The following is a 72,089-nucleotide window of genomic DNA, read 5'->3' as shown; positions in this document are numbered from 1 at the left end:
CTTTGTTAGTATGCTTGAAGTATTATTATTTTTATGTCAATATAAACTTTTGTCTTGAATCTTTCGAATCTGAATATTCATATCACAATTAAGAAGATTTGCATTGAAATTATGCCAAGTAGCACTCCGCATCAAAAATTCTCTTTTTATCATTTACCTACTCGAGGACGAGCAGGAATTAAGCTTGGGGATGCCTGATACGTCTCCAACGTATCTATAATTTTTGATTGCTCCATGCTATATTATCTACTGTTTTGGACTATATTGGGCTTTATTTTCCACTTTTATATTATTTTTGGGACTAACCTATTAACCGGAGGCCCAGCCCAGAATTGCTGTTTTTTGCCTATTTCAGTGTTTCGGAGAAACAGAATATCAAACAGATTCCAAACGGAATAAAACCTTCGGGAACGTTATTTTCTCACCGAACATGATCCAGGAGACTTGGACCCTACTCCAAGGAGTCAAAGAGGAGGTCACGAGGGTGGGGGCGCCCCCCTAGGGCGCGCCCCCTGCCTCGTGGGCCCCTCGGTGCTCCACCGACGTACTTCTTCCTCCTATATATACATACGTACCCCCAAACGATCAGAACAAGAGCCAAAAACCTAATTCCACCGCCGCAACTTTCTGTATCCACGAGATCCCATCTTGGGGCCTGTTCCGGAGCTCCGCCGGAGAGGTCCGTCATCACGGAGGGCTTCTACATCATCATAGCCTCTCCGATGAAGTATGAGTAGTTTACCTCAGACCTTCGGGTCCATAGTTAGTAGCTAGATGGCTTCTTCTCTCTCTTTGAATCTCAATACAAAGTCCCCCCCCCTCTCTTGTGGAGATCTATTCGATGTAATCTTCTTTTTGCGGTGTGTTTGTTGAGACCGATGAATTGTCGGTTTATGATTGAGCCTATCTATGAATAATATTTGAATCTTCTCTAAATTCTTTTATGTATGATTGGTTATCTTTGCAAGTCTCTTCGAATTATCCATTTGGTTTGGCTAACTAGATTGGTAGTTCTTGCCATGGGAGAAGTGCTTAGCTTTGGGTTCGATCTTGCGGTGTCCTTTCCCAGTGACAGAAGGGGCAGTAAGGCACGTATTGCATCGTTGCCATCGAGGATAACAAGATGGGGTTTATTTCATATTGCATGAATTTATCTCTCTACATCATGTCATCTTGCTTAAGGCGTTACTCCGTTTTTAACTTAATACTCTAGATGCATGCTGGATAGCGGTCGATGAGTGGAGTAATAGTAGTAGATGCAGAATCGTTTCGGTCTACTTGTCATGGACGTGATGCCTATATACATGATCATGCCTAGATATTCTCATAACTATGCTCAATTTTGCCAATTGCTCAATAGTAATTTGTTCACCCACCATAGAATACTTATGCTCTTGAGAGAAGCCACTAGTGAAACCTATGGCCACCAGGTCTATTCTCATCATATCAATCTCCATCACTTTAATCTTGCTTTGCTTTTTACTTTGATTTTAATTTTTACTTTGCAGCTTTATACCAAAAATACCAAAAATATTATATCTATTAGATCTCACTCTCTTAAGTGACCGTGAAGGGATTGACAACCCCTAATCGCGTTGGTTGCGAGTAGCTATCGTTTTGTGCAGGTATGAGGGACTTGAGCGTGGCCTCCTACTGGATTGATACCTTGGTTCTCAAAACTGAGGGAAATACTTATGCTACTCTGCTGCATCATCCCTTCCTCTTCAAGGAAAACCAACGCAAGCTCAAGACGTAGCACAGAACATCAGAAGCCAACAAGATTACTGCAGCCTATGCCGATACCCGAATGGAAGTGGGACAAGCTTGGCATGGATTTTATCATCGGATTACCCAGGACCCAATCGGGATATGATTCAATCTGGGTAGTAGTTGATCGCTTGACCAAGGTAGCTCACTTTATCCCGGTGAAGACCACTTATACAAGCACGAAGTTGGCCAAGATATATATGACCAGGATCGTATGTCTGCATGGAGTTCTAAGGACCATCATATCAGATAGAGGAACACAGTTTACCCCGAAGTTCTGGAATCAATTGCACCAGACTTTGGGTACTAGACTAGAGTTCAGTACAACCTTTCATCCGCAGACAGATGGACAGACAGAGAGAGTCAATCAGATTCTGGAGGACATGTTGAGAGCTTGTGCGCTAGATTATGGATCTAGTTGGGATGACAATTTACCTTACGCAGAGTTCTCATACAACAACAGTTAATGGACTAGTTTGAAGATGGCTCCTTTCGATGCTTTGTATGGAAGGAGATTCAGGACATCGTTGATGTGGGATGAAGTTGGAGACCGTCAGTTGTTTGGACCAGATTTGATCAAAGAGTCTGAAGAGAAGGTTGAGTTGATTCAAGATAGACTAAAGGTAGCTCAATCCAGGCAGAAGAGTTATGCCGACACTAAACGCAAGGAGCTAGTCTATGAGATTGGAGACCGAGAATATCTTCGTGTGTCACCACTGCGAGGAGTTAAATGTTTTGGATTTAAGGGAAAGTTAGCTCCGAGATTTGTAGGACCATATCGAGTGTTGGAGCGTATGGGAGAAGTTTCCTACAAGTTGGAGTTACCCGAAGGACTGTCAGGAGTTCATCATGTGTTTCACGTTTCCCAGTTGAAAAGTGCCATGCAGAGATGGCCGATATTCCTCTGAGAGATACAGTGCCCCTAGAAGCAATTCAGTTGGAGAGTGATCTAACCTACAAGGAGAAACCCGTCAAGATTCTCGAGTTTGCCAGCCAAGTTACCTGTAGCAAGGTTATCAAGTTTTGCAAAGTTCGGTGGAGCCACCATACCGAGGATGAAGCCACTTGGGAACGAGAGGAAGACCTACGGAAAGACCACCCACACCTATTTTCTAGCCAACCCGAATCTCGAGGGCGAGATTCATCTTAAGGGGGTAGGTTTGTAACATCCCAACTTTTTGATTTGGATGTTAAACATAGGTCATCATATGCATATCATATTTTTTGCATTTTGGCTTTGATCCTAGAAATCTTAAGCAACTCAAGGACCCATGGAGAGAGTTGGGGATTTCATAAGTTTTCATATTTGAATTTTCTCAAATTTTGAAAATAGGATCATTTTGTTTTAAATATTTTTCTCTCCGAATATTTCAAATATAAAAATAAAAAGAGAGAAGATAATATGACTTCTTCAAAAGGAGAGAAATACTGGAGGAAAAAATTTAAAATCAAATAAATATTTTATTTGATATTTTATTTGAATTAGAAAAAATATGCATTTTTGAAAATTGCATTTTTAGGCCAGAAAAATGTTCACTTTGTTCGAAATATTTTATTTAGACAGTGAAAATTGTTTTTGGCATTTTTAGATTTTTATTATATTTTATTAGGATTTTTCTTTGGTGGAAATTATTTTCAAAAAATTCCCGCGCCGACTGGGTTGAAGCCCAGCCGGCCCATTCTCGCGCGCCGCCGTCTTCCCCGAGGACTCCCGCCGCCGCACGGACGCCAACTCCGGCTCGGCCCCGCCGCCCGCCGCCCTGCCCCCCCCCAAGCCCCCCCCCCCCCCCCCCCCCCCCCCGCCGCCTCTCCTCCCCACATCGCCAGCCGCCGCCGCCAGAAGCAGCAGCAGCAGCCAGCGCCGCCGTCGCCCGCACCCCGCCTCGCCGTTACCGTGCCACTCCGCTGCAGCTCCGCCGCCGCCCGCTGACCCCTCCCGACGCCCGACGCCGTTCGGATCCGCCGCCGCCGGTTCTTTTGTCCAGTTTTTCTTCGGTTTATTCCGGTAAACCCTAGATCTAACTAGGTTTTTTATAGACCGGTTTTCACGGTTTTCTTCGGTTTAGTTCTATTCTGCGAACGTTCGTTCGTTTAGTTCTTTTAACAAACGAATTCATTCGTTTGTCTCTGTTAGCGGACGTTCGTCCGATAGATTTTTCTTCTTCTGTTTTATTTTCGGCCAGGGACCTATCTGCGATTACTTTTATCACAGATTAGCCCCTAATCTTCGACCGCTCGCAGTTTTTCAACCGTTCGTCCAAATCCAGTGAAACCAACGCCAAAATATTCGTATTGAACCCCTCTTTCTAGTTAACCAACTTGAGCATGATTTTGACAAATTAAAATTTGGTTGCAAGCAGATTTGAATTCGAACATCTTTTGACCGCAGTGTGAGTTTCATAGCTCCGGTTCGATTGATTCTTTTTGCAAACCGAAGCTCTTCAGTTGGGACCTTTTCTCTTAGTTTTACCCTTGCATCTACTGCTTGAGTGCTTATGTATGCTATTGTTTGTTTGCGGTAGAGTTTCCATAGTGCAAGCGTGCTACTATGAGTCACTAGGGTTTTCAGATCGTCAGCAAGGCAAGTAACACTTTGATCATATCCCTTTATTACCTAGTTTTTATGCATTAGTTTAAACCCTCAAGTATTGCATGCTTAGGACTTGATAACATGTGGGTACTGGGAAGTAGTAGTTGAGGTAGTACCTATTTCCCTTTTCATTCAAACCCTGGGAGTTACTTCTACGTTATGCTTATACTACTATGCTATGCTCATAGACGTGGTTTGGGTTGAGTGATTCATGACAATTGTGAGTATTATTGTTAACTAAGGGTTTATTTAAGGTGTCTACTTTAACACACATCTAGGTGGATTGTTTGTGGGCACCTGGGGTAATCCAGTGCCGACCAAGGAGATCCCGGGGAATCCGTGTGATCATCCTATGGTTCGCCACCTAGGCTCAAAGGGATCATATTGTTATTCATGCTGGAAACTTCCGTGTGCAGCCACAAGGCATTATCGGCTCTGGCATAGTTGAGTATGTTGTGTGACCTCTTTCAGTGGTAAACTAGTAGATGTAGGGGATGTAGGTGATACGGTTTACCCATCGAAAGGGCTAATGCTTCTGAAAGACTATGTCTCGGTCATCCGTTTCTCAAACATCATGTAGTGCAAGAAATTCAATGGAGGAGATCGAGTCTTGTGGGGGAAAGTGCGCAAACCTCTATAGAGTGTACAAACTAATCATGACTAGTTGTATCCCTGGTTATGGACATCTTGAGTATCTGGTGTTTGAATTATTATGTTGATCTCATCACTCTATTTAATTAACTTGTTGGGTTAAAGATTACTTTAATTGGGATTGAGATGGGGTTACCATTCTCAATGTTTATCAACTACTAGGATAGTTAAATAAAATATATTCCTTTGTTGTAGGGAAAAATCAGCTTTATGCAAAATTAAACTTAGAGCCTCCACCAGCCAAATATGCATGTAGTTATAGCTGTTTCAAGTTCATTGCTCTATAGTGTTATTTTACCAGTATATTCCATGTGTTGACCCGTTTTTGGGCTGCAATGTATTATGTTGCAGACTTTTCAGACGAAGAGTAAGGTGCGCTAGGTCATTGTCGTGCACTCAGCTATGCCGTTAGAGTTGATGGACTCGCTTTACCTCGAAGCCTTCCGTTGTTATCTTATTTAGATGGCCTTAAGCCATGTTATTGTAATAAGTTCTATTCTGAGACCATCGATGTATTAAGTGTGTGATTGAAACTCTGTTATAAATCCTTCAAGTACTGTGTGTGTCAGCATTACCAATCCAGGGATGACACTTATGCATAGATATTTGACCGTTTGAGGTCGGATCGCTACAACTGCTTGTGCATCCACTTCCATAAACCCAAAGTTGTTCCATATGAGTCCACCATACTTACCTATATGCAGTATTTACCTGTCGTTCCAAGTAAATTTGCATGTACTAAACTCTAAACCTTCAAATAATAATCTGTTTTGTATGCCTGAATCGCTCATGTAGCGACTGGGGGATGTCGGTATCTTCCATGCTAGGTGGGTTATTCTCACAATGACTCGACTCCGCTCACCATTCATGAGAAAATGGCTGGTAACCGGGATGCCCAGTGCCATGCTCAAATCAACTCAAAATATAGTTCCAAACAAAACTACCCCAGGATTGTTGTTAGTTGGACGATACCCGTTGTTTTGGACCAGCCGTGGAATGTGCTCGTTGGTGGCGGGGGAGTATAAACTTTACCATTCTGTTTGGGAACCACCTATAATGTATCTACTATGGAAGATACAGAGATCTCTTGGTTGTTATGTTGACAATGAAAGCATACCGCTCAAAATGTTATTCATCTCTGTTTTAAAACTCGAGCTCTGGCACCTTTGCAAATCCCTGCTTCCCTCTACGAAGGGCCTGTCTATTTACTTTTATTGCTGACTCATCATCCTCTTATAAAAAGCACCAGTTAGAGAGCACCACTGTCATTTGTATGCATTGTTGTTAATTGATATTGAGTATGACTGTGACTGGATCTCTTTTACCATGAATTACAATGTCTAATTAGTCCTTGATCTTCAGGGGTGCTCTGTATTTATGCTTTGTTGTCTCAGAAAGGGCTAGCGACATATGATTTTGTTATATCATATCATGATTGTTTTGAAACAGTGTTGTCATCCAAGATTTATTGTTATTGCCCACTAGTTGATTATGCCATTGATATGAGTAAATGTGAGACCTAAATGTTATTGTGAATATGGTTAGTTCATAATCTTTGCTGAAAACTTGAATGCTGGCTTTACATATTTGTAACAACAAGATCAAACAGAGTATGTAAAAGTTCTTCTTTATCACTTTCTGTTTGTCAACTGAATTGCTTGAGGACAAGCAATGGGTTAAGCTTGGGGGAGTTGATACGTCTCCATCGTATCTACTTTTCCAAACTCTTTTGCCCTTATTTTGGACTCTAATTTGCATGATTTGAATGGAACTAATCCGGACTAACGCTGTTTTCAGCAAAATTGCCATGGTGTTATTTTTGTGCAGAAATAAAAGTTCTCGGAATGACCTGAAACTTCAGGAGAATATTTTTGAAATAAATAAAAAATATTGGCGAAAAAATCAACAGAGGGGGACCCACCGGCTGTCCACAAGGGTGGAGGGCGCCCCCCTAGGGCGCGCCCCTGCCTTGTGGGTCCCCTGGACCTCCACCGACCTCAACTCCAACTCCATATAGTCACGTTTGTGGAGAAAAAAATCATAGGGAAGGATTCATCGTGTTTTACGATATGGAGCTGTCGTCACCCCCTGTTCTTCATCGGGAGGCCAGATCTAGAGTCCGTTCGGGGCTCCGGAGAGGGGAAATCATCGCCATCTTCATCACCAACCTTCCTCCATCACCAATTTCATGATGCTCACCACCGTGCGTGAGTAATTCCATCATAGGCTTGCTGGACGGTGATGGCTTGGATGAGATTTATCATGTAATCGAGTTAGTTTTTTAGGGTTTGATCCCTAGTATCCACTATGTTCTGAGATTGATGTTGCTATGACTTTGTTATGCTTAATGCTTGTCACTAGGGCCCGAGTGCCATGATTTCAGATCTGAACCCTTTATGTTTTGATGAATATATTTGTGTTCTTGATCCGATCTTGCAAATTGTAGACACCTATTGATGAGGACACCACAACCATCGACAAGTCTCCAACAATTATAGGTCCAATCACAAGAAGTCGCGCCAAACTAATAAATGACCAGGTGAATGCTTAACTTAAGTTTACCTTGTAACCTTGATGACACAACTATGATTTCATCCCCATTGTTGTTGGTTGAACTTAGGTATCACATGGAAGAAACCCAAGAACCTATGAGCTCTTGAAGCAACCGGTTTGGAGGAACAAGTTTGGAGGAAACAAATTTCAAGTGAAGTTGATGTTGTCAGTTTTTACCTCTGATGTTTTGGTGTGCCACACCCATGTGGTGGAGAGACGGGGCTATAGGGATACATCAACAGAAGCTACATCAAATTAACTTTCAATTCAAAAAACTTGACATCATTTGGAGTTGTTAGTCAAAAGTTGTAGTCATTCTCATGAAAGGTGTCCAGACTGTCAAGGCTTCGTGAATTTCCGAGGAGCTCTCCAACAACTCCCAAAGTTGACTGCTTATTCTCCCATGAAAGCCATGCAAACATGTTTACTTTTGAAACCATTTTCACACTTAGCCAAGGGGGGTTGTCCCTGCTATAAAACCCCATCTCCCCCATCCTCTTGAGAACCTTTTGTCAAACCATTCAACTACAAGCTTATGCAGCAAGATTGCTAGAGAGATCCAAGAGATCCTGCTACCTTTGCTCTAGGGAGTTCATTCGGATTCGCGAGAAGGAGCCTCTGGTTCCCCCTAGTTTGTGCTCTACGGTTCCGGCCATTTTGTGTGAATTAGTCCCAGTTTGTGGTTCTGCGATTGTTCGGACAGCGGGTTGGAGTTCTTGTAGCTTCGGCCAGCCTTCCCCAACATACGGGTTGCATCCAACCTTAGCAGGTATAACGCTAGTTATCCCGGCTGCTTGCAGCTAGTTATCCCTCCCAATTCGATCCTATGATGTGAATATCGGGCCACCCTCGGGCGTGAACTCGTTCGTCGGGTTCCCACCTATCACCTATTACGAGTTATGATCCGCATACCTCAAGGTGACAATAATTGGGATTCTTTCCGGTGATTACCGTATTTTGAGGAGTTCATGTATTCACTAAGTGCTAATGCTTTGATCTGGTTCTCTATTAAAAGGAGGCCTTAATATCCCTTAGTTTCCATTAGGACCCCGCTGCCACGGGAGGGTAGGACAAAAGATGGCATGCAAGTTCTTTTCCATAAGCATGTATGACTATATTCGGAATACATGCCTGCATTATATTGATGAATTGGAGCTATTTCTGTGTCACCCTAGGTTATAACTGTTGCATGATGAATGCCATCCGACATAATTATCCATCATGATCCATTGCCTACGAGCTTTTCACGTATTGATCTTTGCTATGTTATTTTTTTGTTGCCACTATTACGATTGCTACAAAACTACTAATGTTACTTTTGCCACCGTTACTGTTACTTCCATATTACTTTGCTACTAAATACTTTGCTATAGATATTAAGTCTTTCAGGTGTGGTTGAATTGACAACTCAGCTGCTAATACTTGAGAATATTCTTTGGCTCCCCTTGTGTCGAATCAAGATATTTGGGTTGAATACTCTACCCTCGAAAACTGTTGCAATTCCCTATACTTGTGGGTTATCATACACATCAACCAACTCTAATGTCACCTACATACTCCAATCTCACCGTGAGTATCCGTGAGTTGACTATACGATATGCATCAAACAATTTTAGATTCATAATACTCAATCCAACCCAAAGAACCTCAAAGAGTGCCCCAAGATTTCCACCGGAGAAACAAAGACGAGAACATGCATCAACCCCTATGCACAGATTACCCCAACGTCACCTCGGGAATCCACGAGTTGAGTGCCAAAACACATACCAAGTGAATCAATATGATACCCCATTGTCACCACGGGTATTCGTAGCAAGACATACAACAAGTGTTCTCAAATCCATAAGTATTCAATCTGATAAAACGACATCTCAAAGGGAAAACTCAATTCATCACAACAAGATAGAGAGGGAGAAACATCATATGATCCAACTATATTAACAAAGCCCGCGATACATCAAGATTGTGCCATCAAGGACACGAGAGAGAGAGAGAGGGGGGGAGATTAAACACATAGCTACTGGTACAAACCCTCAACCCCGAGGGTGAACTATCCCTCCTCATCATGGTGGCCGCCGGGATGATGAAGATGACCACGGGTGATGATTTCCCCCTCCGACGGAGTGCCGTAACAGGGTCTAGATTGGTTTTTCATGGCTACAGAGGCTTGCGGCGGCGGAACTTCTGATCTAGAGTTATTTTGGGGGCTGTATTTATAGGATTTTTTGGCGTTGAATCTACGCGAAGATGGGCCTCGAGGTGAGCACAACCCACCTGCACACGGGTTGGGCTCCAGGCGTGCCCTGGTGGGTTGTGCCCACCTCGTGGCTCTTCTGGCCTCCCATGAAGCTTCTAGTGCCACTTTTGTTCCAAAAAAACGTCAAAATGTTTCAGCTCATTTGGAGAATTTTCATTTCTACACAAAAAACAATACCATGATAGTTCTGCTGAAAACAACGTCGGTCTGGGTTAGTTCCATGTAAATCATACCAAAACCATATAAAATTGTTGTAAACATGGCAAGAATACTTCATAAATTATATATATATGTTGGAGACATATCAGCGGTCTTGGTCTTGTAGCACTAGAATGGAAACCTTTGGGGGATTCCATGGGAACCCGCGTACGTCCTTGCCTCCTTAGCAACAAAGAGGAAACTATCCTCTCATGCGCTCGCTGGCGCCCTCCTGGCCTTGGTCGTCATGGCTCACGTCATCACGAGCCTCGTGAGGTGGGTGCAAGCCTAGAGATGTCCGCCCCTTGGGAGGTGGCCTCGGGAGGCCGCTCCCTCAGGGGTCTTGATGGCATTCACCTCGCGAGGCGGGGGCCCTCGCGAGGATCTTGCTGGTGAAGTCTTGGAATTGGGCCTCACCGGGCCGTCGATGGAGCCACGCGTTGGGCCGTAGGAAGGCGGGTCTGGGTACCCCCGTTCCCAGAACCCCGACAGAGACCAAAGCTCTGATACCATTTATAGGATCGAAAGTATGTCTAGAGGGGGTGTGATTAGACTACTTGACCAAATAAAAATCTTACATTTTCCCAATTTTACTTGTGGACATATTTTAGCAAATCTAACTAGTCAAGTATCACCCTACACATGCAATTATAAGAGTATAGCAATGGAAAGTAAAACATTGCACATGTAAGTAAAGGAGGGGGTTTGGAGATTCAAACGCAATGAAGACACGGTGATTTTTGGAGTGATTCCAATAGGTGGTGCTATCATACGTCCATGTTGATGGAGACTTCAACCCACAAAGAGCAACGGTTGCGCGAGTCCATAGAGGGCTCCACCCATGAAGGGTCCATGAAGAAGCAACCTTGTATATTCCATCATGGCTTCTGTCCACGAAGGACTAGCCTCACTCGGGTAGATCTTCGCGAAGTAGGCGATCTCCTTGCCCTTACAAACTCCTTGTTTCAACTCCACATGACCTTGGAGGCTCCCAAGTGACACCTAACCAATCTAGGAGACACCACTCTCCAAAAGGTGATAGATGTTGTGTTGGCGATGAACTCCTTGCTCTTGTGCTTCAAATGATAGTCTCCTCAACACTCAATCTCTCTCACACAGATTTGGCTTGGGTAGGAGAAGGATTGGAGTGGAAAGCAACTTGAAGAGGCTGGAAATAAGGTTCAAATGGTAGGAATGGAACCTCTTGATCTCAACACATGAGTAGGTGGTTGTCTCTTAGAATATGAATGGTGGAAGTTGTGTTTTGTTCTGATGGCTCTCTTTGAGAGTAAGTGGTGGTGGAGGGGTATAAATAGGCAGCACCAAAAATCCAACCGTTACAAGCCTTTGACCCAACTCGGTGGCACCGATATGATAATGTCGGTGAGACTGACTAGTGCAAAAGACTTGACAGTTAGGCCTTTCGGTGAGACCGATTATACCAACTCGGTGGGACTGGAGTGCAATGCCTAGGGCAAAACCTTGTTTCGGTAATTTCGGTCGATTCATCTTGGTGATTCTGAAATGAAGCGACTTCACTATGGAAGCTTGACAAGGCCGTCTTAGTGGGACCGAGAACCATTTAGGTCAGACCGAATTGTTAGGGTTTTGGCTCTGGTAATGGAATGATCATCTCGGTGGGTCCGGAGTATGAGATGTTGGTGGGACCGAAATGATGAATTAGGGTTTGGACAGATGTTTTTTGGGGAAGTGATGGAGGGTTTTTGGAGCAATATCACTGAGCACTTTGAGCAATAGCCTCATCAACAATACCTCATCCCCTTTTAATAGTATTGGCTTTCCTAAGTGTCTCAATGTGATCTTGTACCACTAAACCAAAAATATAGAGTCTTAGGGTAGCCAATTTTTGTTCTTAACATTTTGAGGGGTCCACGTCCATTAGTCCTTGCCAGCAAATCATTGGTATTTTCTGAAATCTATCATCAATGTTCATTAGATCAATGACTGTAGCGACCCGACCTCAAATTGGTCAAGCCTCTGTGTATCCGTGCCATCCCTGGATCAGTATGCTAGCACACACAGTACATCAATGTATATATCAAAGTGCAATCACATGTATAAATAACATAAAATTGATATATACCTCATAAGTCTCAGCGAAAACAACATAAGGGCGTGGAGTCCATCAATACCAACGGCAAGTTGAGTGTAGACCGTAACCCTACAACGTAACTCTTACTCGTCGTAGAAAAAATCCCTGCAACATAAGACGTTGCAGCCCTGTAGGTCAGTACATTGAATGTACTGGCAAGTCACATCATAAGAATAATGAACCTATTTGTACATGCAATTTGGCTGGTGGAAAGCTCTAAGTTTAGTTTTTGCATAAAGCTAGTTTTTCCTAGAATAAAAGATATTATTCTACCACTACTGTATAGCATAGGATGAGTTGGTAAACCCAACTCAATCCATTCCCAATGTTTCATTTAAAACCCAACTGTTTAATTAAGAGTGATGAGATCTCCCAGCATTTCCACTACTAGATGCTCAAGTTGTCTGTAACCGGGGACACGGCTAATCGATTAGGTTTTAACACTCTGCAGAGGTTTGCGCACTTTGCCCCACAAGACTCGATCGCCTCCCTTGAAATTCTCGCACTGCTTGGTGTTTGAGAACAGGATGACCGAGACATAGTCTTTCGAAAATGTTCCCCCTTAACCCACGGATAGGCTGGTACACCTACATCATTCTACATCTGCTAGCCCATCCTGGAAGGGGTCGCACTAACTACTCAACTAATCCAGAGCCCATATTGGCTTGTGGCTGCACACGTAAGCTTCTAGACATGAGAATACGATTGATCTCTTTGAGCCTGGGCGGACGGACCACTAGTGGTGCACCACCATGGATTTCCCATGCATGCTCCCACTGTACTTCGCCACCATTCAAACCAAACCTCCGCCCAGGTAGTTCATTAAGTTATCTTGGTTCTACTTACTACTTTGTCACTCATCTCTCACAATGAACACTTCCCAATTCACGTCTACATTGGCGAGGCAAAATTAAACTTACGCGGTGGTGACAAAGGTATATGGTTCAAACCTACCCCAATGAACTACTAGGTAACGGCATAGCCATTTGGCATCAATAAATCCTACCATGCAATCCTACCACAAAAGGACTGAGTGCATAATATAAAACATAGGTAATTGGAAGAATGGTCAAATGTGAACTTGCCTGGTAATAGTTTATGAAGATGATATCGCTCTCAGAAATTTACTTAATAGAACTATTCGTCACTCTCCGATGAAAATCTATAAAGTCAAACATTGCACTCACATAAGAAATCATTTCAGAGAACCAAGAAGAACATGAAAAGCAAAAGTCTTGGAAAACCAAATGAACATTCAACACACTTAACTAGCATGGAAATATCCTAAGTGCAAAACAACATGTGACATAGGGTGCAAAGATGTGATGTGTACTAAAGTGCATACATGGCATAATACTAAAACTATCATAGATACATCCTAGGTGTGTGAAAATATGTAACAATGGTCCAAGTGATAGGGTTTGGCAATGGTGACACGGTGCAAAAAGAATCACATCAATCGAAGCTACGGTTTAGGAGATATGGCCAGTTGAAGTTTGAATTCAAACCTGAATAAATTCAAATCTGAAATTGTCCAAAAGTTTTAAAAGTTGGTTCTCTGGATAGAGCTATTCGATACGAACATTTTGCCACTGGTTTCATCGAATTTGGACTTACGGTTAAAAAGTTGTGGCTATTCTAAGTTTAGGGGCTAAACTGCTAATTCCAGGGACCTAACCATGAAAGAAATAACTACGAACAGGCCCTGGCCATGTGGCGGCTTGCGGGTGGCTGAGCAGCGTTCGCTGTGGAAGCCTATATGGCGAACAGTCGCTATATAAGTAAAACAACGGTGGCGGCCAATTAGAACAAAAAACGATCGTTTTTTTAATTAAAACCCGCGGTTTAAGGAAACCTCGGTTAACCGATCTAATACTAAACCGATAACAAAAGAATAAAAGAAAACTAAACGAACCGGGAAGGTTTCGCCTTACAGAAGCGATGACGACGAGCAGGAGACGACGGCGCTGGCTTCAGGCGGCGGACGGCGGACAGGGCGGCGGCTCCGGCGGTCCTCGGCGGCGGCGAAGGGGTCGGGGAGGTCGGGCGCGGCGTGGGCGGCGTGCTGGTGGGGTCGGCGGGTGGCCGGCGACGAGCGGAGGGAGGCGGCAGCGTTCGGCGCTCTGGTGAGGACGCGGCACGTCGGGACGTCGTCTCCGGTGGTTCCTAGGGGCAAAGAAAATGTCAAACGGATGCTCATCGACCCCGGCAATATTTTGGTGAAGAAGAACAGGGTCGGGGCGGTTTACTAGCGGCGTTTTACTCCAGCAAGGAAGCTCCGGCTCCGGCGAGATCCAACACGGCAGTGCGGTGGTTGCGAGAAGCTAGGGACGACGTGGAGTGGCAGAATGGAGAGAGGGGGTCGAGGGCTCTTTATAGGCGAGGTTAGGGCATCGGGGAGTACAGGGATAAGCTCTACCCCGAGGGCTTCGGCCGGCGGGTTCGGGAGTGCGCGTGTGCGTGCTCATCCAGCGGGAGGTTGGGGGTGACTCGGGTGGGGCCCTCTTGCAGCGGGCACTGCGTGTGAGCGAGAGGGAGAGGCGGGGAGCGAAGGTGCTCGGGCGCTGGCCCTGGGCCGAATTGGCCAGCGGCTAGCGGCTGGTTGGGCCGCGGGGTGCTCCTCGGCCGAGCTGGCCACGGCCGAGGTGGTGTGTGTGTGTGTGTGTGTGTGTGTGTTTGTGTGTTTTAACACAAAGGAAACTGTAGCAGAATAAAATAAAAATAAAAAATTAACATAGGCATATTATATATCAAAATGCTCAGAAAAATACCAAGAATAAGATGAACTATTTTCCAAGTTCAAACAAATTCCAAAGAAAATCATAAAAGTCAAATGGTGCTAGTTTTGCATTTAAAATCAATAAAAATCATTTTTAAAATAGCAAAATGATTTCAAATTTATTTTCTCCTAATTTTCCATTGAAGGGAATCATTTTACCCTTATTTACATTTATTTATTTATTTTAGGAGAAAATATTTTGAAAAGAAACTCAAATAACTCCCAATTGGATTTGAATTTGGGAATTTCAAACAACTTCGAATGGAAAAAATGAGTTTCAAATAACTTCAAAGTGACTTCCAATTTATTTCTTTGAAACTTCCAACTCTCTTTCCTCAAATATGAAGAAGTCATTTTATTTTCCCTCATGAACTCATTGAGTTGCTTAAAGTTTCTAAATTTGAAATATTTCAAATGGAATTCAAATCTTTTCGAACCCCTTTTCATTTCTTTAAATGGAAGAGGTCATATTCTCTTCACTCTAGGGTTTTGTAATGAAATGAATTTGAAATCAGGGAGATCAAAATGCAAGATGAAAGTTTTGGGAAAGTCCTTTTATTCCCCCTCATTCAACTTTCAAAAAGTTTCACACAATCAATCACACAAAAATCAAACAAACAATCACAACTATTTATTTAATATAACATTCCAAAATTTAGAATTTTGGGATGTTACAATGACATATATGTTGTTATTAGTTACCAAAATGACTCGGGGATTAGTTGAACTTTCACATTTCCATAGCCATTCTAAGATATATTGCTATGCAACTTCCACCATCTCGTTATTATGATACACTGACATAGTATTTATGGCTCACCCACCGTTCATCATTTTTTATACATGTTACGCTAGATCATTGCACATTATGGTACACTGTCATATAGAGTCATGTTTTGTTCTAGTATCAAGTTGTAAGTAACTAGAAGTATGATGATCATCATTATTTATTATTAGAGCATTGTCCCAAGTGAGGAAATAAAAAAAGGCCAAAAAGAGCCCATGAGAGAAAAAGAGAGAAGGGGAAATGTTACTATCTTTTTCCACACTTGTGCTTCAAAGTAGTACCATGTTTTTCATATAGATTGTCTCCTATGAGTCACTTTCATATAACTAGTGGGAATTTTTCATTATATAACTTGGCATGTGTTGGGGAATGTAGTAATTCCAAAAAAATTCCTACGCACACGCAAGATCATGGTGATGCATAGCAACGAGAGGGGAGAGTATGTCTACGTACCCTAGTAGACCGAAAGCAGAAGCGTTTATCAACGCGGTTGATGTAGTCGTACACCTTCACGATCCGTCCCGATCAAGTACCGAACGTACGGCACCTCCGCGTTCAGCACACATTCAACTCGATGATGTCCTCGCCTTCTTGATCCAGCAAGAGGGGCGAAGTAGTAGATGAGTTCCGGTAGCACGACGGCGTGGTGACGGTGTTGGTGAAGAACAATCTCCGCAGGGCTTCGCCTAAGCACTACGAAAACAATTACGGAGGATAAACTAGAGGGGACGGGGTTGTCGGCACACGACTTCGTGTTGCTTGATGTGTCTTGGGTGCTAGCCCTACCCCTCTATTTATATGTTGAGCCTTGGGGTCGAAACTTGGAGTAAAAGCCTCCACAAAGTCGGTTTCACCCGAAAGGCAAGAGTCCTTCTCCGACTCCAGAACCCTGGACCCAGACGCCATGGACCCTGGCGGCTGGCCCCTGGACTCTGCAAAACTTCCTTTTGCGCTTTCCAAAAACCTTGTGGACTTTCCCCCTTGGCCCAAATAAAGTGTTCTCATACCCAAACATTTCGGGAAACATCCGGAACCAGTTTCGGTGAATTCTGGAACCCTTCCGGAGATCAAACACTATTATCCCATATATCAAACTTTATCTCCGGACCATTCCGGAGTTCCTCGTCATGTCCGCGATCTTATCCGGAACTCCGAACAACATTCGGTTTCCAACATACATAACTCATAAATACTATATCGTCAATGAATGTTAAGCGTGCAGACCCTACGGGTTCGAGAACTATGTAGACATGACCGAGACACTTCTCTGGTCAATAACCAATAGCGGAACCTGGATGCCCATATTGGCTCCTACATATTCTACGAAGATCTTTATCGGCCGAACCGCATAACAATATACGTTTGTTCCCTTTGTCATCGGTATGTTACTTGCCCGATATTCGATCATTGGTATCTCAATACCTAGTTCAATCTCGTTACCGGCAAGTCTCTTTACTCGTTCCATAATGCATCATCCCGCAACTAACTCATTAGTTACATTGCTTGCAAGGCTTATAGTGATGTGCATTACCGAGAGGGCCCGGATATACCTCTCTGACAATCGGAGTGACAAATCCTAATCTCGATCTAAGCCAACTCAACAAGTACCATCGGAGACACCTATAGAGCACCTTTATAATCACCCAGTTACATTGTGACGTTTGGTAGCACAGAAAGTGTTCCTCCGGTAATCGGGAGTTGCATAATCTCATAGTCATAGGAACATGTATAAGTCATGAAGAAAGCAATAGCGGTAAACTAAAACGATCAAGTGCTAAGCTAACGAAATGAGTCGAGTCAATCACATCATTCTCCTAATGATGTGATCCCATTTATCAAATGACAACTCATGTCTATGGTTAGGAAACATAACCATCTTTGATCAACGAGCTAGTCAAGTAGAGGCATACTGGTGACACTTTGTTTGTATATGTATTCACACATGTATTATGTTTCCGGTTAATACAATTCTAGCATGAATAATAAACATTTATCATGAAATAAGGAAATAAATAATAACTTTATTATTTCCTCTAGGCATATTTCATTCAGTCTCCCACTTGCACTAGAGTCAATAATCTAGTTCACATATTTATGTGATTAGTTCACATATCAATGTGACTAATACCCAAAGGGTTTACTAGAGTCAATAATCTAGTTCACATCGCTATGTGATTAATACCCAAAGAGTGATCATGTTTTGCTTGTGAGAGAAGTTTAGCCTACGGGTCTGCAATATTCAGATCTGTATGTATTTCGCAAACTTGTATGCTTACAATGCTCTGCACGGAAGCTACTCTAGTTAATTGCTCCCACTTTCAATATGTATCCAGATCGAGACTTAGAGTCATCTAGATCGATGTAAACAACTTGCATCAACATAACTCTTTACGACGAACTCTTTTATCACCTCCATAACCGAGAAATATTTCCTTAGTCCTCTAAGGATAATTTTGACCGCTGTCCAGTGATCTACTCCTAGATCACTATTGTACTCCTTTGCCAAACTCAGGACAGGGTATACAATAGGTCTGGTACATAGCATGGCATACTTTATAGAACCTATGACTGAGGCATAGGGAATGATTTTTCATTCTCTTTCTATTTTCTTTCGTGGTCGGGTTTTGAGTCTTTCCTCAACTTCACACCTTGCAACACAGGCAAGAACTCCTTCTTTGAATGTTCCATTTTGAACTACTTCAAAATCTTGTCAAGGTATGTACTCATTGAGAAAACTTATCAAGCGTCTTGATCTATCTCTATAGATCTTGATGCTCAATGTGTAAGCAGCTTCATCGAGGTATTTCTTTGAAAAACTCTTTCCAAACACTCCTTTATGCTTTCCAAAAAATTCTACATTATTTCCGATCAACAATATTGTCATTCACATATACTTATCAGAAATGTTGTAGTGCTCCCACTCACTTTCTTGTAAATACATGCTTCACCGCAAGTCTGTATAAAACCATATGCTTTGATCATTTTATCAAAGCATATATTCCAACTCTGAGATGCTTGCACCAGTCCATAGATGGATCGTTGGAGCTTGCTCACTTTGTTAACACCTTTAGGATCGACAAAACCTTCTGGTTGCATCATATACAACTCTTTTTTTAAGAAATCCATTTAGGAATGCAGTCTTTACATCCATTTGCCAAATTTCATAATCATAAAATGCGGCAATTGCTAACATGATTCGGATAGACTTTTAAGCATCGATACGAGTGATAAAATCTCATCGTAGTCAACACCTTGAACTTGTAGAAAACATTTTGCAACAATTCGAGCTTTGTAGATAGTAACACTACTATCAGCATCCGTCTTCCTCCTGAAGATCCATTTATTCTTAATGACTCACCGATCATCGGGAAAGTCAATCAAAGTCCATACTTTGTTTTCATACATGGATCCCATCTCAGATTTCATGGCCTCAAGCCATTTCACGGAATCTGGGCTCATCATCTGTAACGCCCTCGATGCACTCACTACAGAGCAAGTCATGACAATCTAAGCATACACCCATCAAGAATACACATTATACAAGCTAGACATGGCAAGAACAATAGCATAGCATGCACGGATCAATTACAACATCCTCGGCAAAATCGCTAACAAGTAGACAATCTGCCCAGATTCACGAAATGACAAAAGTAGAGCTCGATTGACTCAAGCTAGGGTGCTCCATAATTGCAAACAAAGACATGGATGGATAGAGCACTACAAGATTAACAAAACATCCTTACTGATCATCCTCAAAAGAGGCACGGGTCGCTAGGAAACAACATGAACATATGACATATTGAGATAAACAGCTCAAGGACTTAGTGGAAATGCTAAGTCCTTGAAATCAGCATTAACGAATGCTCCACTTTGCAAGCTTGTGCTAGTCACCACACACATCACAAAAATACATGGATTGCACCTCTGGATAGATGGCAAAACATATAACAAAACTCATGAAGAGCTCAGGGGCATATCATGCACACAATAATCATGGCAAAAATGACAAATATCTAATTGGAGCAGCAGATCTGACAATTATCTCAAATAGCATTCTTCCAACAGCATTTCGGGCATTAAGATGAACTCAAATGAAAATGATGCAATGAGATGAAATGATGTACTCTCTGAGACGAACATTTTGATATGCTATATGCCCAAAACGGAGCTACGGATGAGGAGTTACGATGCTGTGAAGTATGCAAAAAATATAGAAGAGAGGGAGAAAGTCAACCGCGCAAGATCTAGGGTTCCTCGGCACGCGAACCGAGGTAAGTCCGACGAGGTCGATGGAGCGGCGGGGAGGCGAGGGAGAGGTAGATTCTGCCTCTCCCGACCGGATCCGGCGGCGGGGAGGGCTCCAGCCACCACGGGGGAGGCGAGGAGGCGCGGGGGCGACCGGCGACGAGCTCCCGCCGGTGAACGGAGAGCGGGGCGGCGCACGGCGACCTGGGCGGCGTAGGCGGCGATCGGACGCGAGGAGGGCGAGCGGCTCTCGGGCGGCGGCGGCTCCGGGCCAGGAGGGCCCCGCCTGGGCCCCGGTGGGCCGGCGCGGCGATGTGGGCGCGGGGGCGACGGCGAACTGGACGTTGACGCGTGGCGGCGGCGGGCGGATCGGACACGTCCGTCGGCGGCTATTTTGTCCGGTGGCGGCGAGGAGAGTTAGGGTAGGTTTGCACCGCGAATTTTGGAGGGGGAGGTGTATATATAGGCATAGGAGGAGCTAGGAGAGTCCAAATGAGGTGCGGTTTTCGGCCACGCGATCGTGATCGAACGCTCTAGGTGATGGAGAGGGTTTTGGTGGGTTTTGGCCCAAATTGGAGGGGTGTTGGGCTGCAACACACACGAGGCCTTCTCGGTCCCTCGGTTAACCCTTGGAGCATCAAACGAAGTCCAAATGGTACGAAACTTGATAGGCGGTCTACCAGTGGTAAACCAAGGCCGCTTGGCAAGTCTCGGTCCAGTCCGGAAATGTTTAATCCCCACACACGAAAGAAAGGTAGAAATGACCACCGGAGGAGAACGAAGCGCCGGAATGCAAAACGGACAACGGGGAAAATGCTCGGATGCATGAGATGAACACATGTGCAAATGCAATGCACAGGATGACATGATACGAGATGCATGACAACGATAACAACACACGGAGACAAAAAAACCCGAAACCGAGAAAATAAAATAACTTAAGGCCGGAAACGGCAAGAGTTGGAATACATATTGGGAAAATCATATCCGGGGTGTTACAACACTCCACCACTACGAAAGGATCTCGTCCCGAGAGCTAGGACTGAAAGAACGCCGGGTATTCAGAACGGAGGTGATCCTCGCGTTCCCAGGTAGCTTCACGGTCGGAATGGTGTGACCACTTGACTTTGAGGAATTTGATCGACTTGTTGCGAGTCTTGCGTTCAATCTCTTCAAGAATAGCAACGGGGTGCTCACGATAAGAGAGATCTTCTTGGAGCTCGATGTCCTCGAAGTTGACGGTGCGGTCAGGAGTCTTGAAGCACTTTCGAAGCTGAGAGACATGGAACACGTCATGCACATTTGCAAAGTTTGAAGGAAGCTCGAGTTGATAGGCGAGATCGCCTCTCTTGCTGATGATTTTGAAAGGTCCCACGTATCTAGGGGCAAGCTTCCCTTTGATACCGAAGCGACGAGTACCTTTCATAGGAGAGACGCGGAGGTAAACATGATCTCCGATCTCGAAAGCCCAATCACGGTGCTTACTATCATAGTAGCTCTTCTGGCGGGATTGGGCTGCTTTGAGGTTATCTCGAATGACTTTGCACATCTCATCTGCCTCTGTGATTAAGTCATTTCCCAAAAGTTGGCGTTCACCGGTTTCAGACCAGTTGAGAGGGGTACGGCACTTCCTGCCATACAGAATTTCAAATGGGGCCCTGCCCGAACTTGCTTGAAAACTGTTGTTGTAGGAGAATTCAGCATAAGGAAGACAATCCTCCCACTTCATGCCGAAGGAGATCACACAAGCCCTGAGCATATCTTCAAGAATCTGGTTGACACGCTCGACTTGACCGCTAGTTTGAGGATGGAAAGCTATACTGAAGCGGATGTTGGTGCCCATGGCCTTCTGAAAAGAATCCCAAAACTTGGAGGTAAAGATGCTGCCACAGTCTGAAGAGATCACTTGTGGAATACCGTGCAGCGAGACAATTCGAGAGATATAGAGCTCCGCCAATTGAGCTGTAGTGATTGACTCTTTGATAGGCAGAAAGTGAGCCACTTTAGTAAGTTTGTCGATGACAACGAATATAGCATCATTGCCACGTTTGGACTTTGGAAACCCAGTCACGAAGTCCATCTCAATGTGGTCAAACTTCCATTCTGGAATGGCAAGAGGTTGGAGGAGACTAGCTGGCCTTTGGTGTTCTGCCTTCACTCTTCTGCAGACATCACATTCATTCACGAACTGAGCAATCTCGCGCTTCATTCAAGTCCACCAATAAGTCTGCTTGAGGTCCTGATACATCTTCGTGCTCCCAGGGTGGATGGAGAGGAGAGAATTGTGAGCCTCGTTCATGATCACTTTACGAAGGTCACCTTTGGGCACAACAATACGATCCTCGGAGAAGAGAGTGTCCTTGTCATCAAGGCGGTAGCACTTGTACTTGGGTTGACTCTTGGCAATCCCAATCTTCACCTTCTTCACCATAGCATCAGGAAGCTGGGCTTGGCGAATCTGGTCTTCCAAGGTAGGAGAGACTTGAAGGTTGGCGAGGAAACCTTGAGGAACAACTTGCAGATTAAGTTTGCGGAAAGCTTCACAAAGCTCGGGTTGATAAGGCTTGAGAATCAGACTGTTGAAATAAGCCTTCCTGCTCAATGCGTCAGCAATCACATTGGCCTTGCCTGGAGTATACTCGATACTCAGATTATACTCTTGAATCATTTCGAACCATCGAGTCTGCCTGAGGTTGAGATTAGGCTGAGTGAAGATGTACTTGAGACTCTTGTGGTCAGTGAAGATGTCCACTTTTCTTCCTAATAAGAGATGTCTCCAAGTCAAAAGAGCATGCACAACTGCCGCCAACTCAAGGTCATGAGTGGGGTAGTTCTTCTCATTGGGCTTCAACTGGCGAGAGGTATAAGCCACAACTTTCTTCTCTTGCATCAACACTGCGCCGAGACCTTGGAGAGAGGCATCCCAAAAGATCTCGTACGGTTTGGATTCATCAGGAGAAGTCAGAACTGGAGCAGTGACCAATTTCTCTTTCAAAGTGTTGAAAGCAATGTCACACTCCAGAGACCAAACGTACTTGACGTGCTTCTGGAGAAGATTTGAGAGAGGCTTTGCGATCTTAGAAAAGTTTTCAATGAATCTTCGACAGTAGCTTGCGAGACTGAGGAAGCTACGGAGTTGCTTCACGTTCTGAGGTGGTTCCCAATTCATAATTGCAGACACCTTCTCAGGATTCACCGCAATGCCCTTGGCAGAGATGATATGACCAAGATAAAGAACCTCATCGAGCCAAAATTCGCACTTGGAGAACTTGGCGTAGAACTGGTGTTCCCTGAGCTTATCGAGTACCAAACGCAAGTGCTTGGCATGATCTTCCTTGTTCTTCGAAAAGACCAGAATGTCGTCGAGATAGACCAAAACAAAGTCATTGGTGTAGGCGTTGAAGATGAAGTTCATCATGCGAGAGAAAGTCGGAGGAGCGTTGACGAGGCCAAAAGACATGACAGTGTATTCATATGAACCAAAGCTTGTCCTAAAAGCCGTCTTGGGAATATCTTGCTCACGGATTCGGATCTGATGATAACCCATACGGAGATCAAGCTTGGAGAATACTTGGGCACCTTTGAGTTGTTCGAACAGCTTGTTGATGTTGGGAAGTGGGTATTTGTTCTTGATAGTCTTCTTGTTCAATGGACGGTAATCAACACAAAGTCGGTCCGTTCCATCCTTCTTCTTCACAAAAAGAACACCACAACCCCACAGAGAAGAACTAGGTCGGATGAGGCCCATTCTCTCTTGAGCATCGAGTTGCTTCTTCAGCTCCTTCAACTCTTCAGGTCCGAGCTTGTAAGGACGCTTGCAAACCGGTTCCGTGCCAGGCTCAAGATCGATGATGAATTCAACGGGCCGGTGCGGAGGCATTCCTGGAAGCTCTTCTGGAAAGACGTCTTGATATTCGCAAACGACTGGAATTTGCGAGATAGCATCCAGTTCACCCTTCTCATTGAGAGAAAACAGACGGATTGTATTATCTCGAGCGGCGAAGACAATTACATCCTCAGACGAATGAGTCAATTGAATCTGCCTGGCTGCACAATCAAGCTGAGCCTTGTGCTTAGAAAGCCAATCCATCCCGAGAATAAGATCAATATCCGAGTTACCAAGAACCATTGGAGAAGCCAGAAACTTGAAATCACCCATCATGATAGAAATATCCGGAACCATCATACTAGAACTCAGACGCTTAGCCGGAGAGACGACTTGCATAGCTCTAGGTAATGCCTTAGTACTAAAATTGTTCTCCGATGCAAATGGAAATGACATGAAGGAATGCGATGCACCAGAGTCAAAAAGTACTTTTGCGGGAACATCATTAATAGGAAGGTTACCCATGATGACATCTGACGAGTCCTCTGCCTGAGCTGCGTTCATCAAGTTGACCTTGGCGTGCTTGGGGTTATGCTTGACCACAGCTGTACTTGCCGATCTCACAGGAGGAGGAGGAGGAAGATGCCTCTGATTGAAGCACTTGTTGGCATAGTGACCCTTCTGTTGGCACTTGTTGCACGTGACCTCTGAAAGCGGACGGTGATACGGAGCACTCGATCTTGGAGCTTGAGACGAAGTCTTGTTCTGAAAGCCAGGGTTGGGTGGGTGGGAAGATCCACTGCCACCTTTGCTCTTCTGCTGATACGACTGACGGAACGGAGGAGGAGGAAGCCAATACTTCTGCTGCTTGGCCACTTGAGTAGAGGAAGGAGTAGCCTCTCTGACTCTCTTCTTGGAAGCATCACACCTCAGTTGAGCGTCCTCTTGCTTCAATGCCATGTTGTAGAACTCATCGTACCTCAAGGGCTCAAAGAGAACAAGAGCTAGCTGGATTTCTTCCCTGAGACCACCCCTGAACTGGTATATCATGCTTTTCTCGTCAGGGACGTCCTGCTTAGCAAAGCGGGCGAGCTTCTGAAACAACTTGTTGTAGTCATAGACAGACAAAGAGCCTTGCTTCAGGTTGCAGAATTCCTCACGCCTGCTCTCAACCACGCTCTGAGGAATATGATGAGCTTTGAAGTCTTGACGGAATTCATCCCAGGCAATCACACGGCCACCTCTGGAATCCTTGTACTGCTGGAACCATTCTGCAGCTTGATCTTTGAGTTGGAAGGAAGCGAACTTGACGAAGTCCTCAGGCCTGACGTTACTGCACTCGAAATGCTTGCACAGATCCACGAGCCAATCGTCAGCATCAGTTGCCTCAACACAATTGTTGAAAGTCTTTGGCCCGTTGGAAGGAAATGGTTGAGTGTAGCAAAGTGATTCTGATTGTTGCCTTGGTTGCCTTGGTTCGCTTGATTGCGCTCTTGAAGAATTTGCATGATCAACTGTGTGTTTGCATTGGTTGTGGCCATCACAGCTTGCCATGCCTCCGGAGGAGGAGGAGGTGGTGGCGGATCTTGATTCTGATTCTGGTTGGTGCTCTTAGCGGGAGCCATCCTGAAGAGGGTGACAACCGTTAGCACATTGACAGATAAAATGAAGCTGAATCAAACGGGTTGAAATTGCAACATATAGTCTTCACATCCGAACATAAGAACGAATGCATTCCACTTGAAATGGTCACATATCCATAAATTGAGAAGCCACTTAGAATTTAGGTAGAGGAATAAATCAACAAGGTACGGATCAAGAACGAATACTCGGTAAGAAATCTCAATCTCAAACCAAATATCTGTGGAAGAAGAACTAGAGCTACAAGAATTCCCACCAATGAAACTCTAGAACCTTTCCGGTTATGCAATCAGGTGTTGGGGATACAGGGGAAGCATAATATCTCACCCAAATCTAGCAAATCCTACATCCAGCTGTATCCATCCTTCAACACATAACCGAGAAAACTTCGGAAACCATCTACCTCAACCTTCGAAAAGCATCCGTTATACAAGTTATGGTGATACTCCCGAACTCCCGCCCCAGTACTGGGTGGCGTCGAGGTTATCTCACCAACGAACTGCATAAAAGAGATTTTCGATGTCGGCGTACTAAACTCAGGTATTCCAGAACTGCAACGATAAAATTGTGACGACAACACCTCGGAGCTCAACTCCCCGGGACACTGGCACAACCCCTAAAGACAGGAGGCACCAAGAACAATGTTCTCGTCACAAAACCATCGGAACGATTCCAAGATACCTGCGTGATCCTAATTTTTTTTGTGAAATTTGAGAAGAGAAGAGTCAAAACTCTACGTCAGGATGCCTTACCAGAGCGATGAGGAGACTGGGGAGTAAAAAGAATTCCTAAACTCTCCGATATATAATTCCTAAATGACTCAAAACATTTTTCTAGACTCAACTCGGCCGCTAAAAACGATCAAGCAATGGGGGCTCCTAAGGTCGGGGAAGGCTCTGATTACCAACTTGTAACGCCCTCGATGCACTCACTACAGAGCAAGTCATGACAATCTAAGCATACACCCATCAAGAATACACATTATACAAGCTATACATGGCAAGAACAATAGCATAGCATGCACGGATCAATTACAACATCCTCAGCAAAATCGCTAACAAGTAGACAATCTGCCCAGATTCACGAAATGACAAAAGTAGAGCTCGATTGACTCATGCTAGGGTGCTCATTGCAAACAAAGACATGGATGGATAGAGCACTACAAGATTAACAAAACATCCTTACTGATCATCCTCAAAAGAGGCACGGATCGCTAGGAAACAACATGAACATATGGCATATTGAGATAAACAGCTCAAGGACTTAGTGGAAATGCTAAGTCCCTGAAATCAGCATTAACGAATGCTCCACTTTGCAAGCTTGTGCTAGTCACCACACACATCACAAAAATACATGGATTGCACCTCTGGATAGATGGCAAAACATATAAAAAAACTCATGAAGAGCTCAAGGGCATATCATGCACACAATAATCATGGCAAAAATGACAAATATCTAATTGGAGCAGCAGATCTGACAATTATCTCAAATAGCATTCTTCCAACAGCATTTCGGGCATCAAGATGAACTCAAATGAAAATGATGCAATGAGATGAAATGATGTACTCTCTGAGACGAACATTTTGATATGCTATATGCCCAAAACGGAGCTAGGGATGAGGAGTTACGATGCTGTGAAGTATGCAAAAAAAAATATAGAAGAGAGGGAGAAAGTCAACCGCGCAAGATCTAGGGTTCCTCGGCACGCGAACCGAGGTAAGTCCGGCGAGGTCGATGGAGCGGCGGGGAGGCGAGGGAGAGGTAGATCCGGCCTCTCCCGACCGGATCCGGCGGCGGGGAGGGCTCCGGCCACCGCGGGGGAGGCGAGGAGGCGCGGGGGCGACCAGCGATGAGCTCCCGCCGACGAACGGAGAGCGGGTGGCGGACGGCGACCCGGGCGGCGGAGGCGGCGATCGGACGCGAGGAGGGCGAGCGGCTCTCGGGCGGCGGCGGCTCCGGGCCGGGAGGGCCCCGCCTGGGCCCCGGCGGGCCGGCGCGGCGATGTGGGCGCGCGGGCGACGGCGAACCGGACATTGACATGTGGCGGCGGCAGGCGGATCGGACACGTACGTCGGCGGCTATTTTGTCCGGCGGCGGCGGGGAGAGTTATGGTAGGTTTGCACCGCGAATTTTGGAGGGGGAGGTGTATATATAGGCATAGGAGGAGCTAGGAGAGTCCAAATAAGGTGCGGTTTTCGGCCACGCGATCATGATCGAACGCTCTAGGTGATGGAGAGGGTTTTGGTGGGTTTTGGCCCAAATTGGAGGGGTGTTGGGATGCAACACACACGAGGCCTTCTCGGTCCCTCGGTTAACCGTTGGAGCATCAAACGAAGTCCAAATGGTACGAAACTTGACAGGCGGTCTACCGGTGGTAAACCAAGGCCGCTTGGCAAGTCTCGGTCCAGTCCAAAAATGTTTAATCCACACACACGAAAGAAAGGTAGAAATGACCACCGGAGGAGAACGAAGCGCCGGAATGCAAAACGGACAACGGGGAAAATGCTCGGATGCATGAGATGAACACGTATGCAAATGCAATGCACATGATGACATGATATGAGATGCATGACAACGATAACAACACACGGAGACAAAAAAAACCCAAACCCGAGAAAATAAAATAACTTAAGGCCGGAAACGGCAAGAGTTGGAATACATATTGGGAAAATCATATCTGGGGTGTTACATCATCGCTTCCTCATAGTTCGTAGGTTCATCATGGTCAAGTAACATGACATCCAGAACATGATTACCGTACCACTCTGGTGCGAATCTCACTCTGGTTGACCTACGAGGTTCGGTAGTAACTTGATCTGAAGTTACATGATCATCATCATTAGCTTCCTCACTAATTGGTGTAGGAGTCACAGGAATAGATTTCTGTGATGAACTACTTTCCAATAAGGGAGCAGGTACAGTTACCTCATCAAGTTCTACTTTCCTCCCACTCACTTCTTTTGAGAGAAACTCCTTCTCTAGAAAACATCCATTTTTAGCAACGAATGTCTTGCCTTCGGATATGTGATAGAAGGTGTACCCAACTGTCTCCTTTGGGTATCCTATGAAGACACATTTCTCCAATTTGGGTTTGAGCTTATCAGGATGAAACTTTTTCACATAAGCATCTCAACCCCAAACTTTAAGAAACGACAACTTTGGTTTCTTGCCAAACCGCAGTTCATATGGTGTCGTCTCAACGGATTTAGATGGTGCCCTATTTAACGTGAATGCAGATGTCTCTAATGCATAACCCCAAAATGATAGTGATAAATCGGTAAGAGACATCATAGATTGCACCATATCTAATAAAGTATGGTTACGATGTTCGAACACACCATTACGTTGTGGTGTTCTAGGTGGCGTGAGTTGCAAAAATATTCCGTATTTTTTCAAATGAAGACCAAACTCATAAATCAAATATTCTCCTCCACGATCAGATCGTAGAAATTTTATTTTCTTGTACGATGATTTTTCACTTCACTCTGAAATTATTTGAACTTTTCAAATGTTTCAGTTTTATGATTCATCAAGAAGATATACCCATATCTTACTCAAGTCATCTATGAAGGTCAAAAAATAACGATACCTGCCGCGAGCCTTAACACTCATCGGACTGCATACATCAGTATGTATTATTTCCAACAAGTCTGTTGCTCGCTCCATTGTTCCGGAGAATAGAGTCTTAGTCATCTTGCCCATGAGGCATGGTTCGCAAGCATCAACTGATTCATAATCAAGTGATTCCAAAAGCCCATCAGCATGGATTTTCTTCATGCGCTTTACACCAATATGACCTAAACGGCAGTGCCACAAAATAATTTGCACTATCATTATTAACTTTGCATCTTTTGGCTTCAATATTATGAATATGTGTATCACTACGATCGAGATTCAATAAACCATTCACCTTGGGTGTATGACCATTGAAGGTTTTTATTCATGTAAACAGAATAACAATTATTCTCTAACTTAAATGAATAACCGTATTGCAATAAACATGATCAAATCATATTCATGCTCAACGCAAACACCAAATAACACTTATTTAGGTTCAACACTAATCCCGAAAGTATAGGGAGTGTGTGATGATGATCATATCAATCTTGAACTACTTCCAACATACATCGTGACCTCTCCCTTGACTAGTTTCTGTTTATCCTGCAACTCCCAGTTCGAGTTACTACTCTTAGCAACTGAACCAGTATCAAATGCCGAGGGGTTGCTATAAACACTAGTAAAGTACACATCAATAACATGTACATCCAATATACCTTTGTTCACTTTGCCATCCTTCTTATCCGCCAAATACTTGGGGCAGTTCTACTTCCAGTGACTAGTCCCTTTGCAGTAGAAGCACTTAGTCTCAGGCTTAGGTTTAGACTTGGGTTTCTTCACTTGAGCAGCAACTTGCTTGCCGTTCTTGTTGAAGTTCCCCTTCTTCCCTTTGCCCTTTTCTTGAAACTAGTGGTCTTGTCAACCATCAACACTTGATGCTTTTCTTGATTTCTACCTTCGTCGATTTCAGCATCACGAAGAGCTTGGAAATCGTTTCCGTTATCCCTTGCATATTATAGTTCATCACGAAGTTCTAGTAACTTGGTGATAGTGACTAGAGAACTCTGCCAATCACTATCTTATCTGGAAGATTAACTCCCACTTGATTCAAGTGATTGTAGTACTCAGACATTCTGAGCACATGCTCACTAGCTAAGCTATTCTCCTCCATTTTGTAGGCAAAGTACTTGTCAAAGGTCTCATACCTTTCGACATGGGCATGAGTCTAAAATACTAATTTCAACTCTTGGAACATCTTATATGCCCTGTGGCGTTCAAAACATTTTTGAAGTCCCGGTTCTAAGCCGTAAATCATGGTGCACTAAACTATCAAGTAGTCATCATACCGAGCTTTGCCAAACGTTCATAACGTCTGCATATGCTCCTGCAATAGGTCCGTCACCTAGCGGTGAATCAAGGACATAATACTTCGGTGCAGCAATGAGGATAACCCTCAGATCATGGAGCTAGTCCGTATCATTGCTACTAACATATTTCAACTTATTTTTCTCTAGGAACATATCAAAAATAAACAGGGAGCTACATCGCAAGCAATTGATCTACAACATAGATATGCAAATACTATCAGCACTAAGTTCATGATAAATTAAAGTTCAATTAATCATATTAATTAAGAACTCCCACTTAGATAGACATCCCTCTAATCATCTAAGTGATCATGTGATCCAAATCAACTAAACCATAACCGATCATCACGTGAAATGGAGTAGTTTTCAATGGTGAACATCACTATGTTGATCATATCTACTATATGATTCACGCTCGACCTTTCGGTCTCTAGTGTTCCTAGGCCATATCCGCATATGCTAGGCTCGTCAAGTTTAACCCGAGTATTCTGTGTGTGCAAAACTGTCTTACACCCGTTGTAGATGAACGTTGAGCTTATCACACCCGATCATCATGTGGTGTCTCGGCACGACAAACTTTGGCAACGGTGCATACTCAGGGAGAACACTTTTACCTTGAAATTTAGTGAGAGATCATCTTATAATGCTACCGTCAAACAAAGCAAAATAAGATGCATAAAGGATAAACATCACATGCAATCAATATAAGTGATATGATATGGCCATCATCATCTTGTGCCTTTGATCTCCATCTCCAAAGCACCGTCATGATCACCATCGTCACCGGCTCAACACCTTAATCTCCATCGTAGTATCGTTTTCGTCTCGCCAACTATTGCTTCTACGACTATCGCTACCGCTTAGTGATAAAGTAAAGCAATTACAGGGCGATTGCATTGCATACAATAAAGCGACAACCATATGGCTCCTGCCAGTTGCCGATAACTCCGTTACAAAACATGATCATCTCATACAATAAATACAGCATCATGTCTTGACCATATCACATCACAACATGCCCTGCAAAAACAAGTTAGACGTCCTCTACTTTGTTGTTGCAAGTTTTATGTGTCTGCTATGGGCCGAGCAAGAACTGTTCTTACCTACGCATCAAAACCACAACGATAGTTCATCAAGTTAGTGTTGTTTTAACCTTCTCAGGGACCGGGTGTAGCCACATTCGGTTCAACTAAAGTTGGAGAAACTGACACCCGCCAGCCACCTGTGTGCAAAGCACGTCGGTAGAACCAGTCTCGCGTAAGCGTACACGTAATGTCGGTCCGGGCCGCTTCATACAACAATACCGCCGAACCAAAGTATGACATGCTGGTAAGCAGTATGACTTGTATCACCCACAACTCACTTGTATTCTACTCATGCATATAACATCTACGCATAAACCTGGCTCGGATGCCACTGTTGGGGAACGTAGTAATTTCAAAAAAAAATCCTACGCACACGCAAGATCATGGTGATGCATAGCAACGAGAGGGGAGAGTATGTCTACGTACCCTCGTAGACCGAAATCGGAAGCGTTTATCAACGCGGTTGATGTAGTCGTACACCTTCACGATCCGTCCCGATCAAGTACCGAACGTACGACACCTCCGCGTTCAGCACACGTTCAGCTTGATGATGTCCTCGCCTTCTTGATCCAGCAAGAGGGGCGAAGTAGTAGATGAGTTCCGGCAGCACGACGGCGTGGTGACGGTGTTGGTGAAGAACAATCTCCGCAGGGCTTCGCCTAAGCACTATGAAAACAATTACGGAGGATAAACTAGAGGGGACGGGGTTGCCGACACACGGCTTGGTATTTCTTGATGTGTCTTGGGTGCTAGCCCTACCCCTCTATTTATATGTTGAGCCTTGGGGTCGAAACTTGGAGTAAAACCCTCCACAAAGTCGGTTTCACCCTAAAGGCAAGAGTCCTTCTCGGACTCCAGGGCCAGACGCCAGGGTTCCCGACGTCTGGACCCAGACGCCAGGTGAGGGAGTCCTGGATTAGGGGGTGTCCGGATGGCCGGACTATACCTTCAGCCGGACTCCAGGACTATGAAGATACAAGATTGAAGACTTCGTCCCGTGTCCGGAAGGGACTTTCCTTGGCGTGGAAGGCAAGCTTGGCGATATGGATATTCAGATCTCCTACCATTGTAACCGACTCTATGTAACCCTAAACCTATCCGGTGTCTATATAAACCGGAGGGTTTTAGTCCGTAGGACAAGATACACATCAACAATCATACCATAGGCTAGCTTCTAGGGTTTAGCCTCTCTGATCTCGTGGTAGATCTACTCTTGTACTACCCATATCATCAATATTAATCAAGCAGGACGTAGGGTTTTACCTCCATCAAGAGGGCCCGAACCTGGGTAAAACTTCGTGTCCCCTGCCTCCTGTTACCATCCGGCCTAGACGCATAGTTCGGGACCCCCTACCCGAGATCCGCCGGTTTTGACACCGACACCAGGGTTCCCGACGTCTGGACCCAAACACCAGGGACCCTGGCGTCTGGCCCCTGGACTCTGCAAAACTTCCTTTTGCGCTTTCCAAAAACCTTGTGGGCTTTCCCCTTTGGCCCAAATAAAGTGTTCTCATACCCAAACATTTCGGGAAACATCCGGAACCCCTTTCGGTGAATTCGGAACCCTTCAAGAGACCAAACACTATTATCCCATATATCAAACTTTATCTCCGGACCATTCCGGAGTTCCTCGTCATGTCCGTGATCTTATCTAGAACTCCGAACAACATTCGGTTACCAACATACATAACTCATAAATACTACATCGTCAACGAACGTTAAGCGTGCGGACCCTACGGGTTCGAGAACTATGTAGACATGACCGAGACACTTCTCTGGTCAATAACCAATAGCGGAACCTGGATGCCCATATTGGCTCCTACATATTCTACGAAGATCTTTATCGGCCAAACTACATAACAATATACATTTGTTCCCTTTATCATCTGTATGTTACTTGCCCGAGATTCGATCGTCGGTATCTCAATACCTAGTTCAATCTCATTACCGGCAAGTCTCTTTACTCGTTCCGTAATGCATCATCCCGCAACTAACTCATTAGTTACATTGCTTGCAAGGCTTATAGTGATGTGCATTACCGAGAGGGCCCATATATACCTCTCCGACAATCGGAGTGACAAATCCTAATCTCGATCTAAGCCAACTCAACAAGTACCATCGGAGACACCTGTATAGCACCTTTATAATCACCTAGTTACGTTGTGATGTTTGGTAGTACACAAAGTGTTCCTCCGGTAATCGGGAGTTGCATAATCTCATAGTCATAGGAACATGTATAAGTCATGAAGAAAGCAATAACAGTAACTAAAACGATCAAGTGATAAGCTAACGGAATGGGTCAAGTCAATCACATCATTCTCCTAATGATGTGATCCCGTTTATCAAATGACAACTCATGTCTATGGTTAGGAAATATAACCATCTTTGATCAACGAGTTGGTCAAGTAGAGGCATACTAGTGACACTCTGTTTGTCTATGTATTCACACATGTATTATGTTTCCGGTTAATACAATTCTAGCATGAATAAATAAACATTTATCATGAAATAAGGAAATAAATAATAACTTTATTATTGCCTCTAGGGCATATTTCCTTCAGCATGTATATTCCAATGATGGACTTCCTCAAATGCCCGAGGTCTTATGGAGCAAGCAAGTTAGATGCACACCCATTTAATTTTCATTTTGAGTTTTCATACACTTATAGCTCTCAGTGCATCCGTTGCATGACAATCCATACTCCTTACATTGACATCAATTGATGGGCATCTCCATAGCCCGTTGATTATCCTCGTCGATGTGAGAAGTTCTCTTTTTTGTCTTCTCCATACAGTCTCTACCACCATACTCTATTCCACCTATAGTGCTATATCCATGGCTTGCGCTCATGTATTAGGTGGGGGTTGAAAAAACTGAAGCGCATTAAAAAGTATGAACCAATTGCTTGACTGACACCAGGGTAGTGCATGACTATACTTTGTGTTAAAAAGATGTAGCATGACAAGGCTATATGATTTTGTAGGGATAACATTGTTTAGCATTTTTATTTTGAAAGACATGAATTTTGAAATGACATGATTGCTTGTTGGTATGCCTGAGTATTGATGTCTTTATGTCAAATTATAGACTATTGCTTTGAATCATTCGGATCTAAATATTCATACCATGAAAAAAAGATTACATGATGAACATGTTAGGTAGCATTCCACATTGAAAATTTTGTTTTTATCATTTGCCTACTTGAGAACAAGCAGGAATTAAGCTTGGGGATGCTTGATACATCTCCAGCGCATCTATAATTTTTATTGTTCCATGCTATTATAGTATCCAACTTATTAACCCAATGCCAAGTGCCAGTTGTTGTTTTTTTGCCCGTTTTTGGTTTTTCAGGAAATCTGTACCAAACAAAGTCCAAATACCATGAAATTTTTTGACCATTTTTTCTGTACAAAAGAGACCCTAGAAGCTTCGCGAGGAGACCAGAAAGCAAACGAGTAGACGGTAAGTCACCAGGGCTCCATCTGACCTAAATCTAGCTCTATAAATTTTCTAAAATCGGAAAACCAATAGAGAGCCAACCAAAATACTTTTTCTGCCACTGCAAGTTTCTGTTCTTCCGCGGTCGCATCTGGAGGCCTTTTCCGGTACTCTGCTGGAGAGGGAATCGATAACGGAGGGCTTCTACATCAACCTTGCTGCCCTTTTCGAGGATGTGTGAGTAGTTTGCCACAGACCTACGGGTCCATAACTAGTAGCTAGATGACTTATTCTCTTTTTTTTGATCTTCAATACAATGTTCTCTTTGATGTTTCTTGGAGATCTATTTGATATAATCTTTCTTTTGCGGTGTGTTTGTTGGGATCCGATGAATTATGGGTTTATGATCAGATTATTCATAAGAAATGTTTGAGTCTTTTCTAAATTCTTATATGCATGATTGTTGTAGCTTTGTATTTCTTCCCAATCCATCCGTTTGGTTTGGCTAACTACTCCCTCTTTCCATCTGTATAAGGATAATGCGTTTTTCGAGGCTAACTTTGACCAAATGTTACAGCAATAATATATGACATGCAACTTACACAAAGCATACCGTCAAATCTGTATGTGAAAGGAGCTTCCAATGATATAATTTTCACATTATACATCTCATGTACCATTAATCTTATCAATAGTCAAAGACGGTCTTGAAAAACGCATTAAGCCCTATATAAATGGAAGGAGGGAGTAAATTGATTTATCTTGCAATGAGAGACATCCTCTGTAATGGGTTCAATCTTGTGGTGATCTATATCCCAACGACAAAAGGGGACAAGACAAACATTTGTATTGTTGTCATTAAGGGGAAAACAACGAGGTTTATTCATTTTGGTTGAGTCTACTTTGTCTACATCATGTCATCTTATTTAAGGCGTTACTCCGTTTATTATGAACTTAATACTCTAGATGCATCTCCAGCGGCTATGGCAGAGGAGGCGGCCGGGTCGTTGGAGTTGGGCATGGCCCAGACGGCAGGCGATGAGCGAAATAAAAATGAAGCGGTTGGGTGGTTGGGGCGCTACCGGCCGTTTTACATCTTCTGAAAGGGGAGGTGCATCTCTAGGTGTTGTATATCTGTTAGAGATGATTTTTGAACCTTCACTTAATTATTTTTATATGTACATCATCTATTAGAGATGCTTTACTCTACGAGATATTCGTCCGAGGAAAGGAAAATAGAAAAACCGTCGCCAAATCCAAGCGCCGGTAGCCGTGCATTATTGGGCTGTTTAGTTCCCAGCCACACCTAGCCACACTTTGCTACATCTCACCTTAGGCAAGTTTGACCAAGTTAGGTACTCCCTCCTTCCATCTATATAAGGCCTAATGCATTTTTTAAGACCGCCTTTGACTATTGATAAGATTAATAGTACATGACATGCACAATGTGAAAATTATATCATTGAAAGCTCCTTTCACACACGAATTTAACGGTGTGCTTTGTGTAAGTTGCATGTCATATATTATTGCTCTAGTATTTGGTCAAAGTTAGCCTCGGAAAACGTATTAGGCCCTATATAGATGGAAGGAGGGAGTAGGTGTTTGGTTCTAGACACATCTAAGAGCATCTCCAACAGCCGCGCAACGCCCGACACGCTAAAAGTCAGAATACAGCGCCGTGTGAGCCAGCTTTTGCGCGCGGCGGTGCGCTGGCTCTAGCGGCCGCCGCAAAATAAAGCGCGCCCAAACCGCTCTAACAGGCGCGCTATATTTCATCTATTTTTTCTTTACTATGTGACGATTTGATAAATATTTGGTTCCGATAGTACAAATATGGAGATAGTTGATAGTTCATAGTCTTCTTCTACGATAGATAGTTCATAGTTTGTCACATAGCCTGCTTCTACGATACAAAATAAAACGAAAAAAATACTACTACTCGTTATTCTCCGACTTTGCCTCGGTGATGTCCTCCTCCGACGTGAGCGTACGCGTCAAGGAACCGCTCGTCGTCGGAGTCCTAGGAGGACGCATCTCCTAGCGTGGTGCTGTATTTAGCGACCGCCTTCCACGTTCGCTTGTCCTCATGATAGGCGGCTCGCTCCTTCCTCCTCTCCGTCCTCCTCTCGGCGAGAACTGTTCCTCGTTGATAATGTCTTGCGGGAAGCGATGGCTCCACAGCGCCATGGCTGCCTCGTCCATCTCGGCCAGGCTGAGATGGCGCTCCACCTCCGGTTCTTGCGATGATCCTCGTCGGTGAGAAGCCGCGGGAAAGGCGCCAACTCCTGTGCCCGCTCCCGCATCGCCACGTCGGCGAAGTTCATGTCCTGACGGGACCGCCGGAGGCACCACGCCGCATCGTCGTACGCGCGGGCGCCCTCCTGGGCGGTGTCGAAGGTTTCAAGGCGGAGGCGCATGCCGTCGCCCGACCGAATCTCGGCGGAGTAGGTGCCGGACGGACGCACGCGGACGCCGCAGTAGTCCGAAGCTCCCCGGCAGCGAGGCGCCATGGTGGCGTGGTGGTGTCGTGTCGTCGGCGAGGAGAAAAAACGATAGAGGGAGCGATGAGAGAGCGGCGGAGGGCGCTGCAATTTTATAGGCGTGCCGGGCGCGGTGCGTCAAATCTAGCGCACGAGCTGCCGCCTTTTCCCGCGCACTAGTTTTCCGCCACCGCTGGAGCGTGAAAACATCCCCGCATGCTAAAAAGCTAGTTTACCGCGCGGGCGCGTCTTTTGGCGTCGCGGTTGGAGATGCTCTAAGGCAAGAATATTTTTATGAGCAATGAACCCCACATGTTATAGACACAAAAATGTGGCAAGATCCCTTAGACAAGCCAAAGTATGGCTGACAATTTAAACAACTCAACTAAAACAAATATGATAAGTCTGACAAAAATCATATGACAATATATAGCAAATATAGTCACAATCCAAACAGCCCTATCGTTTGTTCTTCTATACTCGAGAAACCCCGAAAACCCCCTTGCACTATTGCCGTCCCGTTTCGCTTTCCCTGCTACCCTCCCTTCTCCTCGCCCACCCTTTGTTTCTCTCTCTTCCCCTTCGGCCAAGCCATGCCTCCTACTACTACTTCCCCCACCATATCCGCCTCCCCCCTCCACCTCCGCGTCCCCTCTGGCATCCCCCTCCTCCCGTCCACAAACCCTAACCCTAATCTCGCCGGCTCCTCCGCCGTCGCGGCCCGCCCCCACCGCCGTCCTCGCCGCTCCCCGCGTTCGCCTCGGTTCCCGCTCCACCCCCGGAGCGTCCCTCCACGCGCGCGCGCGGGTGGGCACTAGCTAGGGTTTCGATATGGACCCGCGCCGCCCTTCCCCGCGCGGCGGCGCCAACGGCAGCGGGTTCTCCTACTCCAACCTCTTCAACCTCGAGGTAGTTGCTCCTTTCTTTTCTCTTTCTTCGCTTGACTGGAGGCCTCTCTGCGTGGTGCTAGGGACGCGGCGTGATCACTGATCGGGGCTGGGGATGGCTGTGGAGCACTTTGTCACTGGACTCGGGGATTTCTCTCGGGGTGTGGTGGGCCTGTTTCTTGTTTGTCCGGTTTGCAGGTGCAATTCGGCAGTGGTTTGGGTGGGAGCTGCCGGTTTCGGCTCAGGGTTAAGAGGCTCGCTAGTTGGAACCTAATGCAGGTTATTTGGTGATGGTGTTGCAATCATGCTTACTGGCTGATGCCTTGTGCTACCGTTTCCTGGTTACTGCTGCTCCGGTTTACCACTTGTCATCTTGTATCATCTCTGCTGCTAATGCCTTTGCCTAGATTGTCTAGTATTTCATACATTAGGAGGATATCGTTTTGATGCAATTGCATACGTCAGCTATGTTTCCGTTACATTTAAAGTTTTTTAGTTGCTGGGATCTCCACATGACTCTTGGCTTTAGTTTCTTGCTATACTACCCTTAGAGCTTACAAATTTATCATTTTGGTGATTCCGTAGTGGTATTATTGCTGTCTGCTTTTTTCTGTGTGGATGTAGGTTAACTGAAATATGTATTGCCTTAGGTAGCGATCTAGTGTGGAAAATACAAATAGTGGACATCATCTCTCTTTTTTTACGGGGAATCTGCCTTTTGTTTTTGACTTGGTGAAGCAGACAACTTGTTTCTGCTCTTGTTTTGTTGACTTCTGTTGATCTATATCATTCTTATTGGTTTTTTTACTGGACATTGTAGCCATTGCTAAACTTTAAGGTCCCTTTACCGGAAGATCTTGATCGATATGGGAATAGTAGCCCAAATGGGAGCGTGAGTAGTCAAGGTAAGCTTTATTAGTACATTTCTTTGCTCTCTCTCTCTCTCTCTGGCAAATGTCTAAAATCCATCTGTGTGGATCTTGCTGCTCACCCAACTTTTCCTTTAAGGTCAAGGGTCCTTGTCGGATCAGTACAATGGTGTGAGTGATGCTTCTCATGGGCTGCATCGAAAGCGAAAAAGGCATCTTGGTGTTGCGAGCGATGATGAGGAAGCAGATGACCACAGTAACCAAATAACCGAGGAGCACTACCGTACAATGCTGAGTGAACATGTTCAAAAGTACAGAAGGTCAAAGGATAAGGAGGGTGTTTTTGGTTCTGATCCTCCTCGGGCAGACACCCCCCAAATGATAAAACACAAAAATGGCAATACAAGAGTTATGAAATACAGAAGTGATTTCAAGGATGTTGCAGCATTAGGTGTGTTAGAAACCTCACCTGAGTATAATGGGATGGGATCTATTAGTGCATATGGTGGTTTCAATAAGATTGTAGCTTCACTTGATTCTTCCTATTTGGATATGGGGGATAATGTGAGCTACTTAATTCCAGAGGGTTATGATAAGTTGGCATCTTCCCTTAATCTGCCTGTTTTTTCTGATATACGTGTCGAGGAGCATTTCTTGAATGGCACGCTAGATCTGCGCACCCTGTCAGCAATGCTTGGCACTGACCTTAAGTTTGAGGCTACTAGTCGTGGTGGATTAGCCGAACCTCAGCCTCAACATGAATCACTCAAGGAAAGGGTAAAGATCCAGAAATTTGCACTTCAAGTAACTGAGGACCCCTTTGCAATTCCAGAGGGATCAGCTGGGAGAATACGAAGATCTATTATTTCAGAATCTGGTAGTTTGCAGGTTCATTATGTTAAAGTCTTGGAAAAAGGAGATACATATGAGGTTGGTTTCATTTGTTAAAATACTTGATTTCATGCTGTTGTATTAGTGTACTTAGCAACAATGTGATGTCATATATGCAGATTATCGAGCGGAGCTTGCCAAAGAAGCAAATAGTGAAAAAGGAACATTCTGAAAATGTGAAAGAAGATTTGGCAAGTTTTTTGAAACGCTGGCATATTATTGCTAGAAACATTCCAAAGCATCACAGAAATTTCACTGCTTTGCTGAAGAAACGGCAAATGGATGCTAAACGCTTTTCTGAGAATTGTCAACGGGAGGTATTGCATTTGTCTATTGTGTCACCTTAAAGCATGACACCATTTCAATGTGTTCTAGTTTACATTCTTGCTGAACAATTTGTCTTTCGAAGCCTTTACTCATTTCTTGTTTAACTTCCAGGTGAAGCTCAAGGTCAGCAGGTCACTGAAACTGATGAGAAGTGCTCCAGTACGCACAAGGAAGCTTGCTAGGGATATGTTGATATTTTGGAAACGGGTAGACAAGGAACAGGTATTTGTCTCATAAGCTTACAATTGTTTAACTTTGTTGCAATTATAAAAGTATACAATCTGTCTTTATTAGGAATGCTTATCTATTTCACAGTATTGAACTATATGAGTTGATTATACTATATCCATTTCTTACATCCCCTGAGCCATTTCACTATACGAGTACCGTTATCCCAAATCTATTAATGTTTTGTGTATTGTCTTGTATTGCCTTCAGTTCAGTTTAGCACATGGTGTTTATTGCCCTTGTGCGCTGTAGAACAAGACAAAATATTACGTCACTTATTCTTTGTGCCTGTTTCGCAGTATGAGTTGAGGAAAAGAGAGGAAAGAGATGCAGCTGAAGCTTTGAAGCGAGAAGAGGAACTACGCGAAGCAAAAAGACAGCAGCAGAGGCTCAACTTTCTGCTATCCCAAACTGAGCTCTATAGTCACTTTATGCAGAATAAGGCTGGCGAATCAGCACTGCCTGATGAGGGATCTGCTCCTGAGGTTGATGACGAGGAAGATCCCGAGGAAGCTGAATTAAAAAGAGAGGCTTTTAGAGCTGCTCAGCATGCCGTTTCCCAACAAAAAAGGATGACAAATGCATTTGATAGTGAAATTGTGAGGCTTTGTCAATCTGCGGAGTCTGGCATTCCAACAGACGATTCAGCTACTATGGAGCCTAGCAAGATTGATCTCTTACACCCGTAAGCTATATCTGGAATTGTCTTTTTTCATTGCAAACAAGCATTGTAGAACAAAAGAAATTGTATTCTCTAAAGCTGATTGCCTGGGAGTATCTTGTTTTCAGCTCAACAATGCCTGAGCAGTCATCTGTGCAGACCCCTGAGTTGTTTAAAGGTGTATTAAAAGAATATCAGTTAAAGGGCTTGCAGTGGCTGGTCAATTGCTATGAACAGGTAAAGTCTTACAGAGCTATTGTATTTTGGTCACTTGTGGTGACTGCCATTATTAGGTTATAACGTCACACATTGGATTTCTTGCAGGGGTTAAATGGCATTCTTGCTGACGAGATGGGTCTTGGCAAAACTGTGCAGGCTATGGCATTCTTATCCCACTTGGCTGAGGTTTATGAATATATTTTCTTAAATTTTCATTTAGTTATTTGTTGCCCAACTGCTTTTGGATCTCGTTCCGTGTTACTTTTGAACCTGATCTCAGTTGTATCTGAACTTAATTTATCTCTTGCTCTTTTGTTTATTCCTTCTGGAGATGTCATATTATGTTGTAGTTTAATATTGCATAGCAAGCATTTGATATGACATGGGTGTCTCATGCAGGATAAAAACATATGGGGTCCCTTCCTGGTGGTTGCTCCTGCATCTGTTGTGAATAATTGGGCTGAAGAGGTAATCAGATTCTGCCCTGATCTTAAGATACTCCCATATTGGGGCCCAGAAAGGGTGGTTCTTCGCAAGAACATCAATCCCAAGCGTCTTTATCGGAGGTAGATTCTTATCGAAGCATTGCTATCTTCATTGTCTCTCTTATAACAGGGTCATAAACCAATCATGTGACATTGTTTCTCATTTATAGAGATGCTAGCTTCCACATTCTCATCACAAATTATCAGATACTTGTGAATGAAGAGAAGCTTTTGAGACGTGTTAAGTGGCAGTACATGGTATTGGATGAGGCCCAGGCTATAAAAAGTTCAAGCAGGTGATTTTTCATGTGTCTTGTAACTTGTGCCTATCTTCATTTGTTTATTCTGTTTTTTTCCTTATTGCATGGCCCTTGCTTGACAAATAATTACCATCCTTTTGCTCTATACTGCAGCCAGCGCTGGAAGACTTTGCTGAGCTTTAACTGTAGAAATCGCTTGCTTCTTACTGGGACACCAATTCAGAACAACATGGCTGAGCTATGGGCACTTCTTCATTTCATCATGCCCACTTTGTTTGACAGCCACGAACAGTTTAATGAGTGGTTCTCAAAAGGGTACTGTTTTCGTACAGAAGTTATGTTTTTTTTTTGGTCTTAACTTTATTGCTTATGTTTTTTGGCCTTCCAGGATTGAGGGCCATGCTGAACATGGAGGGACCTTGAACGAACATCAACTTAGTCGACTGGTAAGATAGTCATATATAGTGAATGCCATGGTTTCATGATTATTTCAAGTGATTGCCTATGTCTCGGGCTTGTTTAGAAGACTTTAAGTTCTCAAATGGGTAAAGTTTGGTACAGCCTTGCTATTTCTTAAGATTATGACATGTTCTCTATTTGCACAGCATGCTATATTGAAGCCGTTTATGCTCCGCCGTGTTAAGATTGATGTCATAGCAGAAATGACGGAAAAGAAAGAAGAAATTGTGCCCTGCAGATTGAGTTCTCGCCAGCAAATCTTCTATCAAGCCATAAAGAATAAGATCTCTCTTAATGAGTTGCTTGATGGAAGTCGTGGCAATCTAAATGATAAGAAGCTGCTTAGCCTGATGAATATTGTCATGCAGCTACGTAAGGTACAGTTCCGACAATTAAATTTTATTTAGTTTATTTTTTAGGTCCCTACTGAAAATTATGATAGTGTAGGTTTTTTTAACTCATAGGGTTTTCTTGATATTGTTCTCTGCGTAATTCTTAGGTCTGCAATCATCCAGAGCTGTTCGAGCGCAATGAGGGAAGCTATTACTTTTATTTTGCGGAAATCCCAAATTCTCTTCTTCCTCCCCCATTTGGGGAGTTGCAAGATATACATTATGCAGGCAAGAGGAATCCTATAGTGTTTGAGGTACGATCTCTCTGTTAACAGTTTCTTTGTTGATCATATGGTTTACAATACATTTCTTCTTGAGCACAGACAGTCAAACACTACTAATATATTTCTTTCTCAATCTCCACAGATTCCAAAGTTAGTTTATGAAGGGATCATCTGTAACACAGAAATACCCGTCGATGGTTGTGGATTCCGGAATGGATATATCAACAGGCTGTTCAATATTTTTTTGCCAAGCAATATCCATAATTCGGCAGTTCCAGAATCAACTTCACGAACCACATCTGTTCTGCCATCTGGTGCATTTGGCTTTACACGTTTAACGAATCTGTCCCCAGTTGAAGCTTCCTTCCTGGTCACTTCTTCATTATTTGAGAGACTAGTGTTTTCAGCGACACGTTGCAAGATGGAGTATGTTGATGAAATCGTGGATCTATTCCTTGATTCAGAAGGTTCTGATCTCCAGCTCAGTCAGTATGATGCCACAAAAGTCCGGGCTGTTACTAGATTATTGCTTTCACCTAAAAGGGCAGACTCCAGTTTGCTCAGAACAAAATTTGAAATAGGCCTGAGCGATAACCCGTGTGAAGCACTAGTGCTTTCTCACCATGATAGGCTTGTCTCGAACATACGGCTTCTTCGTTCAACATATGGTTTTATCCCACCAGCTAGAGCACCGCCGGTAAGCCCATCTGTTTCATCTGTGTCGACGCTGGTTTTTGCATTTCTTTCTGCATCAGGGCATCTGTTCAGTAATCTTAGCTTTAGTGTTAAAATTCTGGAACTTCTATATAGTGGAGATGTTTTTTGGTTATGCATGTTAGTCACTTGTAACTATGGCCGTATTGGTTAACCCTCCTTTCCCCTTTCCTCTTCTTCCAGATAAATGTCTGTTGTTCAGATCGGAATTTTGCCTACAAGTTAACAGATGAGATGCATGATCCCTGGATCAAGAAGCTGTTTCTGGGATTTGCTCGCATTTCCGAGTTTAATGGTCCTAGAATACTGAATGGTCATAATACTTTCATACAGGAAGTATGTACTGATTTGCCCATCCCTGAGCCGATGCTACAGTTACCGTACAGGATATTCGGGTCATCTCCGCCTATGAGTAATTTTGATCCAGCTAAAATGCTCACGGTAAGTTTATAACTTTTGCTTGTGCATATAATGCTAGAAATTGTCTGTTTAGGTTTGTAGCTTTGGCTGCACAATTTCATTCTCTTTTTATAGTTATGATTTTAAATCAGTTTTTAGCTACTTAGCTTCATGAACTGCTTAACTACTTGTACATTTTTTCCGAAAATTTCGTATAGATCATTATGAAAAGTTGGTGTAATGTTGTTTTTATTGCACATATTTATGACCCCTTATTAACTGTCATGAAATGCTTGATGACAGGATTCTGGGAAGCTCCACACGTTAGATAAACTACTGCGGCAACTCCGAGCTGAAAATCACCGTGTGCTCCTATTTGCTCAGATGACTAAAATGTTGGACATCCTTGAGGTACTATAGAAAAATGTTCAGATCTTTCTTGCAATAATAGTTACTCCCTCCGGACAGGTATGCAGGCCGCTCTAGTATTTTGAGTAAGGACTTTGACCACCGATTTAACTAAGAAAATATGGGTTATATACCCCCAAAATTGTACCATTGGATTTGCTTCTGAAAGATGTTTCCAACAGTATGCTTTTTTTGGGACATATTTTCCTTGATAAATTGGTGGTCAAGTTTGACTCAGAAAACTAGGGGGCCCTCCGGCCCTGTATACTGGCCCCGGAGGTTGTAAATTCACAATTTTAATTTTGCTTTCTTTAGACACCCTCTGTTCCTAAATGTAAGACGTTTTGGCAGTTCAATTTAAACTGCCAAAACGTTTTATATTTTAAAACAGTGGTTGCACTAGATAGATAGATCAGACACATGGGAAAATGTTATTGAAATTTGTTTAGCTGAAAGTTTGTGCCATCACAATTATCTTCATTTCGTAGATTTGTGCTGATTTTCTATAGTGAAGTGTTTATGTTATGTTGGATACTTTGGTTCCACTAAAACCACTATATTTCCCAGTTATGCATGGGATTTTTAAAAACAATATTATTATTATTATTTTAACAAATCTCAGATCTATAACTTCAAATCAGAAATCACAAACTACCACCGTACTGTTGCTAGCGGCACCGAATAGAGATCTGTCGTTGCCAGCCGCAACGAAGAGAGCTGGTCGCTGCCGGCGGCAAAGAAGACCTGCTGTTAGTTGCTGCTTGCAACAATAGCTGCACGTGCCATACTCACGTATTGCTCCGCATTGATCCAGCTGCTTGCTGAGAATCAGTGCACAAGCCTGAATGCTTTAGTAAGTATATGTGCATGTGTTGCTCTGAATCCATGCTTGCTTGTACGCGCACATCGGTGAAGGTAGTATGTTTGTTGCTTGTACGAGCATCGGCGAACAAGCTTTAGTACATACTCGTGCGTGTGATCTGTTATGAAAGCAACTTATCTCTATTGAAGGCCCAAGGGGCATATATATATTACACAAGACTTGAGATGCAAGGAAAGGAAACATAGTATAATAAGGACTCCTAGACCAATACTAATACTTCCTAACACCCCCCTCAAATGCAGAGCGTATGCAATGGCATTGCATTTGAAGAAGTGTAATACTAGAAAAAAAATGATAATCCAAATCTCCGTGTCTTGAGTGTCGCCATAGCATGAAGAGTCTTCAAGACCTGTCGAGTCAAGCCAGGGATAACGAAGAGATGCCACATCATAGGAAGACACCGCGTAAGTAGAAGATACACGAGTAGATGTAGGAGTCATAGCATGCAAGCAGTAGGAGGAGCAACACGTAAGTAGCAGCAGTAGCCAGGAAAACTAGCAGACGAAGAGTGACGCACAGGGTAAGCTGACAGCCGCGTGTCATGCCCCTTGTTGGCAGAAGGCAGCCGGCGGCCCGATCTGGCCGAGGCATTGACAACGGGCGAAGAGATCTATCGAGAAGAGAACCATCGGAAGAACACTGAAAAGAATTGATCTTACGAGACCGACAAAAAAAAAATCAATCGTGAGGACGAGTAGCAGCGTCCGGAGACCTAAACCTAGGCTCTAATACCATGTTATGAAAGCAATTTATCTCTATTGAAGGCCCAAGGGGCATATATATATTACACAAGACTTGAGATGCAAGGAAAGGAAACATAGTATAAAGACTCCTAGACCAATACTAATGCATCATGACATGATCCACGGCCAAGACCGCTGGTTCAGCCCGAGCGTGCCCAACCCTGACATCCACGGCGGAAATCATTGGTTCAGCCGGAGAACCGCGACATCCACAACCGAAATCACGGGTTCAGCCTGCCCAACCCCCATGTGCTGGAGCTCAACTTACGTTCGTGCTATCCGTGGACATGAACCTGATGTTGCCACGAATCATGGTGCACACGGCCAAGTGCAAAAATAGGACAAGGGATAATGTCTAGGTGGCTGGCTACATCCAGATGTGTAGATGAGTGCAAGTGATTGCAAAATTTCTCATCGAGTGCGATGCAAAATTCGTCCTGCACAATGCATGATTCGAGCCCTTCATCTGGATGGATTCTCCTCGTCAATACTGTCCTGGTGGCGTGAAGATTCGGCCAAGGCAGCTCCAGTGTGTCACGATGTTCAATGCGTTGATGTTGCGATTTTTTTGTTGCCCCTCCAAACGAGAAGCCACTTTTCGTTACGAACAACCACGACCAGCTCTTTTCGTTGCAGCTAGCAAGGATAGGGTGATAGTTTTGCAATTTCTTAGTTTGGAGTTATAGATCTGAGATTTGCTAAAATAATAATAATATTCTTAGAAAAAACTTTGTTATGCATGCACATCTAAAAACATCACTGTGGATTTGAGCTTACATAATTGACTAACAGGATGCAAAATGTTGAGTACCGTGTTTCAGAAACTTTAGGAGCATCCTAGGTTTCCATTATTCTTTGACTGGCCTTGTGAACTCTGTGAAGGAACTGAAATGAACAAGGAAGTGTGTGCCTTACTATCATATGGAGCTGTATCTATGAACTACTCATTCAAAAGATCTTGTTGAGTTTATGATCGTAAGTTTGAACCCTTATCTAACTTTGCGTGTCATGCACTGCTATTTTCAGGACTACATGAATTTCAGGAAATTCAAGTATTTCAGACTGGACGGGTCTTCTGCAATTTCTGATCGTCGTGACATGGTCCGGAATTTCCAGAACAGGTAAGGCATTAGTGGATACTGTATAGGACATAAATACTGCACTGAGATTATAACACTCCTCAAACATGACCTCAGCTGAGTTTTGTTGTCTGCAGGAATGATATATTTGTCTTCTTGCTAAGTACAAGAGCTGGGGGACTAGGAATTAATTTGACTGCTGCTGACACGGTTATATTTTACGAAATTGACTGGAATCCGACACAAGACCAGCAGGCAATGGATAGAACACACAGACTTGGTCAGACGAAGGAGGTAAGTTAAACCTCAATGTATACATATGGAACAAACTCTAATTACAAGGCCTAAAAGATAGTAATACTCTGAATTCGGATGCTTTATTGATCATGGGAAAAGCCCCATATATAACATGAGCCGAGTACCAGCAGGCAACGCGAGTCTATATGCAACAGAACCAATGACTTCTGTGACTTGGAAAGGCCCATAGAAGCGAGGAGACAATTTGCCATGCTTGTGACCTGGTAATGATGCTGCTGCATGATGGTGAAGGCGAAGCCACAACCAATCACCGACGCCAAATGCCAGCTCCTGATGCTTGTCATCATAATAATGCTTTGCCCGCTGCTGCGCTTGATGAGACGCTCACCAACCTCACGAACGAAGTTGGCGCGATCCTGCAAGGCGGTGTCCACAATCGCCACCTTGGCCTCGCCAGGAACATAGTCACGAAGACGTGGCGGTGGCCGACCATAGACAACCTCGAATGGAGTGGCATGAAGAGCGGAGTGGCGGTGGCCGACCATAGACAACCTCAAATGGAGTGGCACGAAGAGTGGAGTGGTAGGACGTGTTGTACCAGAATTCCGCCCAGGGCAATCATTCGACCCACCGTCATGGCCGATCACCAGTGAGGCAACGTAGGTACATTGCGATGATTTTGTTGACAACTTCAGTCTTCCCATCAGACTGGGGGTGGAAGTCTTGGGCTCATGTGAAGCTGAACGCTGGACAACTTGAATAACTCACGCCAAAAATTGTTGGTGAAGACAGGATCTCGGTCACTGACGATGGACTGTGGAAGTCCATGGAGGCGCACAATGCCCTCAAAAAATCCTTTGCCACAGAGGCAGCTGTGTATGGATTGGACAATGGAATGAAGTTTGCATATTTGGAGAAACGGTGAGTGACCGAGAGGATCACAAACTTGGCAGCGCCTTGATGAAATCCATGGAGATATCACTCCACACAGACGTTGGGACCGGCAGAGGCTGAAGTAACCCGACAGGGAGGAGTGTTTTTGTCTTGTTGCGCTGACAGATTACACAAGCACGGACCAATTAGCGATCACCAGGGACATGGAAATCAACTCGGAGTCGATGAAGCGTCTTTTGGACCCCCTCGTGAGCGCGTGAGCATGTAGTAAAATCATTGGTATGGACGGGGAGGTGAGCAACACATGCACCTGACGCCCATGAAGAATCAAGTTGTCAGCATACCTTCAGGGGTGGTCGTGATCACCGGTGCGAATGCCATCACGAAGGGAGGTCAACTTGGGGGAAGCGTCAATCTCACGCCGTAGGTCCTCAAAGATGGTGAAGATTGGCAGCGAGAGAGCACAAAGCTTAGATGCTGCATCGGCATCACGACGGGAGACGGCGTCAACGACGTTGTTGAGGCGGCCTGATGGAACTCGACAATGTAGTCGAATCCAAACAATATGCTGACCCATTGGTGTTGAGGGATTGTCGAAAGCCGCTGGTCGAGGAGAAACTTCAGGCTGTAGTGGCCGGTGCGTTCGGTAAAGGCATGACCCCAAAGATATGTCCGCCAGTGACGTACAGCCTGAACCAGTCAATGAGTTCCCGCTCATAGGCAGCAAGCTTGGCATGGCATGAAGCAATGGGCTGACCGAGAAAGGCCAAGGGCCCCGCACCTTGCTGAAGAACAGCACCAAAGCCAGTCCCGGAGGCGTCACACTCAAGAATGAAGCAATTGTCAAAGTCCGGCATCTGGAGCACCGGATCTTGACCAAGGGCATGCTTGAGCGCTTGGAAGGCATCCTGTGCCTCTGGGCACCACCAAAATCTCTCCTTGCTCATTAGGCGTGTGAGAGGGGCAGCGAGCATGCCGAAGTCCTTGATGAACTTGCGATAGTAGCTGGCCAGCCCCAAGAAGCCGCGTAACGCCCGGAAAGAACGAGGCGTAGGCCAGTTAGCAATCGCGCGCATCTTATCCTTATCCATGGCCACCCCATCAGCAACAATGACATGACCCAGGTAGGCCACGGAGGACTCACCAAAGCAACACTTTCTGCCCTCGAGGAAGAGGGACTGCTGCCGCATGACCTGAAAGACAACACGAAGGTGGCGCAAGTGCTCCGACCAGGATGAGCTTTAGATTAAGATGTCATCAAAGAAAACAAGGACAAATTTGCGCAAAAAAGGGAGCAAGATGTCATTCATCAAAGCCTGGAAGGTTGCTGGTGCGTTGGTTAAGCCAAATGGCATAACCAAGAACTCATAGTGGCCATCATGTGTGCGAAACGCCGTCTTAGCAACATCATCAGGGTGCACCCGTACCTGATGATACCCCGAGCGCTGGTCAAGCATGGTGAAGAACCTAGCGCCCCGGAGTTCATCCAGTAGCTCGTCAACAACAGGAATTAGAAACTTTCCTTCATGATATGATCGTTCAACACCCGATAGTCGACGCAAAAGCGCCATGAGCCATCCCGTTTCTTGACGAGGAGGACGGGTGAAGAGAAGGCCGAGTCGCTCGGGTGGATGATGCCTTGGGCCAACATCTCCGTGCACTGGCGCTCGAGCTCGTCCTTCTGAAGTTGCGCATAGCGGCATGGCCAGACAGCAACTGGCGTGGTGTTAGGTAGAAGCCGAATGCGGTGGTCGCGAGAGCGTCCTGGAGGCAACATGGTCGGAATGGCGAAGATGTCAGCAAACTCGTCGAGAGCGTCCTGGAGGCAACATGGTCGGAGTGGCGAAGAAGTCAGCAAACTCGTCGAGCATGTCACTCATGAGGCCAGAGTCCTCGCTCGTGATCGTGTGAACAGCAGGCAAGGCGGGCACCACCAATCCGTTCCCACAGCCATCCCGTTTCTTGACGAGGAGGACGGGTGAAGAGAAGGCCGAGTCGCTGGGGCGGATGATGCCTTGGGCCAACATCTTCGTACACTGGCGCTCGAGCTCGTCCTTCTGAAGTTGCGCATAGCAGCATAGCCGGATAGTAGCTGGCGTGGTGTTAGGTAGAAGCCGAATGCGGTGGTCGCGAGAGCATCCTGGAGGCAACATGGTCGGAGTGGTGAAGAGGTCGGCAAACTCGTCGAGAGCGTCCTGGAGGCAACATGGTCGGAGTGGCGAAGAGGTCAGCAAACTCGTCGAGCATGTCACCCATGAGGCCAGAGTCCTCGCTCGTGATTGTGCGAACAGCAGGCAAGGCGGGCACCACCAATCCGTTCCATGTGACTTGGGAACCAGCAAGGACAATAGTCATGCTATGGTGATCAAAATCGGTCCGAGGGAACGGAGCCAATGGACACCAAGGACAAGGTCGAAGCCGCCAAGTGGAAGCATGAAGCAGTCAACCCGGAAGTGGCAGCCGTCAATGTTGATGGAGATGCTGCGACATAGGCCAACACTAACAAGCGTGTCCCGTTGGCCACCATGACCCATAGACCGGGATGAGACACTAACAAGCGTGTCCCGTTGGCCACCATGACCCATAGACCGGGATGAGTCTCTGGAGTTAGGCCGAGTGCGTCAACCATGACCGAGTCGATGAAACTTTGTGTTGAGCCTGTGTCCAGTAATGTAGTGAAGGTATGAGTGCCGATGACGATACGCAGCTGTGTGGTGTCAATCACGCGGATACTCCAGAGCCCGGTGATGGCGTCAAGCAAGATGTGTGGCGTCTCCAAAGGTGCATCCTCGGGCGCAAAATCATCGAGCTCGATGAAGAACAAGCGTGCACATCAATGACCTGGGACGTACTGCTCATCGCAGTTGTAACAGAGGCCTTGGCAGTGGCGTTCACCCATCTCGGTAGGCGTGAGGCGACTCGTAGTGCGAGGAGCCGGTGTAGGGGCAGCAGTTGTAGCAGGAACGCCTTGTGGCATGGGCGTGCAGCAGGCAGCAAGGTCGGCCCTTGTGCCCAAGACATTGAACCACGGGGACGTGTCGGGGCCATGAGTGGTCGGGAACGGATGGCGTTGTTCATATGCCTTAGCGAGGGATACTGCCGTGTGGAGGTCCACCGGTTGCTGAAGCTCTACATCGACTTTGATGCCTTCAGGAAGTCCGGCTGTGTGTACAGGAAACACTGCTGGGCTGAGCTTAATGGTTCGCTGGTCCTGCACAACAGCTCCATAAATCTGCTGGTGTAGTCGGCAACGGTAGAGGTGAACGGAAGCCGAGCCAACTCGCACAAGGGGTTGGCGTGTACAGATGGCCCAAAGTGAAGGTGACACGCCTCCTTGTAGTGCTGCCAGGAGGGAATGCCATGATCACGCTCAAACTGGAGGTACCAGACTGAGCATTGTTGACTAGGTGGTATGCCGCTGTCCACACCTTGTTAGCCTCCTCCGTGCGCTGTCCCCAGAAGAATTGCTCACACTGATGAAGCCAGCCAAGCGGATCGACGGAACCATCACAAGTAGGAAAATCAAGCTTGTGAAAGCGTGGGACACCGGACCCGGAGCCAGAACCAAGGTGCTGGTATACGAGGGGGGCAATTGACGTGAGGTATGGTGAGGCGGCATAGGTGGGCTGGGTCTGTAGTGTTCGAGGAAGTGGCTGATAAGGATTGGCGGGTGGCTGTTGGTAGGGAAGTGGTGGTAGAGATGCGTGGTGGAAAGCTGGGTTGAACGGAGGGTAAGCACGAGGTTGCTGTGGGAAGAATTGGGAGGCGGAAATTGGGGCGGTGAGCCGGTGACGGCGGCGGGGGAAAGCGTGGATCAAATCCTGCGATCAGGAGGGTGGGGACAGTGGTGGGGCCGGTGGTGGCGAGGGCGGCGGAGGTACTAGACGGTGTAGAGGAGGCGGCGGAGGAGCCGCTGGCTGCTGGCAACGCCGCGCGCAGGTCGACCAAGGTGGAAGGTGGAGCGCTGGGGCACTGCTCCAAGGTGTTCAGGTGCTGGACGAGGCCCTCCATGAAAGCCTGATCCGTGGCCCGTTGCACCACCATCTCCTTCAGCTGGGCCGCTAGCTCCTTGAGCGCGAGGTTGATGTTGCCGCTGTCGTCTTTGTCATCGTTCACCATCGTAGATGACGCTGATACCAGATGGAACAAACTCTAATTACTCGAAGGCCTAAAAGATAGTAATACTCTGAATTCCGATGCTTTATTGATCATGGGAGAAGCCCCATATATAACAGGAATAACTTGGCTGACAAGCTGACTTAAAGGGAATACAATCTGGACTCTGGAACAAGTTCTAATCTGGACTCTGCACTTATTTCGAATCTGAACCTACTAACTAATCTGGACTCTGAACCTAATACGAATCTGAACCTTAATAACTACTTGTAGCAGTACAGGAATCCTAGCCACTTTGGGCTGGACCAGGGGGTGGTGCGTCCAGGGCTTGGGCCCTCCGTCCATATGTGGTTCCCCACATAACAACATACTATTGTCTAGCCATGGTTTCTTGAACTACTATTTGATCATTTTTTACTGGCTATGATATTCTGTATAAGTGTGTGATGTGCTTGTGAATTGTGTAATTTTGTTTACCATTCACTTGTTTACTTTAGGGCTGCCTTTGCAACCTGTTGCAACTTTAGCACCATATTGTTTGTAAATATGTGCATTTATGACAGTCTTGTTGAAGATTTTCATACTAGAACTACTGTTTGTAAAATATGTGCATTCTTTGTTATTACAAAGATTCTCGGACTAAATCTGCCAATCTTGTCCAAGATTTTCGTACTAAAATTGCTGATCCTGTTGACTCTGTCCCTGGTATTCCTTGGGTAGGAATGTTGTAATCTAATGCCTAAATCTAGATTCATTGTCTCTATTCTAGATTGACTGTCTTTATTTGGCCGGTAACTATTCAACATCATGGCAAGTAAAGATTCGTTTGTAAATGGGTCTGAACGTTTACCAGAGAAGATGATTTGTTATTATTGTGTTGTTACTGATTCATCCATAGGCAGCCATCATGAGGTTCTACATCCTGTATTGGATGTATTCATTATTTGAATGGACTTGTATTAATTATGAGATCATTACTGCATAATTGACAATATTGACAGAGGGGTTGCTCTGTTTCTTGTTATATAGGTCATGCTGCTATTGCTGCTGTCATTAATGTCATGCTTTTTGGGGTTGAGTGACAACACAACTAAAGTTACAAACATGCTCTGTAACCCTTTTTTTATACCAGGCTGGACAAGCTTGAGACTAGCCAATCTTTCATTTTTCATGGTTTCTGGCTAACTGTTAACTTGTATTTAGTCTTTTGGACTTTTAATTTTAAAACCTTGTTTGATCACTAATTTCAGTGTTTGTAAAAAAAGCACTGAAGTTCATCTCATATCTGTTAACTGTTTGCTTTCACCAGCTCAAATAACACTAGTCTGTTATCCGAATATACAAATTCCACCAATACTTATAATTAATAGTTGAGTAGCTCAGTTTCTTATATATTATTTCAAACCTGGAATTGTAGGTAACCGTGTATAGACTTATATGCAAAGACACTATTGAGGAGAAAATCTTGCAAAGGGCAAAGCAGAAGAATGCAGTGCAAGAGTTGGTTATGAAAGGGAAACAAGTTCAGGATGATCATCTGATGAGACAAGAGGATGTTGTTTCATTACTTCTTGATGATACACAGATTGCACACAAATTGAAAGAAATATCAATGCAGGTAAATTATTCCCTCATAAGTAGATGATGATTTAGACTTGTTATTTTGTTTGAGGATAACATTTTACATGATTTCTGTGTGGGCATTATTTTAAATGTTACTGACTCTTTACTCCTGCTTTTCGATACCGTGAGGTGTGTTTGTTGTGCATGCATCATTTGATGTATAAGCGCATATGTTACATTGTGAACAGACTTGCATTAAAGATGGGCTTTTTACTCGAACACATACTTCTGAAGGAATTAATAGGGCTAGCGTATCAGCTCCTTAATCCGAGTGCCCAAAGAGAGCTATTATGTCATGTAAATATGAACTAAGGGGGTATATCATTTCCATCTTTTTACAGACTGCAATGAAATCTACACGGCCAACTTGTATCTTGAAATGCTACTTGGTCTAATATCTCTACAAATTTTAATTCCAAAATCAGTTTTAAATTGGAAAGTTTCGTTGGTTCTCATTTTCTCTTAACTCACAGGGAAAGGCCATCCCACCATGAACATGATCTCTGCTAGGTTGTTTGGCTGTGAGTTTACTGATATGTCTTGTGTTAGCGATTCTGCCGATTATGAATTAATTTTATGGAGAAACTGTACAGTGCCTTGTTTCTAGCAAGCATCGGGTAATTGGTACAGATGGGCCTTGAAAAACCTTAGGCTTTCGTAATTCAGACCTTTGTCAGCAACCACTTCGCTCAAACCAAAACATTTTCTAAGAATTGTCGAGTTCATTTTGAGTGTTTACAGATGATTTTGAGTTAGTGGTAAAAGTCTGGCAAGAATATTCCTCATCTGCATATTCACCCCTTTAGGCAAAGGATCGATTAAAGAAGAGGCGAGCAAAGGCCATCAAGGTTGACAAAGAAGGAGATTTGAAGCTTGAAGACTTGGATGATCCAACTGAAGAACCTGTAGAACAAGATAATACAACCAGCAAAAAGGTACACAGAGAAACGTTTCTGAGTTATCGAGTGATGAGGAAAACTAGATGAGGAAGAAAAATCGTATGTTATATTTGTTTGGTTACTTCTAGATGCTTCCACTCTAGTGTAGTATTCTTCTCTTTTCTTTTCTACCCTACCTACTGTTTTCTAGAGTCTTCTAGTTGTGAGTAGCTATGAGTAGAATGGTGAAACTTAATAAATGTTTTCTAGAGTATTCCAGCTATAAGTAGAAGTATGTGAAGGCTTCCCAAAGCCTCTACTTTGTACCCAGACTATGTACCCCACAACCTATAATAGAACCTGGTGTTCTTATCTAAGATCTTGGAGTAGATCTTGTGCTCTAGGAGTTCTGGATTGAACTCCTGCTGCCATATTTTGGCCTCTACATTCGCCTCTAGAGCGATATCTATTGTTCGTTCAACACTTGTGCTGTACACATTGTAGCAGCAAGGTGGAGTTGCTCCTCCACAACCTTGTGCTGCTTCATCGAGTCACTTCTTTCTTTGTGATAGGATAAATCACACCCTCGGTTGGGGCTTTGAGGTTTCTTTTTCTGTATTTTCTTAGGAATTCATATCACCCTGTGCGTATACAAACACAAAATCATTGAGGCATTACTTAGGGCCCGTTTAACTCCACGGTGGAGCTGAGCCGAACGTGTGAACTCCGTGAAGCTCAAATCTAGAAGCTGGCTCTTCTCTTAGTGCAAATTTGATGGAGTTGGAGAAGGTGCCTTTCCCTGGCTCTGCGAAAATGAAAAGGTTGCAGTTGAGCGTTATTACAAGGTGCTGCCATCGCCAAGTGACCTCTGCGTACCGGTTCGAATAATCTCTCCTCCGTAGCTTCTCTCTCACCATCGCTGCACATTATCTTTACGAGGAAAAAGGTGCCGCTGTATGTCTTACCGAGCTGGGCTTTGCTCCCTTCCCTCTCAGGCGGGCCTCATCCCCATCTAAAGTTGTCAGCCCATGTCAGCGATGAGAAGCTGGAGCTGCGACGCCGAACGTTTTTTCCATCGCTAGTTTTCACTTGAGAAGCTAGAAACCGGAATGAGGAGTAGAAGTTGAGGAGTTTGGGAAGCTAGGCTGTTGCCGAACGGGCCCTTAGTATGCAAGCTTAAAATTCCAATTGAAGCAGATATAAAGGAACAAGTGATGCAGTTTCACATATTGGATTGGCACCCATATAGAACTTCATTAGCTCCTTGTGTGATTGACATGCATAGATGGGTTTAGCTTGCATTTTAGTACATATTCTACCAAAAAATGCAAAGAGATGATCAAAACAAAATGAGCTGCATTATCTTACCCTTTCAATTTCAGTATCTTTGCCTGCACCAGTCCTTAATCTATTGATAGCCGTGCCCGCGGATATGGGGATATGGGCCCAGTTCATAGTAGGTCACACTATGGGTCAACAGTAATAATAATAACCTGATTAATAAACAATCCTGGTTCGATGAGGAAAGAAGTTGATTGATCTTTATGTAATCGTGAGAGGATCACAGTGGTATCGTTGATACCGAAGTTGGTTGATCTTTACGGTGTCATGTGATGACCGCGGGTAAAGATCGAGCTCCTTGTGGTCACGAGATGATCACGATGTAAGTCGATACATGTAGTGGTTACGAGGTAACCTCCAGAGTAAGTTGTTCATGATACCTCAAACATGCTGTTTCCTTGAGGCTTTGTTAGATTCACCTAACTTTCTCAGCCTTGCTATGTGTGAGCTTCATTTGTTTAATTAACTACTAATATATATTTCCAGAAAAAAAGCTCGCACAAGAAACCTCCAAAGTCACAGGATAATGATGGTGCGGATGGCGATGTTCCTGAGAGTGGTCCTGTCAAAAATGAGGAGCATATTGCTTCCCTGAGGCCTAAAAGATCAAAGAGACTAGTGAGGAGCACGGGTGAGGATAAGGAACCCGTTGCTGCTTGTGATGTTGAGAAACCTGCAGATGCAGCTGAAAACAATGACAACAATGATGCAGAAGAGTTGCAAGACCAGACTCCTTCTGCCTAGTTGACCTACTGGGCTGACCTGATGAGAACATAAGATGCGAATGGCAAGACTCTAATTTGTGGTGTCGAGTAGGAGCATCAAAGATGGCACCCAGAGAAGGAGCTCTGGATCTGCTTAAGGTGTTACGCGGTTTATTAAGTATTTTAACTCTGCTGTGCAGCTTCTTTTCAGAAGCCTGGGACTGCAACTTGGCTGCAGTTGCAATGAGCTGAGCCCAATGATGGCTGTTACGCCAGCCTTTATCCCTGCTGTTGGTGATACTCGCTCTAGCCATTTTGTAAATAAGTATTAGCAATGTTCCGTCACATATAGGAATAATTTTGCTGTGTAAAGAGAGTAGTGATGTAGACTTTTGTTAGGCTAAAAATGAACAGGGCAGGAAATATCTGCTGTGCTTCCGAGTTGGAAACATATATCACTAAATTTATGACTTTATTTAGTCGGTCTAATAGATGATATGTGTGTCTATTACTCCCACCGTTTCAATAAGGGTTTGCCAAATCACTTCTTTCATTGTGTACTTAATTTATACGAGTGAAAAATAATGCTCCATCCGATTCATATTGTCTTAGATTTGTGCTATGGATGTATTTAGTGTTATAGATCTTAGATTTGTGCTGTGGATGTATTTAGTGTTATAGATCATGTTAACATTACCTGTTTTAGATTTGTCAGATATGGATCGAGCACGCTGGGGTAGGAAAAAGTTTCACCTAACATTTTTACAAGTTTGCCAAGAGAATTAAACCCTGCAGTGTAAAAGTGCAGCGTCGATAGCTTATGCACACTGGTTATGGAGGGAGGGTTAAAAAACGGCAGGCAGACGTGAGGCCAACAGCACACAACATTTGTCAAGAATTCTGCAACTCTTCAAACAAGCAAACGATGATACGACCTGTATTACAAGCATTCAGCGCACATATGAGTAAATTGATACTTCAGTTGGTCATACACAATCAAAATCACAACTCAGTCTTCAAAACAACCGGAGGCTCCGGACATAGATCTTTTAATAGCTAGCGAGAACTCCATACAGGAATACGTTATCCTTCTCATATCAAACATATTATTCGGATAAGGCGGTGCTTGAAATTGAACATGGCACACAACCCCAGAGGAACTGTTTCTCATCTGACACGAGCTTCATGGCGGTAAAAACTAGAAGTAGAGGACCAAGTCCTTTGCTTATTTGGCTTTGGGGTGCGAGGCGATGAAGTCCACTGCAGCTTTAATGGAGTCAATTTTGTCAGCTTCATTGTCAGGTATCTCAAAGCCAAATTCCTCTTCCAAGGACATCACAACCTCTACTGCATCCAAACTGTCTAGGCCAAGATCATCCTTAAAGTGGGCATCTGCTTTCACCTACAGGACAATGCAAAGAAACCAATTAATGATTTCAAACGCTACAAAACTCATCACAAGGAGCACTCCGCAATTCAGTCCACCCAACCAAAGCAAAACAGAAACAAATCACCATGCCCAAACGCTGAAACTGCAGCATTTTACCTCTGCTCTGCTGTAAACTTCAGTAGCACAATTGTGCAGGCCAAAGACTCAGAATGCAAGTAAATGCAAGCTAGCTAGCGCAGTTTTTCTTCTGAAAATTAGATGGTTCACAGCATGGAAAATTGGGTTGCTATGAATGGTTTTCTGTTCGCACCATTTTTTGCTAATTTACTATGTGTAGTGAAACATATTATTCGTTTGCAATCCAATCATTTTACATGACCTAGTTCGAGTTAGGTCACAGAGAACACCAGCTACAGTGCATAAAAAAACGAAAATGCTATTGTGCTGACGTTCCCTGGGAGGGCATGGCAAAACAAAAACTTTTCATGGCAATTTATGTTCTCGCGAGGATGGCAAATTTCTTCAGCCTATGCGTGACTAACTAGTGTTTTGTACAACTCAAGTCAAAATAGGAGGTGCAGTGCGCAATTAACTCTAAACAGTAATCACCAGATTTCTAAAAGATGTTCTGGATCTGGAAATCAGCTGATCAGTTACCAAATATTAGTGAGCTAAAGCAGAAAGATTGCCCATGCGAATCAACAGAAGCATAGTGATGACAAGAACGCACTAATAAAAAGGCACACATGTTATGTCATCGAACTGACAATCTAAAACCACTCATGAATGATTCCTCGGGCATTCTGGCTTTGAAAGCTCCGCCAGTGGTTCCTCCCCGTCTCAAATCCATACAAACTCGGATGCACACATATAATTAAAGTGGCTAAGCTAGAGCTCCTCATGAGCATCCATAGGTTTGGGCGTTGGCTCTCCCTGTGTTGACATGTGTACAAGTTTGATTTTTCTGTTTTTGATTAATTTTTACTGCTTTTGGAATTTACTGCTGAAGGTCTTCGTTTTCCACGTATTCGGTGTTCTCCGGAAGGACCCCGACTCTTTGTTGAAAATATCCAGTCTCTCCTTCTAGGCTCTCCCCCTCCTACATATGTTTCCTCTCAATCTCTACCACCGCACATGAGAAGTCCTCCATTATCGCATCCATCCCTCGCGCGCCTGCCACCATCTGCCGCCGGCTGTCGCTGGCTGGTTGGTGGCGGCTCTCCACGCCCATGGCCCCTCCCTCTGTTCTCTCAAAGCCGGCGGCAGCGTTGTGTCCGCGTCATCCGCGACCTTCCTTAACGAGCGACATCCACCTCCAGTTTGCCCCTTCCTCCCGGTGTACCAAGCCGCACATCGACGCGGCCATGTCCGCACACGTTGTGCGTGCTCTGGCCCATGTTCTACCCAGGGGTGCCTCCTCCTGCTCTATAGTAGGCTGCTGCCACGTTCCCTCCACATGGTTGCATCCGTGAACTTGGAGGCGATGACCCTGTATCTTTTCTCATGCTATGTGTGGTGAATTTTGACCAATCTTGGCTGACTTGCTGCACAACTTCATATATGTGAAGTTGTCATGTACTTGGATTTTTTTGGCATGTACGATCTTTTGAAAGTGGTTGTTACATGTATAGCAATTTGATTTTGTTTTTCTGTTACTGATTAGTTGATCCATTTAGTTCGGAACATAAACCGGTTTTCGTTAGAAACATTCACAAATTAGTGTGGTTAATAGAAATGAAAATTTAGAAACACTATATGCTGCCACATAATATATAGTTGATTGTTTGGTTGCAAATCTACCTCATACATATAAATTGATTGGTTTGGCATAATCCTTAAGAAGTATTCCATTGCTGACAGTTTGTTTCAAAATGGATTGTTCTGACTTTGCAATCCTCTATAACTAGAATGGCATGTTTTCTTATGCTAATTTTTTATGTGTTTCTTGCAGGGTCGAGGAGTACTTGACTCAGGTCTGCATCAAGAGATTGGAGTTAGCCACAAGAACTTGAAATTGATTCTAACAAGGCTGATGCACCCTACGGCATGGTGAATGCACCTACACACACAATCCATGCTATTGAATTATCTAAAAAGATAACTTGTTGTTCCCAAGAACCTGGTTAAAGTGGTATGTGTAGTCTGCCATAGTGTTTGTCAATATATCAATTATATGAAAATAGACGGGTCGTGATTAGGTAAAGACATCAGTTATTTATAAAGTTTTAGACTCTTGCTATCATGCATGCCTCTATAGATCACAAGCAAAATTTGTCCTAATCATTTCATTGTTGTCATTATCTGTTGTTTGTTCACGAAGATAGATCCCCTTTTGCAAGCTGACCAATACAAATTAATGGTAATGATCATGGTTGATTTACGCTGTTAGATCAAATGTTTGAGAAATTGTTCCCTAAATCCAAAAATATTCTGTTTGTTACTACCCCTTTAATATTCAGTGTATTGATTCCCTTCATGTGTGTCCAGATCTATGTCAATTGGAGATTTCACAAGGAATTGATGAATTTCAGGATCGACTGAGCAGGGAGTGACGCAGAGAGGGCAACAAGGCATATGAAGCAACAACAAGCCACCAAGCTAGCATACACATGAGATATGGGTTTGATTTGTGAGTGATTCGACATGTATTGTCCTTCATATTGTGCAGTGAGTAAGGTACAATTAATTCCTTATGGTAGTTGGGAGCCCAAAGGTAGTTCCGACAACAGACATGAGGTAGCAGACTAATCCCATGGTCTTCCCCGCTGCCCAATGTTGGTGTGCTATTTCAGATCAATACCTTCATATAGCAGCAATATGAAAATATCTAAACATGTTGTTTCAGATATTGGTGCTAGCAAGCATAGGTATCTGTATTATCAATAGTTGCATCTGTACTTTGTATAATTAGTCAATATTTTCATATTTTGGTTATCTCAATATGGTGGAAGAAAGCATGTTATTTTATGAAAATTAGATAGCTGCTTTTGCGCTTCATATCTAAGGGTGTTGTTTGAGTGCTAATAGTTTTACACTTTTACTAACTGTATATTCCTTTGACATTTCATATAGACCTATCTGAGCCAATATTCTAAGCCTCATACCATTTGATTAATTAGACAATATATTTGTCGCAAGTCGTAACTGTCCTGCTTGATTACTAATTTCAGATTTGTTCTTCCTTATTGTGGGGGGCATATCTATATTCTAAGAAACATTGGTGTACATGGTAGACATTTCTTGACATGGCTATTATGTCTAGATTTTGGTTCTATGGTACATAACAAATTAGCTTCTTGGTCTACATAACTAACTTGCCGAGGGTTTTGGCTGTGGATGTCGTTTAAGGTGTATGCTGCAACCATTGTGAGCAGTGTGTCTACTAACATTGTCAAGAGGGCTTGCTGATTACTGGTTGTTTGAGCCACCAGCGGCCTGAGCTGTTCTCTTTTGTGTTATTGGATACTCATTTATCTACAAAGATAGTACTCGAGAGCGAAGATCTCAGAGATTTTATTTCCCATTGCCTCTGTCTGAGCAGTGAGTAGTCCTCTTCACCTTGGCTAATTCTGTACTCATATAGAGCAAGATCTCTGGACGTATCAACTGAATTCCATTCACCTGGATACTCTTCTACCTCGCAGGTGTATCAAATTTTGCACTCTGGTAGTCTTGAAACCCCTCCTACTTTTAAATGGAAAAAGAAAATCTTGCTGTCAAAGCAAGCATCAATTTTTTTTCTGGCCATAACTAAGACAAATCCAAGAGCAATCTTACTCACGTGTCATGTGTGGTCTTCAGACAATTGGATCAAGGGATCACCTCTGTTTCAATTGGTAGTTTGCAAAGACGTCCTACTTATGCCTTGGCATTAATCTGGGACATTGTTTTTTTATTGTTTTTGAGGGACTGCTTTTTTGGATAATATTTCAAACTCTTAGGCAAGCAATCAGTAATCTTTTTTTAGAGAGATGATCACTCACTGCTTTTTCCTTGCTATGCTTGCAATAGGAAAACCACCTACTTTTTTCTCCAAATATAAAGCAAAAACTACAGATGGATGGATCTGTCAGTCATTGATTGGGTTTCTACAACATAAACAAGTGAAATTTTCTGCTTTCATGCAACGGATCTTATGTGCTCTAAGAAGTTCAAGTTGGAAAAAAAAATAGAACCATATTGCTTTCTTCTGTGGTAGATGCAGGATGGAAGAGCAGGAGTGAAATTGCAATCAGAAGCTTCGAAAATTCAACAAGATTCTGGGCAGGCATCATCAAACGGTGGAAATCTCTTCTCTCCCAACAAACAAATAAAAACACACGCACGCCCAGCTCGCTCTCAAATCCACTACCACCTATTCTCCGCTCGGAATAATAAATAATAGTATAGATGTACACACGAGTTTCTGCACGGGCGGTGTGCCGCCGCGCATCCGCCTGCTAGTAATACCTATAAGCGGCTAAGCTAGATTGCTTAATAGGAGGGGAGATCTATCTAACCAACAGCGTACAACATGTCAACATTTGAAACAACGCCGATCAATGTTGCTTCCTCCCAACAGAAAGAAAATGTAAGAAATGATAAACAAAAGGGAACACTGGGCATCCAAGCTGTTGATTTGATCCTACTATGGAACTGGTAGCAAGAAAAGGAGGGCTTGGAGGGGGACCTTGGATGGGTCGTCGATCTTCTGGAAGTTCTTGACGACCTTGATGGTGCGCTCGGTGACCTCGTCCTTGTCCAGGAACGACCCCTTGGCGTCCTCCGACGACATCCACCGCCGCCGCGACAGGGCCCCCTGCAGTGCCGCTGCCGGCCTGAGGGCCACCGACGACGCGGGGGCCGCGGCCAAGCGGAGGTGTCGCAGCACCAGGTTCCTCGCCGCCGCCGCCGCCATTTGGGTGGGATGGGTGCTTAGCTCCGGGGAGGGGGGCAGAGGGGGTCGGAGGAAGCGTGATGCGTTGCGGCGGCGGGGCGAGAGTTTTCTGGGCTGGGGACCTGGGGTGGAGTGGGGGAAGAGGAGAGCGGCCGGGTTTTAGGCCAATTGGGCTTACGAGACCTCCCGTCCACGTGCCTTGATTTGATTAAAACAAAATAAGGTTTGACCTTACCCATTTAAAATCATCAGGGAAGAGATGATTAGATTAGAAAGAAAAAAGAAAAAAAGACACGCGTAGGATTAAGTGGGAGCACGGAGAGGGAGCAGGCAAGCCGGATCCATTAAGCTTAGGTTTGTTCATGGTGTATCCTACTCGCTCAGTTCGCCTCTCTCGACACCAAAAAAGCGCATATGAGAGAACAATTAGTTAACGAGCACTGAGTGCTCGTAACAAGCGGTTCGGGAGCGCTACATAGATGACAAATGTCACGCGCGGAGCGTTTCTGTAAGGAAAAACCAGCTGGCGCGGTTGGTTCTTGGTCTTTCCTTTTCGTTTTGTGGTTTCGTGCATTTTGCAGTTTGACTTTCGAACTACCAGAATTTTCCGTTTTTCTTTTCACGTGATAACACAAAGAAAATACCAGTTCGCGCGGTTGGTTTCCCATTTCCCTTTTTCGTTTCCCTTTTTGTTCCCATTATATTTTCGGATAATGAAGATTTATGGGATAGTTACGGGCAGGGACTACCAACATTATTAAATGTGACCTTTCAAGTAAGGAAAAAACAGCAACTTTTTAATGCAAAACATCAGTCTTCAGAATCGTTCAATCGTGTGAATTCTGTATAGGCACAGGTATACACTAGCAGAGGCACATGTGTATAACTTTACTAAATTGAAGAACAGCGCCCCCAGCGCTTGTGAACCTCCTGCTCGTCTTCGGCTCGTTTAATTTTCATAAACATCTTGAAGGGGGGCATAGGTCGAAGTGTGTTTCGGTCGTGCAGCGTGCTGGTTCGTGCGGCGCGTTGTTCGTCATGGTGTGACACGGCGCCTCCGGCGCGAGGGAACCTCCTGCTCACCTTCGGCTTGTTTAATTTTCATAAACATTTTGAAGGGGGGCATGTGTTTCGGTCATGCAGCGTGCTGGTTCGTGCGGCGTGCTGGTTCATGTGGCGCGTTGCCCGTCGTGGTGTGACACGGCGCCTCCGGCGCGAGGGAACCTCCTGCTCGCTTTCGGCTCGTTTAATTTTCATAAACATCTTGAAGGGGGCATAAGTCAAAGTGTGTTTTGGTCGTGCAGCATACTGATTCATGCGGCGTGCTGGTTCGTGCGGCGCGCTGTCCGTTATGGTGTGACACAGCGCCTCCAGCGCGAGAAAACCTCCTGCTCGCCTTCGGCTCGTTTAATTTTCATAAACATCTTGAAGGGGGAGCATAGGTCGAAGTGTGTTTCGGTCGTGCAGCATGCTGGTTCGTGCGGCGTGCAGGTCGTGCAAAAGGCAAGCTCCTTTGTTTCGAAAGGCACGGATTTGAAGCATGTGTAGTCACGTCTACTTAAGAGCTAGGCATGGTTGAGGCTCTAGAGGTATGTGCGTGCATGCACATGTGTGGATCCTACGAAAACATTGGTATGTTGCCTCCGGAGGCACGTATTTGAAGCATCTGCAGTCACGTGTGCATAGGAGCTAGCCATGGTTGAGGCTCTAGAGGTATGTGCGTGCATGCACATGTGTGTATTGTCCGGAGGCATAGGGCTTTGTCGCTTCCGGAGACAGGGTGTGAATCATCTACAGTCATGTATGCGTAGCAGCTAGCTACGGTTGAGGTGCTTTTGGTATGTGTGTATGGATATTGCTCAGGGGCATGGTGATCCAGGGCTTTGGTGGCACATGGCCATGTCATCTCTAGAGACACGAGAGGGTGGTCTCCTGTGACGCCTGGATAGTTAAACTACAGAAAACCTCTGCTAAAGATGCCATGTCACTTCAATTACTGTTGCTAATCTCGCGTTAGTTCAAAAAAGATTCGAATTCAAATTTGAAATCAAGCAACGATAAAACTTTTCAAATATTAAAACTAAAATGTGCGGAGTGAACCAATTAATTCATAGGAAATTATGGTGGAGAAAACACACTTTTATAAAGTAGTTAATTGCACAATCATAAATAAAGCAAAGGCAAAACTATTAATTACATACTTTTAAATTAATAGACAAATACAAACTACTTTTATTTAATGTGCCACTATTATCATAGTAGTAGTATAATTAAATATACAAGTTTAAGTACTAAGTGATAAGAGTTTTTATAAAATTAAATCTAAAGAAGAACACAAAAGGAAAGTAAACGAAAGAGAAAAGAAAAGAACCCCTCCCCCCCCAAAAAAAAAAAAAAAAAAAAAAAGGAGCCCCCCACTGGGCTAGCTAGGCCGGCTCAGCCGGCTCACCCCACTCCCCCATATCCCCCCTGTCGATGGAAACCTAGACCGAACCCACTCCTCCCCCACGTTCTCCACACCACGATCCCCTCGCTCCCTCTGCCCCTCCCCCGATCCAGGTCGAGGGGCAGGGAACCCCGCGACCGCGCCGCCCAACGCCTGGACGCTGGCGCCCACCCCGGTGCCGCCCCTTGCCGGATGCCTCGCCCTCCTCCCCGGAACCCCCCTCATTGCGACGCCCCTCACCTCACCTCCCCGCTCGACGGCGCCTCTCATCACACCGACCTCGTCGCCCCCGGATCCCGTCGGCCGGAACGCCTCGCCGCCCTCCTCCTCGACGAACCTCCCCGCCGGACTGCCTCCCTGTCGCCGTCGTCTTCGACTTCCTCCTCGACTCCGCCGCCCCGTCCCTACAAACCCCGGTGAGGCCACGGCCTCCGCCCTCCTCCTCCTTCCCTCGTTTCCTCCTTGCTCGGCGTCGTTCGCCGCGCGCGCGACACGCCCGCGCGCCCGATTCCACTACCCGCGTGCACCTGCTCTTGGCGCCGGACGCCTTCGCCGTTGCTGCGCGCGCGCCTCCGCGCTTGGCCATGCCCCGGCTCGCCGGCGCGTGCCCACGCCCCACCGCACGCACTGCGTGTGCCCACGCTCTTCGCCCCGCTCCATCGTGCTGTCGCCGCGCGCTGCTTGGCTCCCTGGCCATGCCCGCTGATGGCTTCAGCGCGCGCCTCCCCACACTCCCTGGCCTCCACGCCCGCCCGCGACGCGCATCGCCGCCCCTGACCGCGTCCACCCCCTGCTACCGCTCCTCTGCCGCCCGCGGGCCTGCTCGTCGCCGGCCTCGCTCCCCGCCTCCGCACCACCACTTCGGCCACCGCGCGCCCCCGCTGCCCACTACACGCGTCCGCCATGGCCGCGCCCATCCCTGGCCTGCGTCGTCCCCCGCCGTGGCCGCCATCCACGCCCATGGCCGCGCCCTCCCCCCCTGGCCGGAGTCCGCTCCTCTGGAAGCCACGGGCGCACGCCCGCACCCGCATGCCCGTATGCCCGTTAAGGCCCATAGGGCCAATGACACATGGGGCCCAGCCCCCCAGAACGAAATTAAAAAAGGACTTTAAAAGAATTAAATAAATAAATAATAAACAAGATAATCAATTAATTAACTAAATAGTTAACTTAATTAGTTCTGATTAGATTAACTAATTATGATTAATTAACCTAATGACTAATTAACCTAATTAACTACTGTTAATTAACTAAACAGTCTATGACCAGTGGGACCCACCTGTCAGGTTGACCAGGTCAACCGCTGACGTCATGCTGACGTCATCAAGCACTATTCTGGATAATGTTGTTTTAATTAATTAAATAAATCCTAAAAATGATTTAAATCTTTTAAAATTAATATACAAAATCAACCGTAGCTCGGATGGGAAAACTTTGTACATGAAAGTTGCTCAGAACGACGAGACGAGCCCGGATACGCAGCCCGTTCGTCCGCCACGCATCCCTAGCATAGCAATCACGCAACTTTCCCCCTCCGATTCATCTGTCCGAAAATGTGAAACACCGGGGATATTTTCCCGGATGTTTCCCCCCTTCACCGGTACCACCTCAGACCGCGTTAGGGCACCCCTAGCACCGCTACTTGTCATGTCATGCATCGCTATGCATCTGTTTGCTTAATATTTATTGTTTCTTCCCCCTTCTTCTCTCGCTAGACACCGAGACCGACGCCGCTGCTACCCAGTACGACTACGGTGTTGACGACCCCTCTCTCTTGCCAGAGCAACCAGGCAAGCCCCCCCTTGATCACCAGATATCGCCTACTCTCCTCTATACTGCTTGCATTAGAGTAGTGTAGCATGTTACTGCTTTCCGTTAATCCTATTCTGATGCATAGCCTGTCATTGTTGCTACAACTGTTGATACCTTACCTGCAATCCTAAATGCTTGGTATAGGATGCTAGATTATCATCAGTGGCCTTACACTCTTGTCCATCTGCCATGTTATACTACTGGGCCGTGATCACTTCGGGAGGTGATCACGGGCATATGATATATAATTATACTGTTACATTACTTATGATACTGTTCGGAGATGGGGGCTAAAGCGGCAGGTGGCTCCATCCCGGTAGAGGTGGGCCTGGGTTCCCGACGGTCCCCGACTGTTACTTTGTGGTGGAGCGACAGGGCAGGTTGAGACCACCTAGGAGAGAGGTGGGCCTGGCCCTGGTCGGCGTTCGCGGATACTTAACACACTTAACGAGATCTTGGTATTTGATCTGAGTCTGGCTACTGGCCTATACGCACTAACCATCTACGCGGGGACAGTTATGGGCACTCGACGTCGTGGTATCAGCCGAAGCCTTCGTGACGTCAACGACTGAGAGATGCGCGCCGGATTGGACTGGAACGCCTGTTAGGCTAGGTCTGCTTCCGGCCGTGTTCGCAACGTGCAGGTGTGCAAAGGGCGATGGGCCCAGACCCCTGCGTCATAGGATTTAGACCGGCGTGCTAACCTCTCTGTTGTGCCTAGGTAGGGCTGCAACGTGTTGATCTTTCGAGGCCGGGCATGACCCAGAAAAGTGTGTCCGGCCAAATGGGATCGAGTGTGTTGGGAAATGTGGTACACCCCTGGAGGGAAGTTGATATATTCGAATAGCCGTGTCCCTCGGTAAAAGGACGACCAGGGGTTGTACCTTGACCTTATGACAACTAGAACCGGATACTTAATAAAACACACCCTTCCAAGTGCCAGATACAACCGGTGATCACTCTCTCACAGGGCAACGAGGGGAGGATCATCGGTTAGGTTTATGCTATGCGGTGCTACTTGGTGAACTTACCATCTACTCTCTTCTCCTGCTGCAAGATGGAGGTTACTAGAAGCATAGTCTTTGATTGGACTAGCTATCCCCCTCTTATTCCGGCATTCTGCAGTTCAGTCCACATATGATACCCTTATTCCATTTGATACCAATGCATACATATGTAGTGTAGCTCCTTGCTTGCGAGTACTTTGGATGAGTACTCACGGTTGCTTTGCTCCCCCTTTCCCCCTTCCTTTACCCGATTGATGCGACCAGACGTTGGAGCCCAGGAGCCAGACGCCACTGTCGATGACGACTACTACTACTCGGGAGGTGCCTACTACTACATGCAGCCCGCTGACGGCGACCAGGAGTAGTTTAGGAGGATCCCAGACAGGAGGCCTGCGCCTCTTTCGACCTGTATCCCAGTTTGTGCTAGCCTTCTTAAGGCAAACTTATTTAACTTATGTCTGTACTCAGATATTGTTGCTTCCGCTGACTCGTCTATGATCGAGCTCTTGTATTCGAGTCTTCGAGGCCCCTGGCTTGTAATATGATGCTTGTATGACTTATATTATTTGTAGAGTTGTGTTGTGATATCTTCCTGTGAGTACCTGATCTTGATCATACACGTTTGCGTGTATGATTAGTGTACGATTGAATTGGTGGCGTCACATCTCCAGAGTCATGTGTAAGGGTTCGTTTTAGGAGTCACTACCGTCGAACAAATAAAAATACGCACTGTTGTTTATAGTGTACTGGCACTCTCTAATGATGTTCTCTTTTCAACATGAACACACAATTTGTAACTACATTACATACAAATATGAGTTATTGATAAACTGTTTTGTCACTTTTTGATGGAATTAGCCTCGTTGGATAAATCAAAAGTTTTAGTCTTCATTTTTACTGAAGATCTTGCTAATCTTGTTATCCATTTCATTAGCTTTGACTTGATTCATCTTGCTGCGTAAAAGAATGTACATTGCCGCTTCCCTCCAGTCTTCGACTTCATCCTGTGAAATTTTGCCGAGAGGAAAAGTATATTATTAGAGTTGGTGCAAAAAAGTTTTATATAAGTAAATATATGTAGACTTACTGTCAAATCTTCCAGATCTTCGATGATCGTTTCACCATTGTAGAGGAATGCAAGCTTTAAAACAGCGAACAGTGATTCTCCATTTTCTACCACTGGAACATCTTGCACGGTATGACACTGTCATCTTGTACCCTTGGGATTCATTGTTTGTTCTAGTATGACGTTGAAGACTTCTTTAAACCTAGGTACCTGGGAATTGCATTTTGTAATTGTTTTAATACTGCAACTTGTAAAACTGAAAAAATTATTATGCACAAATGCTTACGATTGCCGACTTATGAACATGATATTCCTGAAACTGTGTTTCTCTTTCTTCTTCAGCGTCTTCATTTTCCTGAAGAACTCGTTCTGCTTCAAATGGATCCAATTCATCCATGTCTATCTTTTCTTTCTCAAATTCCTCTGGAGTCGCTTCTCGAGAATCAATAATGTGAACTTTGTGTTTATATTTGTCCAGCATATATAATACGTAACTGTTATCCTTCTCCATTGGAATAAATATCTGCGTATAAAATACTTTTTGGTTAGATGACAGTTTAATATAAAGTAATTTAATACAACACATATTTTGTGATTTTGTCATGGAGGAAAGGGTTGTCACCATGTTTGCTGTTGAGAGTTTTTTCCATTGATTTTCTTTGAGATACATGGGAACCAGCTGATTCTTTGTTTTTTGCAATTCACTTTTAAATTTTGTAATACTAGTTTTGTGTTTCTTTAAATCCAATATATGCTGCAAATAATAATTACGATAAAAAGACTGTCAGAAGAAACAGCTGTGTAACAATATAAAAAGAGTAGGTGTTGCAATATAGACAAGATTTTGCTTTTTAAAAATTTATCTCTGCAAAGTTTGTTCCTAATATTATTCTGTCACTCTCTTTTGAATCTTGTCTGCTTTCCCAGATTTCTGCTATATCATCGAGCACCCTCTTTTCCATATGATGCGGTATGTTCGTCTGTGCTGGTCTTGGACCAAATACTGCCTTCAGTTGGGCTCCAGTAAGTTGCGTGCTTTCACTCTCTCTAAGGATGCGCCTAAATATAATTTTGCTGCGACAGGGAGATACAATAATTTTGTTGTGCTAGTGTCAGTGAGAAACAGATTTATTTACCTTATTTTCGGTCTCGTTCCAACTATTTTGATGTGCAATAGAAAACAACTCACTTTTTGAATTCCTCCTGCCAGTTGTCGCTCATGACTATTTGGAAGAGGTCGGACGCCTCTTTTGTGTGTTGGAAGCAATATGAATGTTTTGGGTATAGATTGGTGCTTCGTCCCTTTTTCCTTTTTGTTGCATCTATTTCTGTCAGGGGAAGCAAATATGTAATGTATAAGCTCTCGTGATACCAAAGACATTGGTCAATCATGGGATGTGTATGTCATTGCAAAAAAAAGGTAACCAGAAACAATTTTCTTACCTTCGTTGGTGGAAAATAAGTTTGAAGTTTCTGGTTTGAATTCTTTGATTCTTCTAGGTAGTTGCTCGCACTTTACTTGGTTTGTTTCGCCAAATATGGCTGTAAAAAGGAACTCTAGTTTTCACTCGGCATCTACCTTGCTATGCTGCATGAAGGTCATTGGATATTCTTTTTTTTCTTTGATGAGATAATTGAAGTATTCAAGGAGTGTCGCTTCTAAAAATAAAATTGTTGCTCTCATACTATTCACTTACATGGAAATCCTCATCATCTTTTGTGAGATCAATGCCATTCTAGTATTTTGCAAATTGAACCATGAAGTGTCCACATTGGGTACCCTGCTGTTTTGGCACGCAAACTCTGTTTGGTGTTTGTGCTATCCTCGACCAGTTCGGTTCGCTGTTGGCTCATAGTTCCGCTTCACCGTAATGCTTCTTCATGAGTGCGTGCATCCTTTTAATCCATGATTATGGTTTGGTTTTATTGTTGGATTTTGCCATAAGAAAAGGAATGCAAGAATTGGTAAACCAATTAGAAAACCAAGGTTGAATTGACGTACCAGTTCTGGGTGATCCTTATGGTGTTTTTCCATATATTTTTTCCTCCTCCGTGTCTGTAATTCAGTGAGTCAAGTATGTCGATGGAGCTCGTGTACGTGTTGAGCACGTACAATGTGAAGTGTTTAGCTGTGTTGTGAGGTATCACAATCTGCGGTGTTTGGAGACAGAGTGAGTTAAAGTTCATTCTTGTCAGGAGAATTAAATGACATGT

The 72,089-nt window shown here is 44.6% G+C and overlaps 2 protein-coding genes across 6 annotated transcripts; one reads left to right on the top strand and one right to left on the bottom strand.

Moving 5' to 3' along the window:
* Positions 1-37,916: 37,916 nt before the first annotated feature.
* Positions 37,917-61,224, top strand: LOC125551704 (chromatin-remodeling ATPase INO80). 5 transcript variants are annotated; one of them, XM_048715000.1, is made up of 23 exons: positions 37,918-38,245; positions 39,044-39,128; positions 39,232-40,022; positions 40,103-40,300; positions 40,422-40,532; positions 40,838-41,223; positions 41,328-41,436; positions 41,524-41,604; positions 41,818-41,984; positions 42,074-42,199; positions 42,317-42,478; positions 42,552-42,609; positions 42,769-42,999; positions 43,122-43,268; positions 43,381-43,935; positions 44,136-44,393; positions 44,655-44,762; positions 47,412-47,506; positions 47,602-47,758; positions 54,150-54,350; positions 55,162-55,290; positions 60,620-60,717; positions 61,200-61,224. In XM_048715000.1, the coding sequence occupies exons 1-23, from the start codon at positions 38,168-38,170 to the stop codon at positions 61,207-61,209; spliced, it is 4,341 nt and encodes a 1,446-aa protein (XP_048570957.1). In that variant the 5' UTR covers positions 37,918-38,167; the 3' UTR covers positions 61,210-61,224. The 5 variants fall into 5 exon arrangements, with proteins under 5 accessions (XP_048570956.1, XP_048570957.1, XP_048570958.1 ...); XM_048715001.1 differs by lacking the exon at positions 61,200-61,224 and adding an exon at positions 61,156-61,171; XM_048714997.1 differs by lacking the exons at positions 60,620-60,717; positions 61,200-61,224 and adding an exon at positions 57,061-57,822 and having other exon boundaries at positions 37,920-38,245.
* LOC125551705 (acyl carrier protein 2, mitochondrial-like) lies at positions 58,188-63,689 on the bottom strand. Its single transcript, XM_048715003.1, has 2 exons — positions 63,338-63,689; positions 58,188-58,680 (listed from the first exon to the last, which is right to left on the bottom strand). The coding sequence occupies exons 1-2, from the start codon at positions 63,563-63,565 to the stop codon at positions 58,504-58,506; spliced, it is 405 nt and encodes a 134-aa protein (XP_048570960.1). The 5' UTR covers positions 63,566-63,689; the 3' UTR covers positions 58,188-58,503.
* Positions 63,690-72,089: the final 8,400 nt, after the last annotated feature.

Source organism: Triticum urartu, chromosome 4 (genome assembly GCF_003073215.2).
Source record: "Triticum urartu cultivar G1812 chromosome 4, Tu2.1, whole genome shotgun sequence".
NCBI lineage: Eukaryota > Viridiplantae > Streptophyta > Magnoliopsida > Poales > Poaceae > Triticum > Triticum urartu.
This window is presented reverse-complemented; position numbering and strand designations above follow the sequence as displayed.

Coding starts and splice junctions, on each gene's coding strand:
- LOC125551704 (XM_048714997.1), top strand. CDS start 38,168: ATGGACCCGCGCCGCCCTTCCCCGCGCGGCGGCGCCAACGGCAGCGGG. Junction 47,507..47,601: donor GTCCGGAATTTCCAGAACAG/GTAAGGCATTAG, acceptor TGTTGTCTGCAG/GAATGATATATTTGTCTTCT. Junction 47,759..54,149: donor GACTTGGTCAGACGAAGGAG/GTAAGTTAAACC, acceptor CTGGAATTGTAG/GTAACCGTGTATAGACTTAT.
- LOC125551705 (XM_048715003.1), bottom strand. CDS start 63,565: ATGGCGGCGGCGGCGGCGAGGAACCTGGTGCTGCGACACCTCCGCTTG. Junction 58,681..63,337: donor AGATCGACGACCCATCCAAG/GTCCCCCTCCAA, acceptor ATTGTCCTGTAG/GTGAAAGCAGATGCCCACTT.